At 42.7% G+C, this 72,089-nt stretch overlaps 1 protein-coding gene across 11 annotated transcripts; it reads left to right on the forward strand.

Moving 5' to 3' along the window:
- Positions 1–3,279: 3,279 nt before the first annotated feature.
- On the forward strand, positions 3,280–37,196 carry LOC109890469 (target of Nesh-SH3). 11 transcript variants are annotated; one of them, XM_031823954.1, is made up of 25 exons: positions 3,280–3,456; positions 13,875–14,054; positions 15,943–16,011; positions 16,109–16,244; positions 17,237–17,427; positions 18,119–18,171; positions 19,123–19,162; positions 19,538–19,615; positions 19,808–19,882; positions 21,007–21,213; positions 21,583–21,660; positions 22,422–22,640; positions 24,561–24,764; positions 26,327–26,530; positions 27,192–27,257; positions 30,402–30,464; positions 30,761–30,883; positions 31,020–31,109; positions 31,227–31,436; positions 32,498–32,603; positions 33,410–33,489; positions 34,378–34,407; positions 34,836–34,994; positions 35,105–35,227; positions 35,386–37,196. In XM_031823954.1, the coding sequence occupies exons 1-25, from the start codon at positions 3,381–3,383 to the stop codon at positions 35,499–35,501; spliced, it is 2,976 nt and encodes a 991-aa protein (XP_031679814.1). In that variant the 5' UTR covers positions 3,280–3,380; the 3' UTR covers positions 35,502–37,196. The 11 variants fall into 11 exon arrangements, with proteins under 11 accessions (XP_031679814.1, XP_031679815.1, XP_031679819.1 ...); XM_031823955.1 differs by lacking the exon at positions 27,192–27,257; XM_031823959.1 differs by lacking the exon at positions 26,327–26,530.
- The last annotated feature ends 34,893 nt before the right edge of the window (positions 37,197–72,089 follow it).

Raw genomic sequence — 72,089 nt, forward strand, 5'->3', positions numbered from 1 at the left:
GTATTTGATCACCTACCAACCAGTAAGAATTCCGGCTCTCACAGACCTGTTAGTTTTTCTTTAAGAAGCCCTCATGTTCTCCACTCATTACCTGTATTAACTGCACCTCTTTGAACTCATTACCTCATTACACTCAATCAAACAGACTCCAACCTCTCCACAATGACCAAGACCAGAGAGATGTGTAAGGACATCAGGGTTAAAATTGTAGACCTGCACAAGGCTGGGATGGGCTAAGGGACAATAGGCAAGCAGCTTGGTGAGAAGGCAACAACTGTTGGCGCAATTATTAGAAAATGGAAGAAGTTCAAGATGACGGTCAATCACCCTCGGCCTGGGGCTCCATGCAAGATCTCACCTCGTGGGGCATCAATGATCATGAGGAAGGTGAGGGATCAGCCCAGAACTACACGGCAGGACCTGATCAATGACCTGAAGAGAGCTGGGACCACAGTCTCAAAGAAAACCATTAATAACACACTACGCCGTCATGGACTAAAATCCTGCAGTGCACGCAAGATCCCCCTGCTCAAGCCAGCGCATGTTCAGGCCCGTCTGAAGTTTGCCAACGACCATCTGGATGATCCAGAGGAGGAATGGGAGAAGGTCATGTGGTCTAATGAGACAAAAATATAGCTTTTTGGTCTAAACTCCACTCGCCGTGTTTGGAGGAAGAAGAAGGATGAGTACAACCCCAAGAACACCATCCTAACCGTGAAGCATGGAGGTAGAAACATCAGTCTTTGGGGATTCTTTTCTGCAAAGGGGACAGGACGACTGCACTGTATTGAGGGGAAGATGGATGGGGCCATGTATCGCGAGATCTTGGCCAACAACCTCCTTCCCTCAGTAAGAGCATTGAAGATGGCTCGTGGCTGGGTCTTCCAGCATGACAACGACCCAAAACACACAGCCAGGCCAACTAAGGAGTGGCTCCGTAAGAAGCATCTCAAGGTCCTGGAGTGGCCTAGCCAGTCTCCAGTCCTGAACCCAATAGAAAATCTTTGGAGGGAGCTGAAAGTCCGTATTGCCCAGCGACAGCCCCGAAACCTGAAGGATCTGGAGAAGGTCTGTATGGAGGAGTGGGCCAAAATCTCTGCTGCAGTGTGTGCAAACCTGGTCAAGAACTACAGGAAACGTATGATCTCTGTAATTGCAAACAAAGGTTTCTGTACCAAATATTAAGTTCTGCTTTTCTGATGTATCAAATAGGTGTCATGCAATAAAATGCAAAATAATTACTTAAAAATCATACAATGTGATTTTCTGGTTTTTTGTTTTAGATTCCATCTCGCACAGTTGAAGTGTACCTATGATAAAAATTACAAACCTCTACATGCTTTGTAAGTAGGAAAACCAGCTAAATCAGCAGTGTATCAAATACTTGTTCTCCCCACTGTACGTACACAGACATACTGTTTTAATGATGATTTACAAAGAATCAAGCTTTGGGCTTAAACACTTTGTTCAATAGTCTAAATGAGATCAATTAAGCAAAACAACAACAACAAAACAATCCGTTGTTTATTATCTGAAGCCAATAAACACCTGTTTTTCTCACAAATTTCAAGTGATGCTTGATATTCAGAACTCAATGTACAAAACAATAAGTCACATCAACTAATGACCATCGTTAGCAGTGAAATGTTCATAGAGACTGTGATCTACCCCTATAGGAAGTGCACAAACCCAAGAACGATCTGTACCTTACTGTCAGAGTTAAACATTAATGGGTCACTCAACAACTGAGACATTATCCAAATTGGCAGAACAATGTGAGAGACGTGCTCTGAGGTAAAACTTTTTATTGGGGACAAACTCCGGTCAGGCAATAACAACATTATTGTTCGCAGTCAAGAGGAGAAAAAGGAGCCTGAAGTTTCACAACTGTACAGGACTTGGGCAGCGGCGGACTGGACATCTGGCATCTCGGCCAAATGGCAGATGGGCCTGTCCATTTAGCCTAGTGGGCCTGCCAAACCTTTTTTACACAAAATGATCACTATCTGGCTAATAATTTTGGCCTCAAGGAAGAAATGGTCTGGTGTGGGGGCCACAAGGAAGAAAGTGAGCCGGTGTATTAGAAATGCCAGGGCTGCTTTTAGGTCCCTGTCTGCCCCTCAGCTTGGGTGTTGACTTTGGTTACCTGCGTGTCAATGCTTGTTGGTCACTGTGTCTCTGGCAGGAATGGTCCAATGAGTACGAGGGGTTAATGTCTTTCCAAGTTTCAACATTACATTTTTCCCTTAACAGCCTTTCTTTATTTTAAAGTCAGAATATGTGTGCTTTGGTTTCTGTTATTTATACTTCTGGCGGTCAGTCAGTCACCAGTTAATTTGTCCATTGTGTAAAATCTGGATTTGGTGATTTAGTGGACGGCAGCATGAATCATGAATACGCCTCTATTCAGTTCCTGTGGGATGGAGCAGAGGCAGGCGCTCTGTCTGGAACAACTGTCTCCACCAGTCGTTATCCTGTCGCATGTGATGGCACGTGTTGGTTGGATGGGGCTCCTAACATAATCAGCTTGAAGGAAGTGTGTGGATACCCCTCTTGTTCCCTCCATCCCCTCCTCCTTCTCTCCTCTGTACTACCGCCCCTCATACCTCCTCTATGTCAGGGGCTGGACTTCTTGGCGGGAGAGCATGGTCACTGCCTCCCAAAGAGCTCCAGTGGAGGTTGGATTTGGATACCCTTTGGCGCTGCTCCACCCGTGTCATTTGTGCTCAGAGAGAATGTACTGTGATGTTGTGTAGTGTGTTCCAAAAGCAAAGGGCTTAAAAACATGGTACTGGATAGTCTGCCCAGTGTGCACATGTTGGGCAGAGGTGGGGATGGTAGTGTGCCATACAAACTACACTGCATGAGTTTAACTTTACCCCCAAGGCCATAGGTTAGGATGGAGCGAGGGTGCTCCTCCTGTGCCACCACCCTGTTTTGCCCACCACAGTGGCGCCTCCTGGAATCTACATTGCAATAGCACTTGAGTTGAACAAAGGATAAATAAATAAATAAATAATAAATATAAATACAAAATAACACATTAGACGAGGAGGGCTGGAGGAGGAGGAAGGGGAGGGGAAAACCGGGTGGGCGATACAAAAACAGAGGGAGGGAAAAAAATAGAGGGAAACATTTCAGCGAGATTCCACACATTTAGCCACCCACCTAGGAATAGTGTGTGTGGGGTTGGGTTGTGACATCACCAGTCCCCTCCCACCCCCACCCCTCTCCTATGCTGCTAGTATAGATGCTTCGTGGTCCGGTGGTCCTCTCCACTCCACAGTGTTTCCACAGAGCGCTGCACAAGTCCTAAATAGAGCTGCTACCTTAGTGAAGTTGTCCAGCATCCCTGTCCAGAGAGCTCTATTGCAGGCACCATGCTCCTCAGAGTATCTCTCCTGCTCATCTCCGGATCCATTCTCCTCAATTGCATCCCTGCACAGAGGATTAGAGGCAAGTGCACAGATTGGCCGTTCTGTAAAGTCAGGTGTTTTGTGTTTCTGGATAGTGTGGTTTTGTGTTACATGTTTTATGTATAGTTTTGCGCATGCATATTATGTTTTTGCCAATGCATGTGTGATGGAAAGTGTTTTGGTGTTGTTGATGCTTATCATTGTGCATTGTGCACAATGCAAATGTTTTGCTTACTTTGCATGTGTTCTCCTAATGCCATTCACGTTGTATAGAAAGAAATAGCTTGCCAAAACCAAATTGCAATGTGTACATGAGTAGAGGTTTCATGGTCAAGTTGGTAAAGTCCCATGAAATTATCGCAAAAGTATTGACCAAAATGTTTAGGACATTGCATAATGTGTAGAGTTGTGCAGACTTGACTGCAGCGAAACCACAGTGTGAATGGCAGACGCTTTCATCCAAGCCATTTACTGACCATAAATGCAAAGCATTTAGATTCAGGTGCAAAACCATTGTATATCTGTCTTGCAACCTGTAGCTGTGACTGTGCAAGAATAGAATGAGTTTGACACAAAAACGGAATGAAAAGCAGAAGTTTGGTTGTTACCGGTACGTAGATTGAATTTTGTTCTGATGCTTTTTGGTCTCACTGTAGAATTGTAATGTCTGAATGAAGCTTGGATTGCCTTTTGTTAGAGATCATGTTCAGATGATGATGAACTGTTTGAGCTACAGGACGTTCAGCAGTGTACTGATTGTCCCATTAAACATGCAGTAGTTATGCAATATGATGAATTTACTCTCCTAGAAATGAAAAGGGAAATGTCGGGCTAAAAACAATGGATGATCGATACACTGTATTAGCTCACAAGCAAACACTCGCCAATATCAAACATCTTTTTTAGCGGCAGTGTGTATGTGAAAAGTAAAACAACAGAAATTCATAGAAGTGAGGACATTTAGCCTGTTCTCACTTGTAAAAAGGCTATTTTAGGATTAGGGGTTAGTTTTATGGTTAGAATTAGGGTTAGGTTTAGGGTTTAAGGTTAGGGTAATGGTTTGGTTTAGGGTTAGGTAAAATAGGAATTTTAATGGGAATGAATTGTTGATGCCAAAAAAGTCCTCACAAGTATAGTAGGACATCGCTCTGTGTGTGTGTGTGTGTGTGTGTGTGTGTGTGTGTGTGTGTGTGTGTGTGTGTGTGTGTGTGTGTGTGTGTGTGTGTGTGTGTGTGTGTGTGTATATGTGTGTGTGTATATATCTCTGCCTGTTGGTTGTCTTGGGGTGTTTCTTGGACAGGTTCCCATGATTAAAATAAAGTGAATCTGTGTGAGCGCCACTCTGTTTGTTGACTAGAAATCTTATCCTAATGATCATTTTGCTGCTGTCCAGTGGACTTCCCAGAGGATGTAGCCTTGTGATTGCGGTGTCTATCAATGATACTCTAACACAGCTGGGAGGGGTTTGGGTTTGTGATTGGGCCAACATATCCCCTCTGCACACTCCACAATGTCAGGCAGAGAAGCTTCTTGTTAAACAATACATGTTGTAGGAGATTCAAGTGTCCGTTTTGCTTTCCGTGCGGCGGTGTCTCCTTTCTGCACATTGTTGAGGTGTTACATGTATATTCTGGAGTACATGCGGGGGTGGTGGGGGTACATTGTAAACGGGTAACATGTGTGTACCTGAGTATCTGAGCTCGGAGTATGTTGAAGCTGTGGTTGTGCAGGCAGCTGGAGACGTGGTTGTGCCCCCAGCGCTTCACTCACGGTCAAACTTCATTAGAGGAGATGAAAGAGTGACGACTCAGTCTCACACCAAGCCACTCATCAGTTGTGCTATAGTGCTTGGTGCAAATATACCCTACCTTCACGCTGTTTAACTACCATCTCTTTGGTGAGGATGAGGGGAGAGAGGCGGGGGCTGTTGTGCCCCACTACTGTGGCATGATGGGGTGGGATGGGAAGCTCTACGAATGAAAGGGTGAAGTTGGACTCATGCCAGATGGACACAGTCAAAGAGAATACAGTAGGAGTGAACGTGTGTGTTTTTCAACATGTGTCCATGCATGTGCTTATACAGTATGTGCTGCCAGTGAACGCCCCTGCAGTTATGGAGTGAATCAACAGCTGTAGAGCGTTGAGATCAAGTCCATCTAAATGTGACTGGACTATATATGCTATATGAACTTCCTATGAGGGATGGTTTATGTTCCATATAGCCATGAGGTAAAATGCTCCTGGAGAGTCGATTTAGAAAAGTAGTGTCTGGAGATTTAGGGGACTTTTGTTACAGATGTGTCATTTTAATTAAGAAGGTACAGGTATGTTCAATTTGGGAGAAATGAAAGGACCATGTTCCACAACAGAATGTACTGTAAGTGTTTCAAGGTTTGGTTTGAGTGAAGTTTGTTAGTTCCTTATTCAATATACAAAACAAACAAACACAACGATTTGGGATATTGCTGGAAGAGAAGTTGTTTCTGACTAACATATCTCAAAGTCTGCCAAAGGATTAGATGCTAGCTAGCTTTTTCCCTCAGCGCAATACCCTGAAGGCTGGCTGTTATTCACTTTAAGGGTCATGTAACCAAACCAACTGTTTTCACTTGTGATCAGCCTCACACCGAGTTCTGCTCTTGGGTCAATCAGCTGCAGATGGAATGCCTTCAACTATGGAACACCACATCCGTGCCAAGAAACCACCATGCATGATTACACATGTCTTAAGTGTCAAACTTCCATGCTTTCCCACCATTTGAGAAGGCAACAGGATGCCAATGCCAATCTGTAGAACAAACAACCCAAAGATAGCTTAAGAGACTGAAGACGGACACTGATGATCGCACACAATCTGTCTCCTGATGATTCACAGCCAAATCAAACATGCCTGTTGCTAATGCTTAAAAATCTATTTTGTTTCTATACAACTTTGTTACTGGGAATTCTTAATATCAACGATGCCTCTCTATCATACGAACTCAATGCATTTTATGCACACTTGGACAACAACAACATCGTGCCGGGTGTGAGGGCCATCACCGTCTCAGAGGACTGGGTGATCTCGCTCTCTGAGGCCGAAGTAAGAAAGGTCTTTAATCAGATCAATACCCGAAAGGCCGCGGGCCCCGACGCTATTCCAGGGCGCGTTCTCAGAGCATGCGCAGAACAGCTGGCATATTCACTGTGATTTTCAACCTCTCCTTGTCCCAGTCTGTAATCCCCACAAGTTTATTAGTCACGTGCGCAGAATACAACAGGTGTGAAATGCTTACTAACAGGCTTTAACCAATGGTGTGAGAAAAAAAAGGTATGTGTGTGTGTGTGTGTGTAGGTAAGTAAAGAAATAAAACAATAGTAAAAAGACATTTGAAAAAAAGAGTAGCAAGGCTATATACAGACACCTGTTAGTCAGGCTTATTGAGGTAGTATGTACATGTGGGTATCGTTAAAGTGACTGTGCATATATGATGAACAGAGAGTAGCAGTAGCATAAAAAGGGGGGTTGGTGGGTGGTGGGACACAATGCAGATAGCCCGGTTAGACATGTGCGGGAGCACTGGTTGGTCGGGCCAATTTAGGTAGTATGTACATGAATGTATAGTTAAAGTGACTATGCATATAAGATTAACAGAGAGTAGCAGCAGCATAAAGAGGGGTTGGGGGGCACACAATGCAAATAGTCCGGGTAACCATTTGGTTACCTGTTCAGGAGTCTTATGGCTTGGGTGTAAAAACTGTTGAGAAGCCTTTTTGTCCTAGACTTGGCACTCCGGTACCGCTTGCCATGCGGTAGTAGAGAGAACAGTCTATGACTGGGGTGGCTGGGGTCTTTGACAATTCTTAGGGACTTCCTCTGACACCGACTGGTGTAGAGGTCCTGGATGGCAGGCAGCTTTGCCCCAGTGATGTACTGGGCCGTACACACTACCGTCTGAAGTGCCTTGTGGTCGGAGGCCGAGCAATTGCCATACCAGGCAGTGATGCAACCGGTCAGGATGATCTCGATGTTGCATTCCTGTTCTCAAGAACTCTAAGGCTTCATGCCACAATGACTACCACCCTGTAGAACTCCCTTCTGTAATCTTGAAGTGCTTTGAGAGGCTGGTTATGACACACATTAACTCCACCATCCCAGACACCCTAGACATACTCCAATTTGCATACCACTCCAACAGATCCATAGATGACGCAATCTCAATTGCTCTCCACACTGCCCTCACCCACCTAGACAAGAGGAATACCTGTGTGTGAATGCTGTTCATTGACTACAGCTCAGTGTTCAACACCATTGTCCCCTCTAAGCTCGTCTCCATGCTTAGGACGCTGTGTCTGAACTTCTCCCTCTGCAACTGGATGCTGGACTTCCTGACGGGCCGACCCCAGGTGGTGAGGGTAGGCAACATCACCTCCGTCATGCTGACCCTCAACACGAGGGCCCCACATGGGTGTGTGCTTAGTCCCCTCCATTACTCCCGGTTCACCCACGACTGCGTGGCCACACACAACTCCAACACCATCATCAAGTTTGCTGATGAGACATCTGTGGTAGACCTGATCACCGGCGACAATGAGTCCGCCTACAGGGAGGAGGTCAGTGACCTGGCAGTGTGGTGCCAGAGCAACAACCCCTCCCTCAAGACCAAGGAGCTGATAGTGGACTACAGGGAATGGAGGGGGCGAGTACACCCCCATCCACTTCGACGGGGCTGCAGTGGAGCAGGTCGAGAGCTTCAAGTTCCTCTGTGTCCAAATCATTAAAGACTTAAAATGGGCCAAAGACATGCGCACAGTCGTGAAGAATGCGCGACAGCACCTCTTCCACCTCAGGAGGTTGAAAAAGTTTGGCATGGGCACTCAAATCCTCAAAAAGTTCTACATCTCTACATCTCTACATTGAGAACATCTTAACTGGCTGCATCACTGCCTGTTAAGGCAGTAGCACTGCCCTCGATCGCATAGCGCTACAGAGGGTGGTGCGGGCAGCCCAGTACCTCACTAGGACCAAGCTCTCTGCCATACAGGACATCTATATCAGGCGGTGTGAAAGGAAGGTCTGGAAAATCATTAAAGACTCCAACCACCCAAGCCATAGACCATCCTCTCTGCTTCTGCAAGGCAAGCGGTACCGGTGCATTAAGTCTGACACCAACAGGATCTTGAACAGCTTCTATCCCCAAGCAATAAGACTGATAAATAGCTAACCAAATAGCTACAAGGACTATCTCAGTTAACCTTGTATCTTTACTGACCTTTTATCTCTATGCATACTCACACACCCATTCACTCCATCATCTGCTCACTCACGTATAATATGCACTCTACACGCACAAGCTGTTGCTACTCTGTTTATTATATATCCTAATGCTTAGTCACCATACCCCTGTACATATCTACCTCCATCACACCAGTATCCCTGCACATTGTAAATACAGTACGGTACTGGAACTGACCCTGTATGTAAGTATGCTTACTTACTTATTGTGTTCTTCATATTTATTGTGTGCCTTTTCTAGTATTACATTGTTATTGATTACTGCATTTTTGTTTGCAAGCAAGGCATTTCACTGTTCTTGTGCACGTGACATTAAAAACATAAAAGTTTAAACATTACTCAAGAGCAGGATAACTTTATTGACAACCGAACACAACATAGCTAACAAGCTTTCCAGCATGAAGGGGCTATTTTTTTATGCAGGTTGGGATTTATTGGTATGACTCATGTAATGGAGGCAGCTCTGCAGTGTGGTCACTACACTCACACTCTTAGAAAAAAGGAGAACCCTTTTTGGTTCCAGATATATCCCTTTTGGGAATGTAGAACCCTCTGTAGAAAGGGTTCTACATATAACCCAAAAGGGTTCTAACTGGAAGCAAACAGGGTTATTCAAAGGGTTCTCCTGTGGGTACAGCCGAAAAACCCTTAAAGGTTCTAGATAGAAAAAAGGTGCTAAGACTGTAGCTAAGGTGCTAAGAGTGTATGATTTGAAACCTTACCCTAACATGAACATGAACCCTAACCTTAACCACACTGCTACAGTGGTTGCTCAAGTAAAAGTTTTGAGATTATGCTGCGGGACATAGAGGTAATTTGTGGTTTAGTACGGTACCCTTACGCCTAACCCTAACCTTAAACTAAGGCCCCTAAAAATAATCACATTTCCCCCCATTCATTTTTACAATATAGCCAAATTATGACTTTGCAGCTGCACTCTTAGGAAAAAAAGGTGCTAACCCAAAAGGGTTCTTCGACTGTCACCATAGGAGAACCCTTGGAAGAACCATTGTTTGTTCCATGTAGAACCCTTTTGGTTCCAGGTAGAACCTTTCGGAGTTCCATGTAGAACCATTTCCACAGAGAGGTCTACATGGAACCCAAAAGAGCTACATAGAACCAAAAAGGGATCTCCTATGGGGACAGCCAAATAATCCTTTTGGAACCCTTTTTTCTAAGGGTGTGGCGGAAATCTCTCAGTTCTGCCTCCAGCGAAAGATGGATGACAATACACGTCAACCTGCATTTAGTAAGCCTTTACACAAGCTTTAGTATACATTTATTGGTATTATGTAACATAATAATGTCTTCCACATTCTCCCCCTGTAGCTAGAATCATTCTTCATCTGTATGTCTCCACAAGGGGTGAAGTGGTCATCTGGTCCTCTATAAACACAGGAAAACACATTACAGTCCTTGTAAGTCTAGGGTCTCTTGAATAAAACCTTATGGATTTGCAGCTATAAAGCCAGAGACTGAAAACATTTTTCTTGTTAAATTAAAGGGAGTCAGCAATAACATGACAGGAGTCTTGAGGTCAGCAGAGGTTATGTCATATTGCCGGGGGAGGTACCTTTATTAATGACAGTTAGAATCAAAGGCGCCACCAGAAATATGATCTTCGAAAGCAGAAACATGACAAGCAAAACATCCTTTCCCCCCTCCAATTATATTCCAAACAATTCATGATTACTCTTTGGGGTTAAGCGGAGAAGAGAAATTAATTCAAGATTACTCTTTGGGGTTAAGCGGAGAAGAGAAATGAATTCAAGATTACTCTTTGGAGTTAAGCGGAGAAGAGAAATGAATTCAAGATGACTCTTTGGGGTTAAGCGGAGAAGAGAAATGAATTCAAGATGACTCTTTGGGGTTAAGTGGAGAAGAGAAATGGACACAAGTATCCATGTAAACAGTTAATTCACCCACACTGTGTAAAAAGTTGCACAATGTTGTTCTGATTCAGCAAAGTGGGCTTTTAAATTCTTCCAAACCAAAAGTTCCTGGCAACTTCCGCAAAACCACCACACAAATATGGTTGTTTGTTTGTTTTACACTTCCTCATGTGGTTCTACAGCTGCACCATCAAGAGCATCCTGACCGGTTGCACCACCACCTGGTTTGGCAACTGCTCGGCATCTGACGGCAAGGCGCTACAGAGGGTAGTGCGAACGGCCCAGTACATCACTGGGGCCAAGCTTCCTGCCATCCAGGACCTATATAATAGGCGGTGTCAGAGGAAAGCCCATAAAATTGTCGGAGACTCCAATCACCCAAGTTATAGACTGTTTTCTCTGCTACTGCACATCAAGCTGTCCCGGAGTGCCAAGTCTAGGACCAAAAGGCTCCTCAACAGCTTCTACCCCCAAGCCATAAGACTGCTGAACAACTCATAAAATCACCACAGAACAATTTACATTTACCCCCCCCCCCCTTTTTTTGTACACTGCTGCTACTCGCTGTTTGTTTGTTACCAGTGCATAGTCACTTCGCCCCCACCTACATGTACAGATTACCTCAACTACCATGCACACTGACTTGGTACCAGTGCCACCTGTATATAGCCTCATTCTTGTTATTCTTATTGTGTTACTTTTTATTATTACTTTTTATTTTAGTCTATCCCTGTAAATATTTTCTTCTTCTTGAACTGCATTGTTGGTTAAAACTTCTTAGGGCTGAGATCCTGCTAACGGGATCGATATGACAACAGCCAGTGAAAGTGCAGGGCGCAAAATTCAAAACAACAGAAATCTCATAATTAAAATTCCTCAGACATACAAGTATTTCACACCATTTTAAAGATACACTTCTTGTTAATCTCACCACAGTGTCCGATTTCAAATAGGCTTTATGGTCGAAAGCACCACAAACGATTATGTTAGGTCAGAGCCAAGTCACAGAAAAAAACAGAAAAAGAGATAGAATTAATCACTAACCTTTGATCTTCATCAGATGACACTCATAGGACTTCATCTTACACAATACATGTATGTTTTGTTCGATAAAGTTCATATTTATATCAAAAAATCTCAGTATACATTGGCGCGTTATGTTCAGTAGTTCCAAAAACATCCAGTGATTTTGCAGAGAGTCACATCAATTTACAGAAATACTCATCATAAATGTTGATGAAAATACAAGTGTTATAGATGCACTTCTCCTTAAAACAACCGCTGTGTCAGATTTCAAAAAAGCTTTACGGAAAAAGCAAACCATGCAATAATCTGAGTACGGCACTCAGAGACCAAACAAGCCAAAAAGATATCCGCCATATTGTGCAGTCAATGGAAGTCAGAAATAACATTATAAATATTCACTTACCTTTGATCTTCATCAGAATGCACTCCCAGGAATCCCAGTTCACCAATAAATGTTTGTTTTTGATAATGTCCATCATTTATGTCCAAATTCCTCCTTGTTGTTAGCGCGTTCAGCCCAGTAATCCAAATTCATGACGCGCGAGCAGACGAAATGTCAAAACGTTTCTACAGTCCGTAGAAACATGTCAAACGATATATAGAATCAATCTTTAGGATGTTTTTAACATAAATCTTCAATAATGTTCCAATCCCTTTGTCTGTAGAATTGCGATGGAACAGAGATCGCTCTCACGTGAATGAGCGTCACGAGCTCAAGCAATTTTGGCAGACCACTGACTCATTCCCCTCTCATTCGCCCCCACTTTACAGTACAAGCATCAAACAAGGTTCTAAAGACTGTTGACATCTAGTGGAAGCCTTAGGAAGTGCAACATGACCAATATCCTACTGTTTCTTCAATAGGGAATGAGTTGAAAGACGACCAACCTCAGATTTCCCACTTCCTGGTTGGATGTTTTCTCAGGTTTTTGCCTGCCATATGAGTTGTGTTATACTCACAGACATCATTCAAACAGTTGTAGAAACTTCAGAGTGGTTCCATCAAAATATACTAATAATATGCATATATTGGCAACTGGGACTGAGTAACAGGCAGTTTACTCTGGGCACCTTATTCATCCAAGCTACTCAATACTGCCCCAGCCATAAGAAGTTAAGTAAGCATTTTACGGTAAAGTCTACACTGTTGGTTAAGGGCTTGTAAGTAAGCATTTTACGGTAAAGTCTACACTTGTTCTATTCGGCGCATGTGACAAATAAAGTTTGATTTGATTGAAGAGGTTCGTGGGTCATCGATAATGAAGGCACCAATATTATATCCAAGGTTCGTCCCAAGTTTGCTCTGTGAATGGGAGTGATTAGGCTATCGCTAAAACCTAATTAATGCTCTGAGTGATGATTGGGGTTAGTGGGGGGGGCCAGAACGCTCGCCTTGCCTCTTGCCTGCATGGGCATTAAAAGGGCGGGCTGTTGACTGATGTGTGTAACGACAAAAAACTGCCACAACATCCTTTTCCGAACACCATCTTGATCCCCTTTATGTGGCATTTTAAGCCTGCTTTTCATTAGCATTTAACAGCCTCTTTAACCAAGCAGCTGAATCAGTCCAGTTCCTGCATGGTGGGAAATGGGAACCTGGTGGACAAGGGGAAGCCTTTTCCAAAGCTAAAGAGCCGTATTACCAGGTTCAAATGAGCTCCATTACTCATGTTTAGGACATTTCCCAGACAGCTATTTAGCCTCTGTTCTTTAATAATGACTTTTCTGAACTCTTTGGAGCTCAACCTTCAAGAGTTACATCCTCCATTGCATTTCACCTTCTAATTTGACATCTCCTGTGCTTACGCACTCCCTCAAGCCTGACGATATCAGTGGGTTTAAAGTCCTTTTAGTTTATCCTAATAGTCCAATGTTATGACTGATGAAGGGAATCAAGTATCCCATCTCCTGTATGCGTTCAGGGTAATATTGGCTGCAGTTGAAGAGTACTGCAGTCTGTTTCCTGAAAACCACAAACACAATCCTGTTTGATTAATCCCTTGGGTACCTGGGGAGAGGCAGCTGTTTTTCTTGCAATTACCCCTAAATTAATCTGTGTCCAGAAGTTTTTCTAAATGCAGCACTTATAGATGCAATTCACAAATGCTCTGCACAGAATTTGCCATCTGCTCATGTTCATGTGAGGTTCTGAAGGTTAGCTGTGATGGAATGCACTAGCATCTTTAAGTACTATGCACCAGAGTTCAACTAATCATATCCACAATGCAATTCAACTGTATTATTCTACTTGTTGGCCTTTAACAGTGAGAAGACAGAACATGAAGGTTCGCATCAACGCTACGGGCGACACCATCGTGATGAAGTTTGTCCGTCCCAACCCTGACACCAAGCTGGAGGGCTACATCCTGGGCTACGGCAGCAGCATGTTCTCTAAACAGTTCATCCAGCTGCCTGAGAATGGAGAGCCCTACGAGACTGAGATAGGTAAGACCAGTCTATGGTAAGACCACGCACACACACGCACACCTTAACCTATTGACTTTCAGGGATTCATCAGATGGTCATAACATAACAGTGTATATTGTGACTCCAACATACGTCAGTGTGGGGAGAAACCGTTCCTCTGAGAAACCTAGCAACCTGTCTTTGTAGAGCACAGAGATTCTCCAAACAGGGTGAAAATGGCAGGAGTTACACTAAGCATGCCACAGTGTTGACTTTCCTCTTTAAAACCCTTTCCTGCAGCTCAATGGGTTCCATTCATCATCAACCACAGCCTCTCATGAGATACATCCCAGCATCCCAGCCCACTACGGCACCTTAGCAGGGCAGCACAGGGCCAGTGGAAGATTACCTTACAGCTTGTGTAGACCATCTATTGAGCGTGAAACCACATGCTTATGTTAGAATTTGAATGATACGCTGTTGCTTATTTTTCTTGATACTCCCACTCACTAAAATCACTTGAGTTAAAGTAAACATCGGAGTGTTTTCATAATTAAATCAAACAAATACGGTTCCTTTATTGCTGTTTTGTGTTGATCTGTTTGGATTTATGATAGACACGAAATGAGAGCAGGTCAGGAACAGGTTTCCTCTTGTCGTATGAAAAGGTCTCAATGGCCACTGGCTATGAAGTGTTAGAGTAGAAAGGAACCAGAGACTAAAGAGAATGGAACAACTCCCTTGGCTGGCTCCCCAATCAGTGAAAGGAGCGCTGTTTGTTCAATGCGGAACAGCTTTTTAGTCACTTTTCCTTGAGCCCTTTCACCTGTGTGAGAGACAACAGAAGTGATCCAACATCATTTCTCACTGGTACAAACTGTGACCTTCCACGTACAAAACCAACGACGACAAAGAGCTGAGTTAAATTGGTCTCAGGTGCCCCTCCAGAACACCTGAGAGAGCCCAGAGGGATCCAACGAGAGAGCAGAGGGCAGACAGAACCTTCTCAGCAATGATGACACACATAGTAGTCCAATAGGATATGGTTGTGTTACTGTGACTCTCTGGGATCCTCTTCTGTGCTGACTCTTAACTTATTTAAAGTGTTTCCCCACATCCAACAGTTTGCTTTAGTTTAAGCAACCAAGTGACTATCATTTGTCCAATGCCCCACCCATAACATTGTGCCAGCTTCGATCCATGCCAGCCTGCTCCTGCTCCTGGCATGCCAGCTCAGGTGCTCTGGCTTTATGTTAATCCATTGAACACCAGGACCTAGTCAGGCCCTTAGTGCTCCACCCTTCACATCCTGTCTATTTTGTTCTGTATAGTTATTCATTAATGAGCTCGCCATTCTCATGCAATAGAAACACAATATTTTTGGATCCCTGTTTTTATAGCACATTGAATCCAAGCGGCCAGATGTGTCTTAACTGTGTTCCAGATCCATACCCATATTTCACCCCTCCTAGCTAGCCTCAGACACTGTTTGCATTTGGGCAAGTATTATAACAATAGACAACTGTTAGATTGTGGGTGGATAATATAAACCCCTTAGAGAATTTACTGTATGTATTAAAGTCCTTGCAGGTTGGACAATGTTCCATTGTTCCGAGGAGTTCAAGCAACTCAACTGCATTTCAATTTACCATCCGAACGACTGTTTGTTTTCATCTGTTGTGCTTAAAGTCAAGCTCTTTCATCTGTGTATCTGCTCTGTTTCTGTTTACAGCGGATTTGAATAGTTTCAGCCCATCTCCTTAACACCAGAGACCTGGCTGGGTAGTGTCTCACCAGGCGTCAGCAGGACTCTTTCTTCCCAAACCCTTCTTTCACTGCCCAGGACAATATTTCCCCCCTTCTGGTATATTCCTTTTTCCATGACAGAGAAATCAATGTGACAACGTTAAATTTTTTAACCTTTCAGACGCTGAACCCAAGTATCTTGTTGCTGTCCAGCCAATCCCGAGCAACGACGTAAAGAAACAATGCACAGGTACCTGCGGCAGTCTGTCAACGCATCTAAAAGGTTAAATCAGGTCATCAAATCTGTTGCAAATATAGTGTATGACCCTTGACCTTTGTCCTCACAGGAAAGGTCAACCTGGAGAAGCCACTCCACCTGGTTATTGGCTCTGTCACCCCAACCTCTGTGCTGCTGTCCTGGGGAACCTTCCTGAAGACGCCCTACGAAGCAGGCAACATCATGAACGACTGTTTGGAAGACGGGTGAGTTATACCCTACTGCACCGCCAGCCAGGCATCTGGTTCCAGTTCCATGTTGCATTTTTCAGGCCAAAGCTTCCACAGAAACAGCCTCACTCAGCTCAAAATGGATGACAGGTGAATGCAGTTACACACTGTTAAGGCATTCAGACTATCTGCTTTTCACAAAAGAGAAGGATCTAGTTGAAATCAGGTGCACACACTGAGATCTGAATGCCAGGCTGTTATTGCTAGCTATATATAAAGATTACATACTGTATGGAGTCTTGACTAGATTTAAACTCATACCGTGCATTCAATGTACTGTGCCGTCGAACCTTGGAGGATTTATGACGCATAACAGTTCTGTAGAGAAACGTTGAGGAAGTGTGCCATTTATTTTCTATGGAAAATGGAGCATGGGAATGGACTGAGGTCTTTTCCAACACAGGTGTGTGCAGGAGTTGACTGAGAATACATGGACTGTACTGCTGGGACACAAACACACTTTTCCATCACTCGATTTATGCTCCACCTTAAATACATTCTAGAATTTCCCCCACTCCGTAAGTTGGAGGAGTCGTTGGAAATCTCGACCTAAGTTACAGCTGAGAGTTCCCCCTTCTATCTGGTGGCTTATTAAAAGCTAATATCAGTTCCTTCTGTTTACTGCTTGGCTACTGCCGGCAGCGCTACCCAGAAAGACAATCCCTGAGGGCATGAAAAGGGATCGGTTGACACTGACGAGATGACCTGAGATATCGGAGCCAGAATTAACAATAGCTAAAGGAGGAAGCTTGTTTAACATATTAGTCACTATGGTTCATCAGACCACAGCCGTAGAGCTGGAATAGCCACCCATACTGTATGATGTGGAGCACGCCTGCTGTGCTTTGTTGGTCGATGAGAAAAGAAGGTAGAATTTTCCAAAGGTTAGAGTTTGCCATAAAGATGAAAAGCTACTGTACAAGAATCAGCATGTTGTTTACTGTGCCTTGTTTGTCCCTCCCATGCAGACACTACACCGTCCGCTACAGGGAGAGGAACAGGAAGTGGATCTACCAGACCTGCCCCACCAGCGACACTGTGGTTGACAACCTGAAGCCCGACACCCCATATGAGTTTGGGGTCCGCTCCAACAAAGATGAACGCAGCGGAATCTGGAGCAAGCCTGTCATTCACAAAACCAACATGGGCGCAGGGTTGGGTAGGTTACGTTCTACATGTAATAGTTACTAGTTACCTGTCCAAAATTGTAATCAGTAATGTAACTTTTGAATTACCCACACTCAGTAACGTAATCTGATTACTTTCAGTTACTTTTGGATTACTTTCCCCTTAAGAGGCATTAGAAGAAGACAAAAAGGATCCATCAAACACATTTGTTGTGTCATCAAAGTGGTCTCTGACTTGTGGTCAGACTTGCTCAAGTGGAACAAACGTAAACTTACCGGCTTCTTTTCAATGCTGAATTGAATGCCATTGAGAAAACAGAAAGGTGTCATAAAGTATTTATTTTTTGAGCAAACATCCTTTCCGAAAGTAAAAATAATCCAAGAGGTAGTCATCTACTTTTTAAAACGTATCTGTAATCTGATTACAATATTTCAGCTGGAAATGTAACTGATTACATTGACAGTTACTTCCCAACCCTGCATGGGCGGTATGTATATCATACTTAAGAAAATGAAAATCAGAGAGTTCAGGCAGTACCTCCTCTTTTATTTTCGAAGAAGTCTGTAAGAAATCTTTGTGTCTTAAGAACAAAAAATAAAACATCCATATCATGTGAGCCATTTTGTGCTATGTTCCTACTTGCCAGACTTTCAAAAGATGACCTACCGACACTCTCTTCTCAGAATAGCAATTGTTTACATCTTCTTCTCCATGTTTTGCAGACAAAAGCGTCCAGAAACCCTACAAGCACCGGACCCCTATTGTGAAGCCAATGGTATGTGCTGTGTTTGTTGGCCATACAGCATAAGAACCTATGACCTACGGGACTCTCAGTCTATGTATTAAATCTCTTCCACAGGCATACGTATTCTCACACTACAACTTTACCCTACCACTCATTTTTATTTCTTCAAGAAAATATATTTCTATTTCCTGCTGTCATTGTGGAGGGAGAATATACAAAGGTGGTGAGAGAGGGTGAGAAGCAGAGCATAGCTGAGCTGTATAAGACCAGAGTAGAGTAGATAAACTCCTGTCTGCTTCCCCTGTCTGACCCCAGTACCCGGCCTGAGAGACTCTTTAACGTGGGTTTAAGAGGGTCACCCTCACAGCCCTGCTGTGACAGGCAGAACATCGCAAATCAACACATGGCGCGCTTACGCTGACATAGTCTTTCTGCCTACAATCAATCAATCAATCAATCAATCAGATGTATTTATTTCTAAAGCCTTTTTTACATCACCAGATGTCACAAAGAGCTATACAGAAACCCAGCCTAATCCTTTTTCCAATCTCTTTCATGGTGGCTATTTTGATTTTGCAGCTTATATGCAAGTGTGACTGTCATATGGCCCGTGATCTCTCGTGTGTGTGTGTGAGTGAGTGAGTGAGTGAGTGAGTCTAAGTCAGGTACCAGTAAGTGAAGTGTAGACAGCAGATCATAAATGTTTTCTGGTGAAGTGGCTTTTCCAGGCAGAAGTCAGGAGTGATGTATGTGCCGTTAAGGGAGGTTGAAGGGCACATTAGGTACGCTAGATGTCTCAAGGGAGACTCTCAGTGATGTAGCACTCAAGGGGAGACAGCACAAAGCACAACGCTATCCTCACCATAAAACGAAAACATGACTTTAGCACGGATAGCGTATTAGCGTTGACATATGAACTGTGGCTGTGGATCTGGTGGCAATAAAACCGTCCACCAACTGTAGATTGTTTTTGTTTCTCAGAAACCACCCATGTCCCGTGCACTTTTCCCACCTCGTCCAGGTAAGCCATTTCAGTGTAATCACTTGAAACCAGAACTTTTATATTGCATCCAACTGAAACAGCGAGGAATGCTACATGTCCATATGCATGTCCAGGCAACACCGTTACCTAAGCTTTATTCCAATGTACAGGAATGTAGATGTCATGATATTGTTCCAGGTGTATAAGTTCAGACAGTTAAATGCTACTTACCCTTGTTACACCTGTTTTCTGAGGATATAGCTGCATATTACACTGTTTTACACTGTTTTAATATGGTATAATGCCTATGTAATGTAAAGTGTTGGTTTACAGCATCACTACTTTAGACATAGGGAGTATGTTGCAACTACTTGAAATCCTACCTATCTCCTCTTGATTCCCTTTCTCTCCCAGCTATTCACAATAAGACTCAGCCTAGACTCCCTCTGACCAAAAACCAAGGTTTCCCAGGAGCTCCCAAGACATCTTTTGGTGATTACTCTCTCTCTCATTCTAAAGCACTTAATTTTTCACATAGTTTTTTTTATTGTTGCCAAAAACACTACTATTTTCACTGTCTTTAAAGACCTTCTGTGGTCAAACACACTTCCTGCCCTACACCTTCGCTACCTTTGCACTTCGTTCCTATTCATACTTTATGAAACGTGATATTATTTTCTACAGCACCACCAGAGAGACACCTGGAAGCTAGACCTGACCCCCGCTCCAATGAGCCTCAATGGCCACAGTTCCCACTGGGTAAACAGAGACTGACATTTTGAATCATATCAAGCTTTATTCACAGTCAGTCATCGCTTGGCTATGTCCACTACGCTGCTGCGAGGGGAGGGGTGGGCTGGGGTGGGGGGTGAGAACCGCAGCTGTTCGTTGTGATTGGCTGCATGCTGGCATGCCTTGAGTCCACTGAGAGGTAGAAAGTCCCTGGATCGTGGAGATGGTGGTGGCACAGGACGGTGCCGCCACAGAGTTGGAAGTATGCGCATACGTTTCTGCCAGAGCAAATGCGAAGGGCACGCATGACGGTGATTTTGTTTTGCTTAGACCTCAGGCGCTGTGAGAGGATTGGCTGCTTGTTTTGCTCAGTTTCCCTCCATACTGTATCAGTCCAACTCTGCACTTTACATTTACCCCTCTCTCTCTTCCACTCTTTCTTTCTTTCACCCATAGCTCATCCATTGATCTATTCATCCATCCTTTTTCAATTGTTCTGCTGTTTGTTCTTCCCATGTCTATTCCCACAACCTCTGTGACTCTCTCTCTCTACAGCAGTGTCCATCAAAATCCATCATTTCATATGTTTGTGTCCACACACCATGACGTCTTTCTCAGCCATCTCAATCATCTCTCTCCATGTTTCATCCCTGTCATCTCATTGGTTTACAGAGTTGTTGCATTTAAAGCCAGTGGCAATGCTGGGTTTCAACAGTCTGCATGACAACACTGCATGCAAAAAACGTGCTTCAATTTCCCATTAGGGAAAGGCAGCACAAAGTTGCTCTGTACCCCTTCTGTCCCTCTAAATACTTTCTGTCCCTCTAAATACTTCTGTCCCTTCTGTCCCTCTAAATATAAAGACTTTGTGTGTATTTCAATGAGGTACAACTACATTATGTGACAAAGTTAAATCAACCTGAATCCACTATTTAAAAAAGATAAATAACTACAATCTTATACAGTCAATGAAGGCATTCAGAGACATTCATCTCAGAGCCAAAGAGATGGATTTGAATGCATGTCTATGAACTGTTGATATTGACCTCAACAATTGGGCATCAAAATGTTCCATAAGGTATGTCCTTATGTGACTCCATAGATTCCAGTCCCCATAATCAAAGTTGACCTCCCTCTTCTCTCTCACCCAGACGGAGGAAACAGTATTAGAAATGCTTCCTCTCATCTCGTGGACCTCCCTCCTGCCCCCCCCCAACTCCTGCCCACCAAAACCCCCAGTACCTCCTCTGCCACCCCTGTCCTTAACAACCCCTCTCCACCCGGTGAAAAGCAACAGGGAAAGACCCAACCCAGGGGACCTACTAGCACCACAGTGAAGACACATAACCCTTCCTCTGGTAATTTCCACCTTTCAACTCTCTTTTACCTTCTTCTTCTTTTAAATAGTCTGTAATGTCATGTTAAGGGCATCAGAGTATACTCTGGTACCCCTCAAAAAAGTTATCTAAAATGCCTAACTCTCTTTGGAGAAAACGCCTAGATGTTTACTGAAACAGAAAGACGTACTGGTATCTAAAGCTATTAGGGACATTTGAACTTTTTATGAAGTGAGGCAGGAATCCTTTGCTTTCCTTTACCTCAATGGGTAGTCTTTGAGAGTGCTGCCCGAGTAACAGTTAGAGCTTCCTTGCCTATCTTGAATTTCTCTACAGACCACTGTAACCCAACCCTCCAGAAACAGATAAAACAATTTTTTCCCCACACAGCTCTCAGCGAATCACAGAAAGGAGCATCACTGCTAACCCCCGCCCTGGGCAGTGAGAAAGCCAATAACAACAACTTGGGTAACGATGACCTCATCGTATGAATGCCCTCACTGTGTTTTGCCTCAGCTGGTCTACGTACACTCCACTGTCTGTCTGCTGTCCACTGTGTCACCATCATCTCAGACCACAGCGTCTGTGTTGTTGTCCAGCTTTAATGCACACTCATTGGTCCACAGCTTCAGTGTTGTTGTCCAGCTTTAATGTACACTCATTGGTCCACAGCTTCAGTGTTGTTGTCCAGCTTTAATGCACACTCATTGGTCCACAGGTCATGATCAGGAGTTGGACTGAATGCCCGTTATTGCACCATCCACCACATTATCAACCACATTACTGCATTATCCATATCTGCATGGCATACACAATCTGACAGTCATGGTTACGCTGCACTGCTTAGCCCCAGCAGCATCTATGACTCTATTCCTCAAGATTGTGGAAGCTTTAGGATGAAAAATGCTTGAAAGATCCTACAGTAAATATTGTTTATGTCACTAAATTAATTAAAATTACACAAAAAACATGCAACACTTATAACAACAAGGCTAACATGAGTTAAGAGCTCATGTTAAGGAACTACAGTAGATGCCTTCAATCAAACCACAATATTGAATGCTGCAGATTTATTTGAGAGATCACTGATTGAATCATCCTCACTAACCCCACTATTCAACTCCTAAGGGCCGTTGCTCCCAGCACACCTGAATGGCACAACAGCATTGTCTTTAACATTGAGACTACACATTGTAACAGGTTCTACAATTGTTTTTGTGGTTTTCTAGGTCAAGGCAGCCAGAGAAATTTGAAACCCCATGGCCCGGCCATCACACTGATAGCCAGGACCATGAAGTCTCCTGCTGCCACAAACCCTCTCTTTCCCTTCACTGATGGCTCAAGACAAGATACCCCATCCTCCTCCTCCTCTTCTTCTTCCTCATCCTCCTCCTCATCCCTTCTTCACAGGTCTAATAACTCATCACAGACCTCCGGAACAACAGGGGGTAATGGAATCTCTCTCCCTCCCCTTTTCCTTCCTTCCTTCCTTCCTTCCTTCCTTCCTTCCTTCCTTCCTTCCTTCCTTCCTTCCTTCCTTCCTTCCTTCCTTCCTTCCTTCCTTCCTTCCTTCCTTCCTTCCTTCCTCCTTCCTTCCTTCCTTCCTTCCTTCCTTCCTTCCTTCCTTCCTTCCTTCCTTCCTTCCTTCCTTCCTTCCTTCCTTCCTTCCTTCCTTCCTTCCTTCCTTCCTTCCTTCCTTCCTTCCTTCCTTCCTTCCTTCCTTCCTTCCTTCCTTCCTTCCTTCCTCTCCTCCTCTTCCTGCTCCTCCTCTTCTTCTTCCTGCTCCTCCTCTTCTTCTTCCTGCTCCTCCTATTCTTGCTCCTACTATGTAATCTCCTTTTGGTTTTCTTGAAATCTCCCCTACCCCCACAAACCCTGTGTAACCAGTGTGCGTGCAGTACTTCCTCCAAACCAACCTCACATGTTGTCATATCTGGGCAGAGATAGAGATTAGGCAAAGATTGCAGAGTTGGTTTGGCATCAAGTGCCTAATTTCACCCTGTCCAACATGTAGAGAGCGTGATCGGTCATGCTTCGACGTAGCTTGTCATCTTCGCAGTCAAGATTTATCCTGGCTGTCCAATCTATCCATCTCTCGACTCTCGCATCATCTGAAGAAGTCACTGCTACTTTTAGAAAGATCTGTCAGATACGGTCAGCATGTCGTAGATTCTGGTTGCAGCATGGGTCAGCCATGTTAAGACAGAGCTTTCCACTGTCTTTGGGGAAACACGTTGTTCACTTGAGGCTGAAGCTCTGACAGGACTCTCCGCTGGTCCATCACATACTGTATAACACGCTACCTTTCCACACAAAATCACATCTGTTTTTGTCCTGTCTTTTTTTCTTCTATTTATTTTCCTCCTCACAAGGCCAGTTGGGAGATTCATCTCAAATCTGTTTCTTTCCTGAAGAATTAAGTCTGAGCTAACAATACTAGCCGATTCAGTGTTGTTGTGCAGCTTTAATGCAGACTCATTGGTCCACAGCTTCAGTGTTGTTGTCCAGCTTTAATGCACACTCATTGGTCCACAGCTTCAGTGTTGTTGTCCAGCTTTAATGCACACTCATTGGTCCACAGCTTCAGTTTTGTTGTCCAGCTTTAATGCACACTCATTGGTCCACAGCTTCAGTGTTGTTGTGCAGCTTTAATGCAGACTCATTGGTCCACAGCTTCAGTGTTGTTGTCCAGCTTTAATGCACACTCATTGGTCCACAGCTTCAGTGTTGTTGTCCAGCTTTAATGCACACTCATTGGTCCACAGCTTCAGTGTTGTTGTCCAGCTTTAATGCACACTCATTGGTCCACAGCTTCAGTGCTATTGTCCAGCTTTAATACACACTCATTGGTCCACAGCTCATGATCAGGAGTTGGACTGAATGCCCGTTATTGCACCATCCACCACATTATCAACCACATTACTGCATTATCCATATCTGCATGGCATACACAATCTGACAGTCATGGTTACGCTGCACTGCTTAGCCCCAGCAGCATCTATGACTCTATTCCTCAAGATTGTGGAAGCTTTAGGATGAAAAATGCTTGAAAGATCCTACAGTAAATATTGTTTATGTCACTAAATTAATTAAAATTACACAAAAAACATGCAACACTTATAACAACAAGGCTAACATGAGTTAAGAGCTCATGTTAAGGAACTACAGTAGATGCCTTCAATCAAACCACAATATTGAATGCTGCAGATTTATTTGAGAGATCACTGATTGAATCATCCTCACTAACCCCACTATTCAACTCCTAAGGGCCGTTGCTCCCAGCACACCTGAATGGCACAACAGCATTGTCTTTAACATTGAGACTACACATTGTAACAGGTTCTACAATTGTTTTTGTGGTTTTCTAGGTCAAGGCAGCCAGAGAAATTTGAAACCCCATGGCCCGGCCATCACACTGATAGGCAGGACCATGAAGTCTCCTGCTGCCACAAACCCTCTCTTTCCCTTCACTGATGGCTCAAGACAAGATACCCCATCCTCCTCCTCTTCCTCTTCCTCATCCCTTCTTCGTAGGACTAATAACTCATCACAGACCTCCAGGACACCAGGGGGTAATGGAATCTCTCTCTCTCCTTTTCTTCTCCTCCACTTCCTCTTCCTCCTCCTCCTCTTCCTCCTACTATGTCATCTCCTTGTGGTTTTCTTGAAATGCCCTCTACCCCCACAAACCCTGTGTAACAAGTGTGCAAGACTTCCTCCAAACCAACCACAAATGTTGTCATATCTGGGCAGAGATTGAGATTAGGCAAAGATTGCAGAGTTGGTTCGGGATCAAGTGCCTAATTTCACCCTGCACAACATGTGGAGAGCGTGATCGGTCATGCTTCGACGTAGCTTGTCATCTTCGCGGTCAAGATTTGTCCTGGCTGTCCAATCTATCCATCTCTCGACTCTCGCACCATCTGAAGAAGTCACTGCTACTTTTAGAAAGATCTGTCAGATACGGTCAGCATGTCGTAGATTCTGGTTGCAGCATGGGTCAGCCATGTTAAAACAGAGCTTTCCACTGTCTTTGGGGAAACACGTTGTTCACTTGAGGCTGAAGCTCTGACAGGACTCTCCGCTGGTCCATCACATACTGTATAACACGCTACCTTTCCACACAAAATCACATCTGTTTTTGTCCTGTCTTTTTTTCTTCTATTTATTTTCCTCCTCACAAGGCCAGTTGGGAGATTCATCTCAAATCTGTTTCTTTCCTGAAGAATTAAGTCTGAGCTAACAATACTAGCCGATTCAGTGTTGTTGTGCAGCTTTAATGCAGACTCATTGGTCCACAGCTTCAGTGTTGTTGTCCAGCTTTAATGCACACTCATTGGTCCACAGCTTCAGTTTTGTTGTCCAGCTTTAATGCACACTCATTGGTCCACAGCTTCAGTGTTGTTGTGCAGCTTTAATGCAGACTCATTGGTCCACAGCTTCAGTGTTGTTGTCCAGCTTTAATGCACACTCATTGGTCCACAGCTTCAGTGTTGTTGTCCAGCTTTAATGCACACTCATTGGTCCACAGCTTCAGTGTTGTTGTCCAGCTTTAATGCACACTCATTGGTCCACAGCTTCAGTGCTATTGTCCAGCTTTAATACACACTCATTGGTCCACAGCTCATGATCAGGAGTTGGACTGAATGCCCGTTATTGCACCATCCACCACATTATCAACCACATTACTGCATTATCCATATCTGCATGGCATACACAATCTGACAGTCATGGTTACGCTGCACTGCTTAGCCCCAGCAGCATCTATGACTCTATTCCTCAAGATTGTGGAAGCTTTAGGATGAAAAATGCTTGAAAGATCCTACAGTAAATATTGTTTATGTCACTAAATTAATTAAAATTACACAAAAAACATGCAACACTTATAACAACAAGGCTAACATGAGTTAAGAGCTCATGTTAAGGAACTACAGTAGATGCCTTCAATCAAACCACAATATTGAATGCTGCAGATTTATTTGAGAGATCACTGATTGAATCATCCTCACTAACCCCACTATTCAACTCCTAAGGGCCGTGGCTCCCAGCACACTTGAATGGCACAACAGCATTGTCTTTAACATTGAGACTACACATTGTAACAGGTTCTACAATTGTTTTTGTGGTTTTCTAGGTCAAGGCAGCCAGAGAAATTTGAAACCCCATGGCCCGGCCATCACACTGATAGGCAGGACCATGAAGTCTCCTGCTGCCACAAACCCTCTCTTTCCCTTCACTGATGGCTCAAGACAAGATACCCCATCCTCCTCCTCTTCCTCTTCCTCATCCCTTCTTCGTAGGACTAATAACTCATCACAGACCTCCAGGACACCAGGGGGTAATGGAATCTCTCTCTCTCCTTTTCTTCTCCTCCACTTCCTCTTCCTCCTCCTCCTCTTCCTCCTACTATGTCATCTCCTTGTGGTTTTCTTGAAATGCCCTCTACCCCCACAAACCCTGTGTAACAAGTGTGCAAGACTTCCTCCAAACCAACCACAAATGTTGTCATATCTGGGCAGAGATTGAGATTAGGCAAAGATTGCAGAGTTGGTTCGGGATCAAGTGCCTAATTTCACCCTGCACAACATGTGGAGAGCGTGATCGGTCATGCTTCGACGTAGCTTGTCATCTTCGCGGTCAAGATTTGTCCTGGCTGTCCAATCTATCCATCTCTCGACTCTCGCACCATCTGAAGAAGTCACTGCTACTTTTAGAAAGATCTGTCAGATACGGTCAGCATGTCGTAGATTCTGGTTGCAGCATGGGTCAGCTATGTTAAAACAGAGCTTTCCACTGTCTTTGGGGAAACACGTTGTTCACTTGAGGCTGAAGCTCTGACAGGACTCTCCGCTGGTCCATCACCTCCTTTTCCTATTTATTTTCCTCCTCACAAGGCCTGTTGGGAGATTCATCCTTAATATCTTTTTTTCCTGAAGAATTAAGTCTGAGCTAACAATACTAGCTGCTTTTTCCATAACAGTCACTCTTCTTCTCCACAGCCAATGGTAAGCATCACAAAGGAACCGGCCTCCCCAAACCAGTCGTTTGGAACAGACTGAGAATGGGTAAAAAGAGCTGATATTTCTCCTGTGTCTCTCATCCATTAACCCATACAGTTCGTTGGCGTTGTGGCGGCATCATCAACCAATATCGGTGACCTTCACCCATTCATTTTGTTTGTCAATAATGTGTCTGTCTAACCATCCATCCATCCATTCATCAGCCCGTCAGTCTGTCTATCCATACGTTGTCCAAGGGTCTTGGTGTTCTTGGTTTTAATGCAAGCTTCTGCAGATTCAATGCTGTTGCAGGCTTCAAAGCTTATGACAACGAGTAATCAAAGAGGTATTAAGTAATCACTGCTCTTTTTAGGGAGGTAAGCCTGTGTTAGTACCCATTTGTGGTGGTGGGGAAACTCAGTTCATGAAACTGAAGCAGTTTCAGAGGCCTTCAAAGATCAGGCTCTTTGTATGCCGAGCTATATAACCGATGCTGTTTCTCTGTCACAAACTGGCAAACTGGAAGTCAAATCAATGTTGAGCTGCTTATGGTTGGGGTTCACCCTGTGCATGATTGTATGCATGTCAGTCCTGTACTGTCCTCATTGAGCATGAGATGTGGTTGGGTTGTCTATCATCATCATTCACTCTATGTTTGTGCTCTGTTTCATTTTATGGTCAATTGGTTGTGTCTTTACTGATAAAACAGTGGAATACTGAAGGAGGATTCTTTGAAAGATCTTAATTGATATGTTCAGATACCATCGATGTCTTCAAGTGTCTGGACCCGCATAAATTTCCCTCAAAGACACAATAGGTTTGGGAATAGGTTTTAATCTTAGTACTTTTCCTGCAGCAAACACAAACAACTCACTGTTGGAGGACATAAACCCTGATGTTTTGGGCCGTTCAGGCTTCTCTTCCATTGAGGACCAGTTCTATGGTAAAATGGCATGAATCCAGTCTTATCTGCACCCAGCGCAAAGCTAGCCCTGCCCACGCTGACACACGCTAGCTTCCATCGCCATCATTTCGGCCCAGACTGCATGAGTCGGCCATGTTGGATGTAAAATACATCTTATTTTGATCAAAACACTGGACGACCATCACTAAGAATTCGACCAAAGGCTTCAGTTCAGCCGGGCCTTTGGAAAATACTTTCCTTTTTTGGAAAGTATGACGTCTGAGGGTCATTAGCTTATTTTTAAGAACCTTATTTTGGCGTGTTTCTCACCAAGCTTTGCACTTTCTCTTACCACATGTTAAGAAGTGTTCTATAATAGCCCTGCCGCCGTGTAATGAACTTGACGTTTTGTTTGGAGGGTGGCTCAAATGTTATTTTCATCTATTTTCCTGGGTAGGTTCCACATGCTTCTGGCCTGATTGTTATTTTCATCTATTTTCCTGGGTAGGTTCCACATGCTTCTGGCCTGATTGTTATTTTCATCTATTTTCCTGGGTAGGTTCCACATGCTTCTGGCCTGATTGATATTTTCATCTATTTTCCTGGGTAGGTTCCACATGCTTCTGGCCTGATTGTTATTTTCATCTATTTTCCTGGGTAGGTTCCACATGCTTCTGGTGCAATTGTTATTTTAATCTATTTTCCTGGGTAGGTTCCACATGCTTCTGGCCTGATTATTATTTTCATCTATTTTCCTGGGTAGGTTCCACACGCTTCTGGCCTGATTGTTATTTTCATCTATTTTCCTGGGTAGGTTCCACATGCTTCTGGCCTGATTGTTATTTTCATCTATTTTCCTGGGTAGGTTCCACATGCTTCTGGCCTGATTGCAAGTATTGACTTAAGAAGAACAATAATCTTCACAGGCTAGTGCATCACTGTGGAGGTGCCAGTGTTTAGAGTACCCATCATGCAATCAGGAGAGCATGGCATCAGCTTTTCATCAGCTACAGGAATTCAATGTTTGCATTTGGTTACAGATTTGTGTTTGTATGAACTAGACTTAGTGGACTAATATTTTTGCATGAGTAGACAGGTCACAGTGCAAAGGCAGAAAAAGTCAGCAGTCAATAATAATTGTGTTTGGTGGCTTGTCACTTGATCATGCAGTCACCTATGATCAAGGTTCACTGCATGTTCTGTACAATGTGAAACATTTGTAATCTTTATTCATGCTGGTTCCATGTGGCTAGAAAAATGCACTGTTTTACGATTACGTAGAACACTGTCATTGCAGAGAAATATCTATTCTTACTCCGATTTCAGTAGAGTCACAGTTTTATAAATGTATAACATATGCTATCCTGAATGACAGCATGAAAAAAGTTCGGGAAAGCTTTTCTTTTTAAGTAGAACCATGCTTTCTAGAAACTGTAGAGTTGGATAAAGCAGTGCTAACTGCAAACTGGCAGTATTTCAAACATGGATATTTACATGTAATTGATGGAAAGTAATGGACCCATATTGTTTTATATTACCAGCTAAAATGTTTCAGAGCTACACCAGATTTTATGTACTGGGGCTTTGCATTTAGCATATTTTCTTATGGATTAGGACCAATTCCTTGATTGTGAAGAATTTGGCCTCAATGCAACATAGTGCTATTTGGCAACAGGTTAAGCATTTAGTTCTGGGTAACTTTCAGAACATGTGTAAAACCTCAAGGAATTACAAAGGATTGTTCATGTTTTAAGGTTCATTGGGCGTAGGGTATGGGGTTTTACCATCCATTTATTTATACAGTCCATATAGAGTTCCTCCCAGGCATAAAGATGCCAAAATAATTTTCCACAGCTCATGGTCATCAGTATGGTATGCTATCTAGAACCTAAAAGGGTTCTTCTGCTGTCCTCGTAGGAGAACCCTTTTTGGTTCCTTTACACAAAGGGTTCTACATGGAACTCAAAAGAGTTCTACCTGGAAGCAAAAAGGGTTCTCCTATGGGGACAGCAGAATAACCCTTTTTTGAAAGCTTTTCTCTAACAGTGTATGACAGATGGCGCATGTCAGATACGAGATGAAATCCTGATGTTTTCTCTAGATATTGCCGATTGTGTCCACAATGGTCAAGTTATTTGGGTTATTCTACAAGTGGCGGTGAAAGAGTGTTCCACTGTTTTTCATTTAAGATGACCTCTTCAAGGCAAATAACACCACCAGAGAGACGAATGAATGGTTCTCGCATAAATTGTAGTGTTTAGTGGTTATGTGATTGACTGTTGTTTCCTTTGATTTCTATTTTTCAGGATCTCGTCCGTCCATTCCTGTCAACAAAAAGACCAACCTGGTTGGCAAACCTGGTGATATGAGTAAGGTTTAGTTGGTTGTAATAATAACACATAATTGAACATTGAGCAGTTTTCTATACATCATCCACTACCTGAAATGGGGGGTGTACACACCAGTTCCCAAACTCCATTATAAACCAGCTGTTAGTGAAAGAGTATTTTGTCATCATGAAGTTTGTCATTTGGCTGAGCTTATGTTTACAACCTCAAAGGCACTTTTTCTCTAAGCAAATATAGAAATATTGAGAAAGCCAAGAAAAACGACAAACTTTTTTGTTGTTGTAAACAACATGCTTTCCAAACTCTGTTCTCTACAGACAAGCTGAATGTCTTGAAGCAAACGGACAAGGCCTCCATTTTGAGGAGGTTTCCGTCAGTGACGACTAAACCTGCCAAGCAAGACCGCAGACACACAACAACGACTGCACCATCAGCCAACGGTATAACCGATCACAATTCAGAGCTAAATTATGTCCTAAGTAGACCTATATTACTGGTGCCCCATGTGAGGACAATCCTTAAATGTGTTTTGTGGAGCTCTAAAGCATATCCTTGTCCTTTCTCATCCTCTCACAGACATCTGGTTTGAAACCTGGGAGAACTCCTCATTATTCAGCTCCCTACCAGCCTCTGACGTGGACGCATTGGGAAAGAAACGTTTTGTTGGTAAGTATAAAAAAAACTTATTGTAACTATCATGTACTTCTATTGTCCCTGGCAGAAAATGACTACATGGTCGATTTGAACCAGTAGATCTTTTAAATGTGATCTCTCTTCCCTAAGCACCCCATGTAGTCTACAAGACGGACAAGAAACCAGACGAGCCTTGTTCCATCACCACCTCTCTCAGCTACTTCCCAGAGGAGGAGGGCGGGGAGACAAACGTGACAGCCCCGCCCAAGTCTCCGCCCTCCAACCTCACCGTGGTAACGGTGGAGGGATGCCCCTCCTTCATCATTCTAGACTGGGAAAAGACAGACAACGACACCACAGGTGGGGAGAGTGGGACACTGTGCCTGTCTATGTACTCCAACTACAATGCAAATGCATAGCAACATACACCACCGTTCAAAAGTTTGGGGAAACGTAGAAATGTAATTGTTTTTCAAAGAAACACACAACAAAAAAAATCCATTAAAATAACTTCAAATTGATCAAAAATACAGTGTAGACCTTGTTAATGTTGTAAATGACTATTGTATTTGGAAACAGCTGATTTTATATGGAATATCTACATAGGCGTACAGAGGCCCATTATCAGCAAACATCACTCCTGTGTTCCAATGGCACGTTGTGTTAGCTAATCCAAGTTTATCATTTAAAAATTATCTTTAGAAAAACCCTTTTCAAATTATGTTAGCACAGCTAAAAACTGTTGTCCTGATAAATACAGCAAGAGCAGGAGGACAAGTACATTAGAGTGTCTAGTTTGAGAAGGCCAGCATCCCGGAGTCGCCTCTTCACTGTTGACGTTGAGACTGGTGTTTTGCAGGCACTATTTAATGAAGCTGCCAGTTGAGGACTTGTGAGGTGTCTGTTTCTCAAACTAGACACTCTAATGTACTTGTCCTCTTGCTCAGTTGTGCACCGGGGCCTCCCATTCCTTCTATTCTGGTTAGAACCAGTTTGCGCTGTTCTGTGAAGGGAGTAGTACACAGCATTGTACGAGATCTTCTGTTTCATGGCAATTTCTTGCATGGAATAGCCTTCATTTCTCAGAACAAGAATAGACTAACGAGTCTCAGAAGAAAGTCCTTTGTTTCTGGCCATTTTGAGCCTGTAATCGAACCCACAAATGCTCATGCTCCAGATACTCAACTAGTCTAAAGAAGGCCAGTTTTATTGCTTCTTTAATCAGTACAACAGTTTTCAGCTGTGCTAACATAATTGCAAAAGGGTTTTTGATGTTATTTTAATGGACAGAAATGTGTTTTGTGTTTTTCTAAGTGACCCCAAACTTTTTAACGGTAGTGTACATTGGAAAGTGTGACTCTGAATATTGGGATACTTGGTGAATTCTTGAATTCAACAGTGATTTCCTGGTTGTTGTGTAGAATATGAGGTCATCTCCACGACGAAGGGACCAGATGGTACTCAGGTGTCCATCCTGACCACCAACCAGACTCACACTGCAGTAGAGAACCTCAAACCCGAGAGCAGGTATATAATATAACATCTTTGTGCCTGTGTTTCAGATTGATACAACACATTGTATTCTCTCGGTATGCTCTCTCTCAGTCCTCAGACGGTAGCTTTTTTCAGAGCTTTGAAAAAGTATGAAAATTCATGCACTCGCTACCGTAAGTCTGCTAAATAACTCAAATGTAAATGTTTGTGAAGCTTAAACTTTCTGAAAGGCTTTCGTTCATGGAAATAATACAGAATTGAATTATTCATTGTATTATTACTACTTTTGTCAGAAGGATTAGCTAGATAGCTATGTCTGGTTAAGATCAGGACCTGGCGTAGTTGGAGAAGAAAGGTTCTTCACGTGTGGAGAGCAGAGGAGGGCTGCCACGCTCCCTAGGTTTTTAATGAAACCTGAATATGGGACTATTTGACATTAAAGAAGTGATAGAATATAAACCAGGGCTTCCTGTGAGCTGAGCCTGCTGAGGCTACTGGCACGTGGTGGACCAATCGCTGTGTCTGAACATCTCATATGGAGGAGACATTAGCGGGAGGGACTCTGGCTCTCTGGACTGCACTGTCTGGAGAAGAGATAAATAGGGAGGCAATACTAGAGCCTTTCCTTGCTGTAACAACAAGGCCGAACAAGAATACACTACGTTTCCATCAAAATACCGTGTCCACTTTAAACGCTGTGAGGATTAGAGGAAAATCTGATTCTGTGGAAATGATTGCTTGCAATTGGAAATGGAGCGGAAATTGGAATCTGGAGCGAGTCGGTAGGATAATCGCTGTGAGACCTTCTGATAGTGACACTTCCTGCTCTTACCTCACAGCTACGAGTTCAAGGTGAAACCCAAGAACGAGCTTGGAGAGGGGCCACCCAGTGAGCCTGTGTCTTTCAACACTGAATCAGGTACAGTATGGGCCACGTTGTTTTCTAGGCCAGCACTAATAGGCCTCATTAAATGACACAATAACTTGGTGATTGGTTGTTTCGTTGAATCGCTGACTTACACCATTACCTATTCAGGAGTCAGTAAAAAGTTCAAGAGCCACATCTGGCCTTTTGCATAGGTCATCTGTTGACAAGGTCAGGCATTTGGCGTTAAACAAACAAACAAGCATCCACTAAAATACGCACGTACAAACGTACTAACGCACAGCCTCGTCAGCCAGCTCCAGTCATGTCTGGCGGTCCACCACTTACCGGTGTAGGGGTCTGTAATTAACTAGCTGTTATTAACCTAATGATTTCAGCATGGCCCCTCCATTTCCATAACATCCATGTAAACTGCCTCCAACCCCAGGAGTGCTGTCCGACTCAGCTCTCCCTCATCTTGCATTGCAGCTCACAACACACTCAATCAAACTCACTATCAAATAAATTTGATTTGATTTGATTTGATTTAATACAACAGCGTATCATAAATGAATGGCAAGTAGGGAATCAGGTCATTTTTATGTTTCTGGGAGGACATCACCGCTGGGCCTCATTGGCTCACAGAGGCTTACCCTCTATGTGAGAGATGAGGAGGAGTTTGAAGGCAGATGATTTGTCCTGGAGTCTCCTGGAGTCCCACACTACCATATCAGACTGTCTCTTCAGTGCCAAAGTGGACTAATTTGCTACAAGACGTGTGGTTTTGTGGTCTTTTATTTAGGAGAATCACCAATTTATTTCAAAATCTTTCGGAACCATTTGTACAGTCTATTCTGAGAAGAAGACATTTGAAAGCACCTACTAACTCACATTTCTCTCTCTGCCTCTTTTTCTCCATGTCTCCATCCCTCCGTCCTGCAGCGGACCCACGTGTGAGTGAGAATGTCTCAGGTAAGCCCCTCAGTCTGTGGTCTGTCCTGAGCACCGGTCCCAGGTGACACATTCCACCAGGCTGAATGAATGGATGATCTAAGGAAGGTCTGGCCTGGCACAGTGAGAGTCTGTGGAGACTCAGGCCACCGTGCCCAAGTGCAGCAGTACACTGCTCTCCATCCAATATCTATGAGCTCACTTCTTCCACGCCCAACTCACAGCCAGACCAAACATTTACACAGCTAAATGAATGGAGACATTTTTATTTTCCCTTTCATTTCATCAGTAGTAAAAGGCTGTGATACACTAAAAAGACAACTCTGATTGGGAATGCAAATATACATTTGGGCTTCTACTCATCTCTATTTTCTTCATTATTATCTTTGTTTCATGATTCATGCCTTTGATATTCCACGTTCTAATATTTTGTTAACTCTTTCCTGTAGGAAAAGATGCCATCTGGACCCAGTTCCCCTTCAAGACAGACTCATACTCAGAGTGCAATGGCAAGCAGTATGTGAAGAGGACCTGGTACCGCAAGTTTGTGGGCATCCAGCTCTGCAACTCCCTCCGATACAAGATATATCTGAGTGATTCTCTCAACGGTCAGTTCTGCTTCCGGCACTCAGTGTCTATAGTACAGTACAGAACAGTACTGTAGATCAGTTTAAATGGCCATCCCTTTCGACAACTTTTCCCCCTAATAACTTTACAGGTAAATTTTACAACATTGGGGACCAGACTGGCCATGGTGAGGACCACTGTCAGTTTGTAGACTCGTTCCTGGATGGGAGGACAGGAAACCAAGTCAGGGCTGACCAGCTGCCAGCAAGAGAAGGTACAAGCTACAGCACTGACACATCTATCTTTCAATCGTTGAAATGAGAACCTGTTAAGAATATGCTTAATATCCATGCCTGAAAACAACTACATTTTCAGAATGTCTAAAACGACTCAAAGTTCAGCCCCTCACTTCATTTTGTCTGTTACATACAGGGTATTACAGGGCTATGAGACAAGAGCCTGTCAACTTTGGTCAGATAGGAGGGAACTCTCACGTCACCTACGTGTCATGGTACGAGTGTGGAACGGCCATTCCTGGCAAATGGTAGGACCCCCCCCAAAGCTGTCTGTGGAGAAGCCCGAAGGATATACAGTACATATCAAACAGTCTGGGAAGGTGGCAGGAAGGGTCCTTCTATGCATCCAATCAATCTCTGGATGCTACATATCCCCATCCATCTGCCTCCAAACCCCAGCCATGTAAAAACCTGTACAGGATCTCCGAGTCAGGTTAATATAATGTCCATATGTAATAGCCTTATCTTATTTATCAAACATGACAAAAAGGCAAAGGGATAAAAAGAACATAGTATGAGATAAATGGAGAAACTTCTAACTAACAGTGTGAGGTAACAAACATACAGTAGATATCTTTTTTTAAATTTTTTATAATGGGAAGCTGGCTCCCTGAAACTTATTTTGATAACGTGTATAATATTATTTATCAAAGTGTTTGATGCCATGTTCCGAGTTCTAGGAAATGGGTTATAATGCAACGCTTTTGCTGTACAGTACAAGTTGTAGAGTTTCAGACAACCTGCTGGAATTTCATGGTTTCATTCAGTGACCGATTCATGGTGCAAGAATTGTCCCATAATTTGGTCCGTCTTAGGGCTCTATTCAATCCATATCGCTGAAGCTCAGCGTTGCAGCACGATTGAAATTTAAAGGCAATATTCCCGAGTTAGCGGAGACTGCATTCATGGTAAACGCTGCATATGTCAGCTCAATGGGAAATTACCTTCACATTTCCATCACGCAATCTGTAACGCTTCAGCGAAACAAATTGAATCCAGCCCTAGTTCAATCTACACCTTCAGAGAAGATAATGCTGTAAATATTAACATGAAGTCCACTCTCACACATATCCACTAACCAGTGGAGGCTGCTGAGGGGAGGACGGCTCATAATAATGGCTGGAACGGAGTGAATGGAATGGCATTAAACATATGGAAACCATGTATTTGCTGTATTTGAAAACATTCCACTAATTCCCCTCCAGTTATTACCACGAGCCCGTCCTCCCCAATTACGGTGCCACCAACCTCCTGTGCCAGTAGTTCATTGTATGAATGTTGACCGAGCAAAGTCACCTAAAACCAAAAACAAGCATTGGAAAATAAGCACACACGCTGAGGACGTCTCGTACCAAACCAATACTTCTCCTTCATTAGCCCTGATATATGGGGTGGCTGTGCATGGGAGGTCTTTACACTTGCAATTTGCACAGCATAAATGTATTTATATGTATATGGAGAGAAAGTATTTTTTTCAACTAACTTTTTCAAAAGACACGTCCCTTAAAGCAAACGCTCATACTTCACAGTGTTCCACTGGCAACATTTTACATCCTCTGATACAACACGTTGTATATATATCATGTTGGAAAATAAGAGGGATATCTTTTCTTCTTAGTAGCCTTGATAAATGGTACAGTGAGGAGTCCTGTTGAATGATTTCTTAGTTTTGTACAAAAATACACTTTTGGCTCAATGCGCTTGCAGATCAGTGTTTTTATACTTATTTTTTATGGAGAATATTTGTCATATGGAACTGTACTCTTGTTTTTGTAAACACACTTTCATTTCTGTATCTATTTTCAATAATAAAAACAGAAGTTCTGTTACTTTTTTATTTAAAAAAATATGTCCTTGCCATTTTTCACTTTGGGTAACTAGAGTGATAGTGTTTTCTGGTTGAAGGAGCGTACAGGTGGAACTTGAAAAATAAACTGCCTTCCTTAACTGGGCTGCTCTGTTTCATCCATATAATTTCTATTAGGTCTAAAAGAAAATGTAGTGGTTTTTATGGTCTGTCTATGTTGACATGAGATGTTGACCACCACTGAGCTGATCCCCTTACAGCTCATACATCCTGGTGTACTTTCCCCATGTCAGAGTAGAACCACATCGCCAATTAGAAAGATCAACAGACATCCATGGATTACCACGCTTTTCCAGAGAGAGCCCAACGAACGCCAAATTCAACACAGGGACATTCTTCCAAATCGCAGGGGCAAGGGGAAAAAAGGCTCTCATTGTCTGTATTAGCTTTCCAAGAGAAAGTTATAGTCTGGGCATAACAGCTAATGTCACATCAAGGTGGAGCGTTCCCTCAAATAGGACAGTAGTCTGATCCCAGGAACCTGACTGCATCTCCCACAGCTGCATACACTTTTAGAAGCAGTCTTTCAAAAGGAAGTTCAAGTTATGTCACTCTCATACAAAACCAGCAGGCTAAATACTGCTAAAATAAACACTATACAAAACCAGCAGGCTAAATACTGCTAAAATAAACACTTTATACAAAACCAGCAGGCTAAATACTGCTAAAATAAATACTTTATACAAAACCAGCAGGCTAAATACTGCTAAAATAAATACTTTATACAAAACCAGCAGGCTAAATACTGCTAAAATAAACACTTTATACAAAACCAGCAGGCTAAATACTGCTAAAATAAATACTTTATACAAAACCAGCAGGCTAAATACTGCTAAAATAAACACTTTATACAAAACCGACAGGTTAAATACTGCTAAAATAACCACTTCATACAAAACCAACTGGCTAAATACTGCTAAAATAAACACTTTATACAAAACAAGCAGGCTAAATACTGCTCAAATAAACACTTTATACAAAACCAGCAGGCTAAATACTACTAAAATAAACACTTTATACAAAACCAGCAGGCTAAATACTGCTAAAATAAACACTTTATACAAAACCAGCAGGCTAAATACTGCTAAAATAAACACTTTATACAAAACCAGCAGGCTAAATACTGCTAAAATAAACACTATACAATACCGACAGGTTAAATACTGCTAAAATAAACACTATACAAAACCGACAGGTTAAATACTTGTAAAATAAACACTTTATACAAAACAAGCAGGCTAAATACTGCTAAAATAAACACTTTATACAAAACCAGCAGGCTAAATACTACTAAAATAAACAATTTATACAAAACCAGCAGGCTAAATACTGCTAAAATAAACACTTTATACAAAACCAGCAGGCTAAATACTGCTAAAATAAACACTTTATACAAAACCAGCAGGCTAAATACTGCTAAAATAAACACTTTATACAAAACCAGCAGGCTAAATACTGCTAAAATAAACACTATACAAAACCGACAGGTTAAATACTGCTAAAATAAACACTTCATACAAAACCAGCAGGCTAAATACTGCTAAAATAAACACTTTATACAAAACCAACTGGCTAAATACTGCTGAAGTGTAACTTGCCTAGTTAAATAAAGATTAAATAAAGGTGTGAAAATAAATAAATAAATTTTAAAAATCTGCCAAATCGGTGTCCAAAATTACGGATTTCCGATTGTTATGAAAACTTGAAATCGTCCCTAATTAACTGGCCATTCCGATTAATCGGTCGACCCCTAAAACGAACCACTTCATACATAACCAACAGGCTAAATACTGCTAAAATAACCACTTCATACAAAACCAACAGGCTAAATACTGCTAAAATAACCACTTCATACAAAACCAACAGGTTAAATACTGCTAAACTAACCACTTCATACAAAACCAACTGGCTAAATATTGCTAAAATAACCACTTCATACAAAACCAACAGGTTAAATACTGCTAAATGAACCACTTCATACAAAACCAACAGGCTAAATACTACAAAACTAACCAATTTATACAAAACCAACAGGCTAAATACTGCTAAAATAACCACTTCATACAAAACCAACAGGTTAAATACTGCTAAACGAACCACTTCATACAAAACCAACAGGCTAAATACTACAAAACTAACCAATTTATACAAAACCAACAGGCTAAATACTACAAAACTAACCACTTCACCCTTGCTGCTTTAGTAATAATAACACTGCCCTGCATTAAGAAGGATGGACCAGTCTGTGCAGGCAATGAGACATTACCAGCTGAACAATAAGATTTGCAGAATGATAAAGATAAGCTTCAGCTAACCAGTGCCATCAGGGACACTGCCAGGCTTGGTGCCAAGCTGATCCATGGGGAACAACTCAGCGGTATGAGTTACAGAAAGGGAATATTATACAGATATAGGATCTTCATTTGAGCCAGTTTGCTACAGCAGGAAAATAATCCTGCAGCAACAGGACATGTGATTTGTTATGTGGATTATATCATGGGAATTGTAGGTGTTGATCCTTTTTTTTGTAAGCGAAAATCAAATCTGAAATGTCAAAGTGGATATTGCAAACTTCAAAAGCCTTTTTAACCACAAATACACTACAACTACAGACTCCTTGACTTGATCCACATTTTGTTATGTTACTGCCCTATTCTAAAATGTATTAAATTGTGTTTTTTCCTCATCAATCTACACACACAATACCCCACAATGACAAAGCCTAAAACAGTGCAGACATTTTTGCTGAGAAAAAAATATTTAAAAAAATTAAATATCACATTTACATAAGTATTCAGACCCTTTACTCAGTACTTTGTTGAAGCACCTTTGGCAGCGATTACAGCCTCAAGTCTTCTTGGGTATGACGTTACAAGCTTGGCACACCTGTATTTGGGGAGTTTATCTGAATCTTCTCTGCAGATCCTCTTAAGCTCTGTCAGGTTGGATGGGGAGCATTGCTGCACAGCTATTTTCAGGTTAGATCGGGTTCAAGTCTGAGCTCTGGCTTGGCCACTCAAGGACATTCAGAGACTTGTTCTGAAACCACTCGTTGTCTTGGCTGTGTGCTTAGTGTCGTTGTCCTGTTGGAATGTGAACGTTTGCCCCAGTCTGAGGTCCTGAGCGCTCTGTAGCAGGTTTTCATCAAGGATCTCTCTGTACTTTGCTCTGTTAATTTTCCCCTCAATTCTGATTAGTCTCCCAGTCCCGACCACTGAGGAGTGGCTTCCGTCTGGCCACTCTACCATAAAGGCCTGATTGGTGGAGTGCTGCAGAGATGGTTGTCCTTCTGGAAGGTTCTCTCATCTTCACAGAGGAACTCTGGAGCTCTGCCAGAGTGACCATCGGGTTCTTGGTCACCTCCCTGACTAAGGCCCTTCTCCCCCGATTGCTCAGTTTGGCGGGGTGGCCAGCTCTTGGTGGTTCCAAACTTCTTTCATTTAAGAATGATTGGAGGCCACTGTGTTCTTGGGGAACTTCAATGCTGCAGACATTTTTTGGTACTCTTCCCCAGATCTATAACTGGACACAATCCTGTCTCGGAGCTCTCGGACAAATCCTTTGACCTCATGGCTTGGTTTTAGCTGTGACATGCACTGTCAACTTTTGGACCTTATATAGACAGGTGTGTGCCTTTCCAAATCATGTCCAATCAATTGAATTTACCACAGGTGGACTCCAATCAAGTTGTAGAAACATCACAAGGATGATCAATGGAAACCAGATGCACCTGAGCTCAATTTTGAGTGTCATAGCAAAGGGTCTGAATACCTATGTAAATATGGTATTTCTAAAAAATGTAAAAAAATGTTTTCGCTTTGTCATTATGGGTTATTGTTTGTAGATTGATGAGGATTACATTTTTTTTAATACATAAGAATAAGGCTCTAACTTAACAATGTGTAAAAGGTCAAGGGGTCTGAATACTTTTCGAATGCATTGTAACAGTACATAGAGGCTTCTGTCCAAGCATGCTGGCTAGACAGACTACATACAACAATGTCAGCAGAGAGTATAGTGTAAGTGGCCATGTCTCACTACACCACTACACCGCCCACCCACGCCGCTTTACACAAGGGAACCACAAATCCCACGCAGCTGTTTCAACAGCAGGGCATTCACTGTATATAGGAACAGTTTCACAGTATGGCCTTTATAGCTCGCTGATTTCTCATGTTATAACAGGGGTAGAACTTCAGGGCTTGGCTGTTAATCAAATATACTGTACTAATTAATGATCACAAGCAGAATTCAGCCTCAACTGTTGATAAATAAGCTCTGTGGAGTGTAAGGCCAAAATGCCAGTGGTGGAATCATTATGCAGGGACATGACATCATTGGGTGGTGATTCCTCATAATTTCAGGCAATTAGACAATGCATGTGTTAAAAAAAACTGTAGGGATTCTGTTTAGTTAAGGAGTTAGATTTAAGGTTAAGACTGAAGGTATAGGGGCAAGCCTCTTTCACACAACATTGTGAAGACCAAAGTGTATACAGAGACAGAAATATAGGAGCATGTCAAAACAACTGAGTGTCATAGAAAAACAATGGAGCCCGATAACAGATGTCTGTATGTGTTGTACTGAAATCAGTTCTCAAATCATGGAAATGTGCACCAGACACCAGTCCACAGATCTCCATTCAACAGTCAGTCAACCACTGTCTGATGCTGTTATCAAACAAATGTCTCGATCGCAAAACCAAGAAAATCGAAGCGTTCCATTTATATTTGAATTGTATTGACTTGAGTTCCATGTGACATAAACCGTCTCGAAACCCGTAACAAAAAGGGAGATGACATGGAGATAAGGAAAAACAAAATATATTTATTAACTAGAGTAAACTAAATACAATTAGAAATTGTGATCAGTAATCAGTAGTGTAAGTAAGTGGTGGCATGCATAAATGTCATAATGAGGGGTGTTGAAAGGTGCCAACGCACACAAACAAAAACAGACACAAAAATGCCACAACCAAAATCAATCAGTGTCTGCATGGAGAGAGTCTCCTCATGAATGGGGAAGAGGTGCATTTATCCTGGGACACAACTGAGCCCAGGTGTGTCCCATTTCGCTGACGACCCTCCCGGCTCCACCCACCGACATCCTATTAAGGAAAACAAGAGCAAAGAGGAAGAATTCGGCAGACAGAGTGGGAGGGTCGTCACAATGTCTATGCGATATTCCAACTCACAAGCCCCGCATGTAATGTACACAGTATTGATGAGCCATATGCAGCAAGCTTTTACTATGATGAAACATGAGCACAGGAGAAGAATGTGTCTCCAGTCTCAGAATTAATCAGCATTATAAACACACACACACAACACACAACACAAAGCATAAAAACGTGAAAAGCTAATCCATCTGTGGTCTGACTAGACACAATGGAATGACTGTCATTTTTGGTGTGTGCGCGAGTACGTGAGTGCCGACATGCGTGTGTGTGCTCAGATCTCTGTCAACCCTAACAGAGGAAAGGATCGGGGGCCGCATGAAAAGTCACTCAACAGCCTTGGGAAAGTATTTTCATGTGATTTTTGGTAGCCTAGTGGTTAGAGTGTTGGGCCAGTAACCGGCAGGTTGCTAGATTGAATCCTGAGCTGACAAGGTAAAAATCTGTCGTTCTGCCCCTGAACAAGGCAGTTAACCCACTGTTCCTAGGCCGTCATTGTAAATAAGAATTTGTTCTTAACTGACTTGCCTAGTTAAATAAAGGTAAAATGAAAGAAGAAATTTGTCTGTGAGAAAATAAAATGAGCTAATCAATGACTTGGACTTGAATGGGATCTGACTGTCAGTAACCAGGAAGTGTTCAGCACTCTGTGAACAGCACATGCTGGTACTGTAACCAATCCTCTAGTTTTCAGGGGATGTGATAAAATTCCACTTCCTGGTTACTGACAGTGAGTACATGGCCCTGGGGAGTTTAGACAGCAGGCCTCTGGGAGGGTCTGTTCTGCAGCCAGCTGGAAATGTTCAGTTTCTTTCTCTAGGGGCGCATCCAAGATGGCATCCTATTCACTATATAGGCCTAGCACACTACTTTTGGCCAGGGTCCATAGGTGGTTCGACCAGGGCCCATAGGTAGTGTACTATATAGGGAGTAGGGTGCCATTTCAGATGCAACAGTAGTGTGTTCTGCAGCCAGCTGGAAGTTCTCTCTCTCTCTCTCTGAGAAGGCATGCGTGTACTGGGGTCCCTCATCACATCCACATCCAGCTGTATCACAATCACATCTCTAAACTATGGGTCGGGACTCGAAGCGGGCCCTGGGCATGTGAGAGGTGGGTCACAAGTTATGATAATACATCTATAATCACATACTATTTCTTCTTCATTTGGGTCTCGAACTGAAAAAGTTGAAGAACCCCTGCTGTAGAGGACTGCTGGCAAAAATACCATTTGATTGAAGCTGACTTTAGGGGCTTCTCTTCTCTGTGATTTGTCTCAGTAGCAATCACTGTGACTATTGGGAAATAAAACAGGGATAGTGCAGGGTTAAACTCAGTACTGACTGTCGTACTCCTCACCCCAGTCACTCAGCCACAAAGTACATTGTGTGAAGGAGGTTCTGATAGTAAGTAAACATTTTGTGACAATGCTCTTGTCTAGCAATTAAACAGCATGGATGACATTTACAGAGGAGTTGTGAAGAATGACCATTCCCTTTCAAGGACATACATAGCAGAATACACTGAAATGATGAAAAAAGAGAGCTGTCCAGGCACTCAGTATTCAGTTAACCGAAAACACATGTTGAATGTTGTTTGCTTTCTTTTGTCAACTTCCCTAAATGCAAAGGTGAGACGCTTTGTACCAGATGTATAAAAGCATATCCCCAGTGTCCCCCCTATAATCACTACCAACATGGGTAGTGTTAAAACAAAAGCACTCCTAAAATGAAAAGACATAAAACTGTTTTACTACTAGCATTACAAATACGGGTTAAAGCTTGTGTGGTCCATTTTCTGTTTTTCTGTTATGAGCTATAACGCTTCACGTCAGTACTAAATAGACAAAGGCCCCATAACCAACCTGAATCACAGAGCAACATGTTAGCACAGTCCTGCAGTGGACAGACGAGGGCTGTGAAAACAATCACAACACTAATCCCTATGCAGGGATCTCATGCTTGTATGAGGTAGTCATCACAGAGCAATACCACATTAATCTCCATGCCCCTCTTCACTGTCATCCACCTTCCCCGGAGCCAAGCACCCTTCATCCTCCGCTCTCCTTCCATCCCTCCATCCTCCTTCCATCTCTCCATTCATCCCTCAAAAAATCTTTTTTTCCTTATACAGGGAATCCCTGCCCAGATAGGATTAGGGAATTTCCCTTGGACCACAACTCATCTATCAAGGAAGCCCTTGAGAGAAACATGACAGGGAGAAAGAAAAACGGAGGGTTGAGAGTCCTAATCCGACTCAGTGTTTACCTTCTACACACTCCATTCCCCTCAGCTGGGATGCTCTCACACACGCATACGTACACTAGAGCACACACACACACACACTCACACACTCACACTCACACACACACACACACACACACACACACACACACACACACACACACACACACACACACACACACACACACACACACGCACACACACACACGGTTTTCCTACAAACAAGCTAGCCTGTGAAGTTCAGAGAACAAAAGCTCAGGCGTCTTAATGGAGAATTGATGTTGAAAAAATGTGGGACATTCCAACTGTACTGACTAATGACCACAAGTTTATAGTCCTGAACCTCTTTAATGACCACCATTAATTAAAGAGGATTAGAAAGTGTGAGGAAAACAGAGGAGAGGGCTGAAACGACAGGGAATCGATGGAGAGAGAGCAAACACCATTGTAAATACAACCCATATTCATGTTGATTTATTTTCCATTTTGTACTTTAACTATTTGCACATCGTTACAACACTGTAAATCGACATAAAGACATTTGAAATGTCTCTATTCTTTTGGAACTTGTGTGAGTGTAATATTTAGTGTTCACTTCTATTGTTTATTTCACTTTTGTTTATCCATTTCACTTGATTTGGCAATGTCAACACATGTTTCCCATGGCAATAAAGCCCATTGAATTGAACTGAGAGAGAGAAAAACAGACAGAGAAACAGAAAGTGAGAGAAACAGAGAAAGAGAGAGAAACAGAGAGAAAGAGAGAGAGGATGAGATACAGAGAGAGAGTGAGAGAGAGCAAGAGAGAACGAAAGACAGAGAGACGGAGACAGATAGAGCAACAAGGGTGCATTTCTAGAGAAAGTGAGAGAAGAGGGTGTTGCTGAGACAGACTCGCACAGAGAAGCCATAGTCTCCATGATGATAAATTAGAGATTGTGTTATGCCAGAGGTGGGCAGAGCATTACTACATCACAGAGAGTGTGTTATGCCAGAGGTGGGCAGAGCATTACTACATCACAGAGAGTGTGTTATGCCAGAGGTTGGCAGAGCATTACTAAATCACAGAGTGTGTTATGCCAGAGGTTGGCAGAGCATTACTACATCACAGAGAGTGTGTTATGCCAGAGGTTGGCAGAGCATTACTACATCACAGAGAGTGTGTTATGCCAGAGGTTGGCAGAGCATTACTACATCACAGAGAGTGTGTTATGCCAGAGGTGGGCAGAGCATTACTACATCACAGAGAGTGTGTTATGCCAGTGGTGGGCAGAGCATTACTACATCACAGAGAGTGTGTTATGCCAGAGGTGGGCAGAGCATTACTACATCATAGAGAGTGTGTTATGCCAGAGGTTGGCAGAGCATTACTACATTACAGAGAGTGTGTTATGCCAGAGGTGGGCAGAGCATTACTACATCACAGAGAGTGTGTTATGCCAGAGGTGGGCAGAACATTACTACATCACAGAGAGTGTGTTATGCCAGAGGTGGGCAGAGCATTACTACATCACAGAGAGTGTGTTATGCCAGAGGTGGGCAGAGCATTACTACATCACAGAGAGTGTGTTATGCCAGAGGTGGGCAGAGCATTACTACATCACAGAGAGTGTGTTATGCCAGAGGTTGGCAGAGCATTACTACATCACAGAGAGTGTGTTATGCCAGAGGTTGGCAGAGCATTACTACATCACAGAGAGTGTGTTATGCCAGAGGTTGGCAGAGCATTTCTACATCAAAGAGAGTGTGTTATGCCAGAGGTTGGCAGAGCATTACTACATCACAGAGAGTGTGTTATGCCAGAGGTGGGCAGAGCATTACTACATCACAGAGAGTGTGTTATGCCAGAGGTTGGCAGAGCATTACTACATCACAGAGAGTGTGAGCAAATTCCAGACAACATGGAAACTTTTGGGCAACCAGGACTCAAATGTTTTGGCCGAGTTTTGCCATTTTAAGCTCCTAATGCACACATCAAATCACTGGCATGTCAAAGTAGGGCATAAACCTAAAAATAAAACCACAGTAAAACAATGAGCAAAAGCAGTAGAAAAGTTTTATTTACCATAAAAAATAAATGGTCTTTCCATGCTTTGAGCGACTGTGGATGCATGCAATGGTTTTCCTGACTGAGCGAGGCTCTGTTCTCATTTTCTCACGGGGAGTTGAGTTTACTCATATTATGGGTCTAAATAGAGAGACAAAGTGGATTATGGGTGTTTGGCGATAGTGTTACAGTGGCTGAAGTTCAGACTAACATTCTGTTGGTATTGAGATTATGATTTAGGGTTGAGAAGGTTATTTGGGGCCATAAATAAAATAACAAACACAGATTGGTATTAGTCCCAAATGCCGCCCTATTCCCTACATAGTGCACTACTTTTGCTACTGCACGATATATATAGGGATTACAGTGCCATTTGGGACGTAGCCCTAAATCCTCTTGAACCTACCCATAAGGCCTTGTTTAGTTACTAGTAGATAGTAGCGATAAAGTGGTGACACTGCTGTCTCAACATCTCTGATATAATGAGTTTAGGGTTGGTTGGGTGTTCTGATACAATAAGGTTAGGGTTGGTTGGGTGTTCTGATACAATAAGGTTAAGGTTGGTTGGGTGTTCTGATACACTGAGTTTCGGGTTGGTTGGGTGTTCTGATATAATAAGGTTAAGGTTGGTTGGGTGTTCTGATACAATGAGTTTAGGGTTGGTTGGGCATTCTGATACAATGAGTTTAGGGTTGGTTGGGCATCTGATATGAGGAGGTTATGGTTGATTGGGGATCTGTATAATGAGGTTAGGGTTGGTTGGGTGTTCTGATACAATGACCAAAGGTTAGGGCTAGTTGGGGATTGGGCATCAGAAACAGATGGAAAGTCAAAACGACATAATATAAATACGGTTCTGCCGGGGAGAATCCATTGCAACTAAAACCAAATGCATTAGACTCAAGTGTCAAAACACAACAACCATTGGGCTGTTTCATCCAATGACATACCTAACCTCTTTGAGAGACTCTGAAGGCACCATGACCATGCCAACGACCGGACGGTTGAGAAAAAAACCTGTAAGTGCGGTTGGCGTGGTCAGCGCACCTCAACGTGACACATGTCAAAGGATTCGTAGCCTTGAACTCTGAGTACCTGTAAGGGATCCTGTGTGTGTGTGTGTGTGTTTAAATACACTTGGCTGACTCTACTACTCCGTGGCCTGTTACCCATCAACTCTGTTACATAACTCAAGACAGGATCCAGTCTCCCCAGTCACTTTTGTCAAGGCTCATTGCAATAAGAAGTTCATGTCTTTTCAACAGTAGGACGATAGAGGAGTAATGACAAGGGAGCTTTTCCTTCAATCACTCCTATTATCCAGACACTATCTACCCTTATTAGGTGACTGTACATTCTCCAGCTGCTGATTGAGTTGTGACTAGATGTTTTGACAGTACCGAGGACAGACGGGGACATTCCAGAATACATTCCTTGGGTAATTGTCTGTATGGCCTCAGTCATGAGTGTAAACCCACAGCATTCAAAGCACCTGTTCTCCAGACGTCTCCATTGAAGACACTGTACCTCATCTATTTCGAAAAACATACATTCTCAAATGTGTCACTGCTGTCATGAGGGACCTCTTTTCAAAAAGGCCCAGAGACAAAACAGCTGCCATTTCTTTCATTTCTTCTCTTCCTCCAAAAAAACCATGTAAAAACTATGAAATACAGTCTGACACAATCAACTAATTTGTTCCTGAGAGGAATTTCCTGATCGACTCCAGCAACTTGTTCTTCATCCAGTTTTGATCAGAACATTTCCAGAGTTGGTCTTCCACAGCTGGCTTTCAAATCAGATTGAAATGTATTGCTTCCCCACCTGTCCTCCATCCTACTTTAGTCCCTTAGAACAATCAAACCTCTCAACAACTCTGAAAAGTCCCCGCGTGGCTTAAAGGTTGAATTACACATCTGCTATCTTAGTTTGATCACTCTGTTGTCGCAGGAAATGCACATTGTTGTCTATTAAAGGTTTATAAAAGCTTCGAAAGTTTGTACTTTCCACTTGAACATTTCTGACTTCATTTGCCCTAATGAAAAATGTATCAACACTTACAAAAATATCCATTAGTTATAATCCACATAATAATTCACATTTCCTGTTTCCATTTCCTGAGAAGCAGAGTCAAATTAAGATAGACCATCTGTACCTGTGCAAGAGATGAGGCCAATAATATGCATATAATGTATTCCCATAGTAATGATGCTTTACTGTGAGAAACATTTAAACCATTTAACCTGTAGACTCTAGCGGATGGACTAATGTTGCCGAAAGGCTGCACAAATGATCAATCAATCCTACGATTCAGAAACAATCTACCCTCATCAGACGACTGTAAATTCTCCAGCTGTTGATTGAGTTGTGACAAGAGGCGTTGACAGTACTGAGAACAGACGGGGACATTCCAGAATACATTCCTTGGGTAGTAATCTGCATGGCCTTGTCAGTGAATGAGCTTGACCTCATTTATTACTGTTAACCCCATAGCATTCAAAACACCTGTTCACCAAACGTCTCCATTGAAGATAACTCATATCTTTCGAAAACATACATTCACAAATTTGCCACTGCTGTCATGAGTGGACTCATTTCTTTCATCCATTCTCTTCTCTTCCTCCAAAAATGCATGTAAAAACTATGAAATACTGTCTGAAACAATTCATTATTTTGTTCCTGGGAGGAATTTCCTGATTGACTCTAGCAACTCTTTCTTCATCCAGTTTTGATCAGAACCTCTCTTCACCTTTAATTTATTTTTCAGAGTTAATCTTACAAAGCTGGCTTTAAAAAAAAATATATATATATAGAAACATGCTTCTCCACCTGTCCTCCATCCTACAGTAGGTTTGATTCTCAGAAGAATCAAACCTCTCAACAACTCTGAAAAGTCACTGAGCGGCTTAAAGTTTGAACCTGTACAATTGTTCCAAAAGGGTTCTTCGGCTGTCCTCATAGGATGTCCCTTTTTGGTTTTAGGTAGAACCCTTTTTGGTTTCAGGTATAACCCTTTTGGGTTCTACATGGAACCCAAAAGCGTTCTACTTGGAATGAAAAATGGTTATTTAAATGGTTTCCTATGGGAACAGCCAAAGAAGCTTTTAGGTTCTAGATAGCACCTTTTTTCAAAGAGTGTACAAGAGTTGGGTCCAATCATGTTCATATGATGTATTCCCTTAGTAGATATTCTTTACTGTGAGAAACATCTAAACCAGTGTTCACCAACCCTGTTCTTAGAGAGCTACCCTCCAGTAGGTATTCACTTCAAACCCAGTTGTAACTAACTTGATGCAGCTGATCAACCAGCTAATTATTAGAATGAGGTGAGCTGGGTAGAGTTGGAGTGAAAACCTGCAGGACAGTAGCCCTCCAGGAACATGGTTGGAGAGCCCTGATCCAAACCATTTAACCTGTAGACTCTAGCGGATGGACTCCAACTGATCCGCCAGCAGCCGCTGACTAATAGCTGATAAATCAGTGGTGCTGTTTAATATGACACTAGAAAAAAAGACAAGGGAAGCAGCACATCCCAGAATGTATTTATTTACATGACATGCTCTAGTAGTGCATGGTCTATCAGTCACCTTATGGAGATCTGAATAGCATACCATCCCTGTGTTCAATTTGGGGAGGGGAGAACGTGTTGCTACTCTGCCTGCGTACCATCTGTGCTCTCGTGGAGATTTTCCTTGGAGTTTCAAACAAAAGAAATAACTAAACTAGTGGAGCTTCCAAAAGACATCAGTTAATCAACGCTGGACCCAGATCTTCCACCCCCAGAGACGCTCTGTGCCTGCACTGCCTGAGGTGGACCGCCAACTCACTGTCATGTCCAGGACTTGATTGTTCAAACAGACGAAAAGATTGAGGCGGACAAAATCGTCCAAATATCTGATTGTTTCTACAGAAATGAGAGAGGAGAGGAGGCTCTGCACACCGTGCCAGTGGAGAGGCTGGCTGTCAGGAACGAGGGGGATGAATTCCCAGAAGAATGATTATAATCTGAAACGTTTGGCAGAGCCAGAGACGCTAGATTTATGTTTGAAATTACGATTGGACATCCACACAGAGAGTGGGAATGGTTTGTAGAATATTTTGTCTGGTGTAGGTTCCACAGGAGGTTGGTAGCACCTTAATTGTGGAGGTTGGGCTCATGGTAATGACTGGAGCGTATTCAGTGGAATGGTAACAACAAATCCAACACATGGTTTCCAGGTGTTTGACACCATTCCATGAGCTCCGTTCCGGACATTATTATGAGCAGTTCTCCCTTCAGCAGCCTCCACTGGTAGATTTCACTGCAGCATGCAATCCAGAGCGTCTCTTGTTCCACGAACAATCCCTGCTTGTCCTTATTACCCATTTCTGAGAACTGGTATTTATTGAGGTCTATTTAAAAATAGTTTATTTCCAAAACGCTATATCCACCAATCTTTCAAATTTGTGTTTTTTTTCATCATAAATTAATGGTTATAGGTATCTTCATGTGTATCTTCAAATGGCACGCTATTCCTTACCCTTCACCTCCACTGTGACCGTAGTGTCAATGGCTATTCCTTACCCTTCAGCTCCACTATCAGCTTGGTGTCAATGGCTATTCCTTACCCTTCAGCTCCACTATCGGCTTGGTGTCAATGGCTATTCCTTACCCTTCAGCTCCACTATCGGCTTGGTGTCAATGGCTATTCCTTACCCTTCAGCTCCACTATCGGCTTGGTGTCAATGGCTATTCCTTACCCTTCAGCTCCACTATCAGCTTGGTGTCAATGGCTATTCCTTACCCTTCAGCTCCACTATCAGCTTGGTGTCAATGGCTATTCCTTACCCTTCAGCTCCACTATCAGCTTGGTGTCAATGGCTATTCCTTACCCTTCAGCTCCACTATCAGCTTGGTGTCAATGGCTATTCCTTACCCTTCAGCTCCACTATCAGCTTGGTGTTAATGGCTATTCCTTACCCTTCAGCTCCACTATCAGCTTGGTGTTAATGGCTATTCCTTACCCTTCAGCTCCACTATCAGCTTGGTGTCAATGGCTATTCCTTACCCTTCAGCTCCACTATCGGCTTGGTGTCAATGGCTATTCCTTACCCTTCAGCTCCACTATCAGCTTGGTGTCCATGGCTATTCCTTACCCTTCAGCTCCACTATCAGCTTGGTGTCAATGGCTATTCCTTACCCTTCACCTCCACTATCAGCTTGGTGTCAATGGCTATTCCTTACCCTTCAGCTCCACTATCAGCTTGGTGTCAATGGCTATTCCTTACCCTTCACCTCCACTATCAGCTTGGTGTCAATGGCTATTCCTTACCCTTCAGCTCCACTATCAGCTTGGTGTCAATATGACATTCTATCTGCTACACAGAGCTCATTGTTTGAGAGTGGAGAGCAACAGAGAACCGAGGGGAATGGCATCTTTATTCTATTTCCCCTATTATATTGTACCATATTCATCGATTATGCGTAAGTACAATAGTTTTGCCCAGTTTTTGCAAGTACTCAAATGTTTTGCTAGTGCTTGTGCTAAATGATCCTCTAATTACACACGTTTCTTTTGTTTACATTATGAACATAGTCAATGTAGCTAGCTAGAGTTTCTGCTAGCTAGAAGCTTCTTGACTTCATACTGTAAGGACCGATGCCGGAGATTTTTTATTAAAAATATTCTTATTTTTCACACCCCGCAGTACTAGTTTTTTCTCTGAGTGAGGCAGATATATCTAGTTTTGCAATAAAATGTGATTGTTCGTCTCTCTGAAATGAAACTACCTAGTGATAGTATTCAAAGAAATACATGTCTGTCATTTACCAACCCTATGCCATGATTAGATTGGAAAAAAAACACACCAATCTCTTACATCATTTCTAAAAAATTAAAAAATGTGAATCTACCCATATTTTTGAAAATGGATATACTGTATAGCGTTTTGGAATGATACTTCATTTCTACATACAGGGAGATGCAGGATATGGAGGTTGTAAATTTGCTGTGTTGATCATATCTGCTTGAATGAGAGTCATTAACATGGAAGGAGGATGATGTCAAAGATGGCAGGTTATGGTTCTAAGACAGACCGTGAGTTTAACAAATACAAATCATTTTAGAAACGTGAATTACTTAAAAAGCCCAACGGATGGGGTAGAAAGAGATAGTCAAATGAAAAAAGCCCTGGAAGAACATACTGTATATTTGGCCTTTTATAAGCAGGGGGCGAGGTTTCACTTAGGAGCATATTAGCCTGTCCTCCCTGAGACCAGAATTGTTGGCATCCAGAGCCATGTCACACTGCACAACACAACACTGCAATCAATGCATGCTTCTCATTTTGGAGGGAAAAAACTATCTCGGAGAAAGAGGTTACATAACAAAGAGATGCAAGAAGGCTATCAGCAACTAATGATTACTTATGAACTGTCTTGTCTACAATCCTTCAACATCGGGACGAGGTCATTCCCACATTCATATTTTTCATATTGATTCATTTTTTTTTAACAGTAGTTAGTTATACTCCTGCCTGTAATAATCTGGCATAACGTTTTTGTACTTAGCTGTGCTGATGACAACTGTGAATGATTTATCCAACTTTGGGAAAACGTGTGATTTGAACATCTTGGCCATGTTCTGTTATAATCTCCACCCGGCACAGCCAGAAGAGGACTGGCCACCCCACATTGCCTGGTTCCTCTCTAGGTTTCTTGGCCTTTCTAGGGAGTTTTTCCTAGCCACCATGCTTCTACACCTGCATTGCTTGCTGTTTGGGGTTTTAGGCTGGGTTTCTGTACAGCACTTTGAGATATCAGCTGATGTACGAAGGGCTTTATAAATACATGTGATTTGATTGCTAATGTCCGTTCACTGTTATTGCAGGCCCCAAACATATCTCTTTATGACCAGTCGAATGAGAACAGAATGTTTTTATATGTCCGCCTTCATCTGAATGGAAGAATTGTCTCTGAAATGGGGAAGCTAAGAATTATACTCTATGACATATTTCCATCACATCTTGGCTTAAATGTGAATGTACTCAGTACAGTACAATAACTTGTAATTGCTCAAATGTTCCACATAGGGGCCAATATAATAATGGTAACCAGTGACGTTCACCCATGGCAAAGCTCAAAAGCTTTTTTTATGTCATCATCAAAGCGAAGCAGGGGGACACAATGGTGACATAACGAGATCCCCGTTCATCTAGCATTATAAAAACACAACACCAAATGTCAATAAATTCTAAACCATATCAATAGCTGGCACCAGGGACTTACTAATAACAGACTCAAGTCATACTTTACCAGACAAAAGGCAACAAAAGTCTCCCAGTCAAACTGTGTCCGTTTACAGTCCATACAACAGGCCCACAAAGTTTTAAATGCAGAGTACAATTAGTCACGTATCATCTGCTCTGGCACAGAAACCATACCGTAGAAAGAGACTGTAAACAACATCACATTTCACAGCACTTGTGGTTATGGTTTAAGATCTGAAGACTCCTATACAGCTTGCCAGTTACAGCTACTCTGTGGCTGCAGCTGACCTTAAGGTCAGGCCTACTGTACGCTCCACGTGTGACAGACACGTCCCGCTTCCAGCTGACATGACACATTTGGCTGGCGGTGGCGACGTTGTGTCATTGTCACTCAGGAAACCTCTGGCTGGGGACAAATGACCTTGTCCACCTAATAAAATACATCTGTAAGCGCCGACATCATGTCAAGACTGGAGCAAAACTAAATGGCGAAATCAAGAGTGAAATATCACTGGAGTCAGCATGAGCTTTTTAAATCATCCCATGATTAGCAGCTGAAGACAGGCGGACAGTCTCTAACGGGTTAAGTTAATGTGTATGTAGGGTTGTGTTGGCTTAAAAAAAACTACCTGTCACTATGGCCGGATTTATGTTCAGTGCACCTAAGTTACGCAATGCATGATTTAAACAAAAGTTCTTAGTTACAATATGCGCAGATCTGAAGTTAGGACGCTAATGGAATTATGATCATCTTTTGTAACGCAACCTGCTTTATCCACCTCCTAGTGGAAAGGTGTAGGAGTACCAATATCACATGGCAGGCCTCGCCAGACCAATCCTCGCCAAAGAACAGTTTAGAGCTCACGATCAATAAATCTCACCGCAGCCTAGAGCTGCAGGGCCAAACACCAGGGGGATCGATGTCTTCTGAACCTCTACATTAGGAAATAGTTGGATTTCTCTCCCTCTAAAATCAGTCATTCTCACAGTCATGAATCTGGGTCAGTTTCCTTCACCCCGTGGATAGCATCTCCATTTCACCACCTCCTCTCTGTTTACCTGGCAGTTCATAACTGCTCTTACATAACCTGCACTTTAAGGTTATGAAAACAGAACAGCTAAAAGAAGGCAGCGAAGTACATCATACTGTAAGTTCCACGTTTATAGACCCGTCATCACACTAGGGGCTCTGGACCGGGAAGAGCCTCCTGCGCGGAGGAGAGCTGGGGTGTTTTTCCACCTGAGGGGGACTGGGGTCTATTTTAAAAACACTAGTTTCCCACACAGCTCTGTAAATGAAAGGTGAAGTGCAGTGGTGGAGAGTGTAGGTAGAAGAAAGCACTGGAAGGTGTCCATGGAGAAGGTTTCATCTGTGAACCTTTGCCACTTAGCAGTAAACTCTCCAGGTGACTGACTGGGTTTAAGTCTCAGAGAGTGAACCAAAGGCCTGTAGAGTGAAGCAAAAGCCTGAAGGTTAGCAGCCTGCTAACACCTACTTTGTCAAAATGGAGTGAATGATAGAGTGCGAATAGGGCCTGTATTCAATCAACATGGACAACCTGCTCAAACTTCTGGGTGTCCAAAAAACATACATATTCACATGGTATCGACATAGCAACAGTGTTATTACAGTGCAGGTACGCAATGTTACATAATACTGGCTGTACAGTACTGTTATACCTCTTTGTGCCAAGCACAATAAACAGATCACTTCCTCCTACAGTGCCTGGGGTGACATAAAACCATCAGGTAGGTGATTAGTAGCCATTTTAACAGTAACTACAACTGGGCACTTAGTCTGCTGAGTAATTTACAAGGAGTAAGTATTAAGAGCTCATTTCAGGTGCATAGTTACTAAGTATTTACATGGTTAAAAAACTTTGACTTTAACAGGCTTTTCAATGTTCGTTCAGCAATGATGATGTTGCCTAGCTCTAGCTTATACTGCAATGAAGCTTTTACATAATTCCCTCATAAGTGGAAGATGTGTTTGCAGCAAGCTGAATCGTCTGCTTCTGATGAGCAATTTGTCATGTTTAAATGTGCTTTTTATACATGATACAGGGCACTTGAGAAAGTCAATTTTTCTCATCTAAAACAGTCCTCCTAAGCGAGTATTAGACTAGACAAAGCCAGCCCCTCACTACATTTTCCTCTCCTCATTCCTACTTTACTCCAGCTGCCAAGCCCTCCTCTTCCTTCTCTTCTTCACGTCTTCGGCGAAGAGGAGACAGTAAACGTAACCAATCTGTGACTTTCAGTAAATGGATTAAATTCAGAGACAGACATGGTGTCTTCAATCTGACACACGTTGTTGATAGATGTCCGTTTAAGACGATTGGTTAATGATTTTTGTGGTTTGCATGTTGCAACACAATACATCTGTTTGTCACGTCCAGATCTGTTTCACCTGTTCCTGTGATTGTCTCCACCCCCTCCAGGTGTGGCTTATTTTCCCCAGTGTATTTATCCCTGTGTTTCCTGTCTCTCTGTGCCAGTTCGTCTTGTATGTTTAAGTCAAGTTCACCAGCGTGTTTTTTTTCCATACTTCTTTTGCTATTCTCCTTTTTCTAGTCCACCCGGTTTTGACCCTTGCCTGTTCTCTGGACTTTGTACCCGCCTGCCTGACCATTCTGCCTGCCTTGACCATGAGCCTGTCTGCCACTCTGTACCTGCCTGCCTGACCATTCTGCTTGCCTTGACCACGAGCCTGTCTGCCACTCTGTACCTCCTGGACTCTGATCTGGTTTTGACCTTTTGCCTGTCCACGACCATTCTCTTGCCTACACCTTTGGGTAAACACTGAAAATCTGAATGACCCTAGAATGTTTTGGAAGGCTATTAAGTCTATGTCTAGTAAACAGTAATGTTAATGAATTACCGTCATGTGTTTTGAAGGACTCTGTTGCTGTATATGACTGAAATGCTGAATTGTTTCAATTCACACTTTGTATCAAACTTTTAGCTTTTTGCCATTCTCAGTGCAGGAGGTACATAAAACCCTGAAATCCTTAGATCAGAGAAAGCCTGCAGGTCCTGATCTTTTGGATCCCTGCTTTTTAAATGACTGAGGATAATATCAGACGATATTTCCACATCTTCAATTTAAGCCTACTAGAGAGCGTGTGCCATCAGGCATAGAGGGAAGCTAAAGTCATTCCGCTACCCAAGAATAGTAAAGCCCCCTTTACTGGCTCAAATAGCCGACCAATCAGCCTGTTACCAAACCTTAGTAAATTTCTGGAAGAAAATGTGTTTGACCAGATACAATGCTATTTCACAGTAAACAAATTGACAACAGAATTTCAGCATGCTTATAGGGAAGTACACTCAACAAGCACTTACACAAATGACTGATGATAGGCTGAGAGAAATTGATGATACAATTATTATGGATTATAATGAATGGACATTTTTGTAGGGGTTGATATATTGTTGTAACGGAAAAAAATCAGGCATCAAATTTCAACGTGGAATTTACAAATGTCAGAAACTTTTTTAAACCTCAAATAAACTACAAGTTCTCTGCCGAAATGGTGATCAAATTAAGATCCTACTTCTGTATAAAACAGTAGGCCACAGACTACAGGGGGATGACGGCTGCTGTAACAGTTGTGGACACACTTTGGTGAAACCACTGTTCCCAAACAATTACAGTAGAACCAAACAGAGGGCAGAGAGAACTTTGCTGAGAAAAGAAAAGGTCTGGCTTCTATCAGTCAACAAGTGAAAATACTTTATCGCTCAATTGACATCTCCTGGTTTATTCATTCACTCACTGAGCCAGGAACAGAATAGGCCTAAACAGCATCAAAGTAGTCACAACCTCCCTCTAATCTGATGGAGTCATTGATCAATGTGAGGGGATTGTTACCCTTAGAAAAACTTTCACTGACCATCTGGCCCCTGATATTTTTCCTCAGAAAAGACCCAAGTCCTCCACCTGTCATCTGAAAGGCTCTGCATAGAGGAAGGTGGTACATCTGTTCCAGAACCTTGACAGGATGCTCCATCATCTTGACTTGAAGTTCAGCATGTAAAGTAGCTACATGTACAGTGGGACATAAGAGAGACCTTACCATGGTCTGCTCCTAGTTAAAGCTGAAATTTGTAACTTTTGGGGCTACCTGACCAAATTCGCATAGAAATGTGAGTTATAGATATGTTATTCTCATTGAAAGCAAGTCTAAGAAGTGGTAGATCTGCTCTATGTGCGTTATTTATTAGCGTTATTTATTCGCACATATTCTTAAGTTTCGTTTTTGCATTTTACTTTCAGCTGAAAATACTATATTTTTGGTTATGGAAAATACATTTCACAGCAGTTTAGATAATCATTGTACTATCTACACTATACTTGCTTGTTTTGTCACATAAACTAAAGTTAGGCGAACTAATAGAATTTTATCAACCTGTAAATGGCAGAAAGAGATTTCTGCATAGTGCATCTTTAACATTTCAGAATATGGATTAATGATGAAAATAACTGATTGAATCAACCGTGTCATTTCAACCAAAAAAATGAAATGTGATGACATTGAATCAATGTGGAAAACTGATTGGATTCGAAAAAAGTAATTTCATATTTTTTTCACCCAACTTTTAACCTTAATCCAATGACATGGTTAAATGTTTTGTTGATTTCACATTGAATTCACATTAGTTGACAACTCAACCAAATGTAAATCAAAACTAGACGTTGAACTGACGTTTGTGCCCAGTAGGAAAGGTTCCAATCATAAGTGAAAACATTTATATGAAAGTACACACTAGTACGACATAATTTATTTAAATACCAGACAAAACTGTAAATAAAGTGTGGTAGCCCTAACCATAATATAACCATTGTCTCATAACTGTCTGAAGATGACAACACACCAAGACAAATTCCCGCCCTCCCAGGAGTTCCTTGGCTAGAACAGTCCCTCCTCCGGGGTTAGGGTTAGGAGAGACAGACTCAGTCCTGGTGCCAAACCACAGGTTGCCGGCACACAGTCTTGCCAGAGAGCATGGTGATTGATCCTGGAAGGGATGAGCTAGCATTCTAATTGGTGGATAGTACCGGGCCAGGCCAGACAGCAGCAACAATGGGGGATGGACACACATGGAGTATTTAGGACCACACGGTGACAAACAGACTGGAAAGTAATAATGGTAGCAGCACAACACCTTGGAGATGCAGCCCAGTGCGGACCGTGGAAAGATGACTTCAGAGGGCTGAGTTCCACTAAGCCAGCCAGCACAGGAAATACAGCCAAGTACTTCTATATGAGGAAAGCTCTCCCTGAAAAGTCATCAGGATTAAACCTCCAACTGGGTGTCATTGGCATAGTCTCTGCTACAGTTCTGCTCTCTTATCCTTAAGAAAATACTGTAGATCAGGCCTGGGCAATTATTTTCCATGGAGGGCCACATTAGAATATATTTTGTGCCATCGCAGGACAGAATCATATTACAGGATGATACATCATGTGTATGACTGTGTTGACAGATATATCTTCTGTATATCACATCCAGATAGGCTACTTATTTTACTGTTTTTACACGTGCACAGAAATAAACCACATCCATGTTCTCCTTTTGGTAGGTATTTTCATTATTTAACATGCAATGAACTACATGGAGGGAAAAGTACACTGTGCATTCAGCACCACGGACAGAACTCTTAACGGGTATGCACAAAAACACAAGAAAAGGGAGAGAGCTCAACATTACATTTAAATTACTGAAATCAGTGTGAGGAGTGAAGTCTCTGATGGGCATTGACTACAGCAGTGAAGTCAGGTATAGTTTCTGACGTCGCTATGCGCAGGATTGCTGAGAGGTGAGAGTCAGTAAGAGATGATCTGTGCCTTGACTTGTTATATTTCATCACTGAAAATGTCTGTTCACATACATAGGTTGACCCAAACAGGACGAACATCTTCTGAACATGACTCCTAATCTTTGGAAAGTTTTGTTCATGGAGAGATGCATAGAACCTTGTCAGTGACATTGTTTTGAACGGTTCTCCAATCACTGCATCAGACTGAAGATCGATAAGTTGGAGGTCAGTGGGAGTGTTATCCACATTGAAGGTGAAAGGAGAGGAAACCAACAACATGTCATTTTCCAACACTTTGAAATCCTCAAAACGATGAGAAAACTCACCGTTCAAAGCTCGCAGCAGTGATGTATACTTCTCCCTCTGGTCATCTGATAGGGAACAGACTAGTAGTGATGTATACTTCTCCCACTGGTCATCTGATAGGGAACAGACTAGTAGTGATGTATACTTCTCCCTCTGGTCATCTGATAGGGAACAGACTAGTAGTGATGTATACTTCTCCCTCTGGTCATCTGATAGGGAACAGACTAGTAGTGATGTATACTTCTCCCTCTGGTCATCTGATAGGGAACAGACTAGTAGTGATGTATACTTCTCCCTCTGGTCATCCGAGAGGGAACAGACTAGTAGTGATGTATACTTCTCCCGCTGGTCATCTGATAGGGAACAGACTAGTAGTGATGTATACTTCTCCCTCTGGTCATCTGATAGGGAACAGACTAGTAGTGATGTATACTTCTCCCACTGGTCATCTGATAGGGAACAGACTAGTAGTGATGTATACTTCTCCCGCTGGTCATCTGATAGGGAACAGACTAGTAGTGATGTATACTTCTCCCACTGGTCATCTGATAGGGAACAGACTAGTAGTGATGTATACTTCTCCCTCTGGTCATCTGATAGGGAACAGACTAGTAGTGATGTATACTTCTCCATCTGGTCATCTGATAGGGAACAGACTAGTAGTGATGTATACTTCTCCCACTGGTCATCTGATAGGGAACAGACTAGTAGTGATGTATACTTCTCCAGCTGGTCATCTGATAGGGGACAGACTAGTAGTGATGTATACTTCTCCAGCTGGTCATCTGATAGGGAACAGACTAGTAGTGATGTATACTTCTCCCTCTGGTCATCTGAGAGGGAACAGACTAGTAGCGATGTATACTTCTCCCTCTGGTCATCTGAGAGGGAACAGACTAGTAGCGATGTATACTTCTCCATCTGGTCATCTGATAGGGAACAGACCAGTAGTGATGTATACTTCTCCATCTGGTCATCTGATAGGGAACAGACCAGTAGTGATGTATACTTCTCCCTCTGGTCATCTGATAGGGAACATACTAGTAGTGATGTATACTTCTCCCTCTGGTCATCTGATAGGGAACAGACTAGTAGTGATGTATACTTCTCCCTCTGGTCATCCGAGAGGGAACAGACTAGTAGTGATGTATACTTCTCCCGCTGGTCATCTGATAGGGAACAGACTAGTAGTGATGTATACTTCTCCCTCTGGTCATCTGATAGGGAACAGACTAGTAGTGATGTATACTTCTCCCACTGGTCATCTGATAGGGAACAGACTAGTAGTGATGTATACTTCTCCCGCTGGTCATCTGATAGGGAACAGACTAGTAGTGATGTATACTTCTCCCACTGGTCATCTGATAGGGAACAGACTAGTAGTGATGTATACTTCTCCCTCTGGTCATCTGATAGGGAACAGACTAGTAGTGATGTATACTTCTCCATCTGGTCATCTGATAGGGAACAGACTAGTAGTGATGTATACTTCTCCCACTGGTCATCTGATAGGGAACAGACTAGTAGTGATGTATACTTCTCCAGCTGGTCATCTGATAGGGGACAGACTAGTAGTGATGTATACTTCTCCAGCTGGTCATCTGATAGGGAACAGACTAGTAGTGATGTATACTTCTCCCTCTGGTCATCTGAGAGGGAACAGACTAGTAGCGATGTATACTTCTCCATCTGGTCATCTGATAGGGAACAGACCAGTAGTGATGTATACTTCTCCATCTGGTCATCTGATAGGGAACAGACCAGTAGTGATGTATACTTCTCCCTCTGGTCATCTGATAGGGAACATACTAGTAGTGATGTATACTTCTCCCTCTGGTCATCTGATAGGGAACATACTAGTAGTGATGTATACTTCTCCCTCTGGTCATCTGATAGGGAACATACTAGTAGTGATGTATACTTCTCCCGCTGGTCATCTGATAGGGAACAGACTAGTAGTGATGTATACTTCTCCCTCTGGTCATCCGAGAGGGAACAGACTAGTAGTGATGTATACTTCTCCTGCTGGTCATCTGATAGGGAACAGACTAGTAGTGATGTATACTTCTCCCGCTGGTCATCCGAGAGGGAACAGACTAGTAGTGATGTATACTTCTCCCGCTGGTCATCTGATAGGGAACAGACTAGTAGTGATGTATACTTCTCCCGCTGGTCATCCGAGAGGGAACAGACTAGTAGTGTCGGAAGGTGGGTGAGATTGTTGTCATCTGATAGGGAACAGACTAGTAGTGATGTATACTTCTCCCGCTGGTCATCCGAGAGGGAACAGACTAGTAGTGTAGGAAGGTGGGTGACATTGTTGGCTTCTACTTGTCGGGTCAGGAGGAGTCATTTTCTCTTGAAGGCTTTGACAAGGCTGTACATCTGATGGGCAAAGAGGCCCTTCCCTTGTAGTTTGGAATTCAGTTCATTCATGAGGGCCATGATGTCCACGTTGAAGGCACAAACAGCCAACCATTCTGTATCTTGCAGTTGAGGGAAATCCACATATTTTCCTTTAATTTGCAAAAACTCAGCAATCTCCAACTCCAGGTCCCACACCTTTTTAAGCACCTTCCCCAAACTCAGCCATCTCACGTTTGTGTGGTAGGGGAGATCTGCATGACCCGAATGTCTCTTCCAACAGTGAGACAAACTGGTTTAAAGATTTTGCTCTTATGAAGTGTACCACTTTAGTGACTGTATCCACAACATGACTCATTTTCAGAACACATATACAGAGCACCTCCTGATGAATAATGCAATGCAGGAACATTATTTTCTGATCTGGGTTCAGCTCAGCTACTTGATCTTGTCTCCTTTTCAAAAGGGGGGCACCCATCAGCAGTCACACTGGATAACTTTCACAACTCAGTCCCAGCTTTGCCACACACTTATTAACCTCCTCCAATAAATCTTTCCCTGTGGTTGTGCTCTTCACATGCATCACTGCTCACATGCATCACTGCTCTCATCCAGGGCCAAGGAGAAATAGGTGAAATCCTGTACCTACCAGTCTTTCTACCAGTCTTGTTCCATATTTTCTGCGATGTCCTCAACATGGCGTGTCACTCTTCGTCTTGACAGGGAAACATTTTCAAACAGCTCTTTCTTGTCGGGGCAAAGTATTGCTGCAGAGTCAATTAAACATTCTTTAATGAATTCACCCTCAGCGAATGGGGTGAGTACATAGCAATTTAGCAATTTTGTGGGACAGTAAATAGCTAGCTCTTGCAATCGTTTGCTGAATGCAGTTTTGTGAAAAGTCCTTGCTGCTTTTGCAACTAAGAAAGCAACTCTTTCGATACACTTGCCCTCTGCCCAGAAGACATATTCTTATATTTCTCTGCACGCTTCATCTAGAGTGTAGGGACAAGTTGTAGTCTTTCAAGACAACGATGCTCTCTTTGCACACTAAGCACACAGCTTTCCCTGATACCTCAATAAAGACATATTTCAATGTCCACTCTCGCTGGAACACCCTACATTCATTGTCTACTTTCCTTTTCTTTGAAATCTTTATAGAACTCATTTTTGCTCAATTTCTAGCTGGCTACTATTTGTAACTGTGACGTGTGTGTCCGTCACTGTCTGTCCTCATGCAGTTGTTATTTATACGTGCCTTCAAAATAAATGTCCCCCAAGCGGTGGGAGTTAAATCGTTACACAAAGACGAGTATTCATTGGGCTTTTAATTTGTGTAACAAAAACTTTTTTCAAAACTTTACTATCACAAAATCTTTATGTGATCTGAGCATGATTCTGCTGGCTGTATTGAATCAGGTCGAGGGCTCTTTGCCCAGGCATGCTGTAAATCATTACCGTGTCACGGTTGCCCAATACCTGCAGCAAAAGCCTCTTTTAGTTACTTTGTTGTAACAAGGGCCTAGCCATGCGGCCCTACCAACCCTCCTATTTATTCCTAATGGCCCTTCGCGTGAGTTGGGTTTGTTCTTTCGTTCACGTTGTCACTCCCTTATTTTCCGGTCTAGTATGAGGTCTTAGATAGATATACTCCTATTTAAATATTCTAAGTGTTATGCATTCCTCCTATATTTCCTTACTTTCAAGTTTCTTTACCTATGTATATATCAATACCTAATAACTTCTTCTATTAGTTATTATGCTCATCAGCTAGTAGTCACTTGGAAACTAGTATTGGTATATGTTTTGACTCTCCTAAAAATATATTATTGTCCACACAATGAAACATTCTTTAGTGCAATCACTTTAACCTATAACCAGGGTCACTTTCTGTTCAGTGAGAGTGTCAAAGGCAATTTGCTTTCCAGATCGTTAATCTGGCCTAGTTGTCAAAGTTTCAAGCTTTTATTAAGTCACTCTGTTTTTTTGTCTTATACACATTATTACAATTCAATGGTTATACAGTTTCTCAATACAACAATAATGCTCAATCAATCCTTAATGCTTTAAGCTATGCCAGATAATATTGCAAAACTTTAAATACGTTAACACTTCTAACAATACTGACTAAATAGCAAAAATAGTTCAATTACCTTAAATGCTCAGCCCCTTGGTCACCTTCCTGTAATCGGTATTCTCACAGCACTAACGCTAGATTCCGAATTCCAATATCTTAATACACTTCCAACTCTGTGTATGGACTCAATATATTGTAACTGGTATTTTGCTGTTTCCTTGTATTGCCAATCACTTCTGGTCCTGATGTCTCACTGTGTGAATGCCGCTTTGTCTGTGATCAAGAGGTGTTTAGACCTCTTGTGTTTCAGAGACTCAGTTTCGGGTTCACGAAGTTCAACCAGGTCGCTTCAGATAGTGATCCAATAAGTACTTAGGCAAAATGATCCAGTGCTCATAAATATTGTTATAGTCTAACAAAAAGCGTATAGTGCAATAGTAAATTTACCTATGATGATTCTCCATATGAAGTCTGTCTCATATGTCAGTGAGGATCATGCCTCTCTTATGATCTCTGTTCTCTTTATATACCTTTTTACAGGGGAAGTTCGCAAGTTTCTGCACCTGTAGACTGCTTACACCGGCTGCTTTCACCGGCTGCTTACACCGGCACTGTAGATTGCTTACACCGGCTCTGTAGATTGCTTACACCGGCTGCTTACACCGGCACTGTAGATTGCTTACACCGGCACTGTAGATTGCTTACACCGGCTGCTTACACCGGCTGCTTACACCGGCACTGTAGATTGCTTACACCGGCTGCTTACACCGGCACTGTAGATTGCTTACACCGGCTGCTTACACCGGCACTGTAGACTGCTTACACCGGCACTGTAGATTGCTTACACCGGCTGCTTACACCGGCACTGTAGATTGCTTACACCGGCACTGTAGATTGCTTACACCGGCACTGTAGACTGCTTACACCGGCACTGTAGACTGCTTACACCGGCACTGTAGACTGCTTACACCGGCACTATAGGTCGCTTATTACGTAATCTTAGACCTGTGTCTAAACGGAAGCTTCCTATTATAAATCTAGGTCATGCACTACTAACTCCCACATTGCTGCTTCTGTGTTACTGTTGGCTGATTCTACTTGATGATACCAGCTGGTTGTTTCTACCACTGGAGGTGGCGTAGGTGGCATGTCAAGCGTCAGCTGGGAGAAGTCTATGATAGGTATCTCCTTTGCTTCCCCCTGTTGTCCAGTTTCTGCAGGTGTGGTCCATGGTTCCATGAGGTCCCGTGGATGCCCTGTGTTGTTGTCCCCATTGCTTGATGGAGTGGGCAGATTATTTTTGGCTCTTGTCACAACCGATTTCCACTCTGTCGCCAATAAGACTTAAATACATTATGACAACACTGCATGGCAAATAATTGCGCAGAAGTACCAGAGATAGCCCAAAATAGAAATGACAGAAAGAAATGACAGAAATATTCCTATATGTCATTGATAGGGTTGATAATTCTGCCTCAGACTGTAAACAAACCAATTGGACAACTCAACAGTATCTTCATTTGTGGGAAAGGGACATTTGGTGTATTCTCTTCCCTTGTATGGTGAGTTCACCCATTTCACCGTCAGTAAGGGCTAACTGCCTCTACCACAAGGATGTCTGGCTTACCACAGCAACTCATCTTTGGTATAACTGTAGCATAACATTGATGGGCCTCACCACATCAATGTGTCTTTGAGTGTATCAAACTCCAGTAGCAGAGCAGCGGAGGATCAACAAGATGAAAGACGGTACCACAGAATCACCACTGGAACATCCTAAAATGGCTCTGTGTCTGACAGAGACTACTGTGGCTGTGTTTGGGTTCGTGGTTGAGATGAGCGATGATCTAATGTTGTGAGCTCAGAGAGAGAGACTGGCATGGACTTACTGCTGTCTCAGCCTCCCTCCTCTGCTCTCTCCTCTGTCTCCTCTCCGTCACCTCTTTCCTCTCCTCCCCTTGCAGTCTTCTCTCAGTCTTCTCTCCTCTCCGCTGTCCTTTCTCCTCTCCCTCCCTCCTTTCCTTTCCTCTACCCTCAGTCTCCTCTCTTCTCTTCTCCTCTCCTCTCAGTCTCTTCTCCTGTCCTGTCCTCTGCTTTGCTCGCTTTACTTCTCCTCTTCTTTTCTCCTCCTCTCCTCCCCACGGTCGGCCTCAATAAAATTCCCTGCAGCCTCCCGTGAGGCCTACTCAAAGTCATTGGGAGAAGTTTGACGACTAGACCGCGCTTTAAAACCCAGCAGACGAAGGGAGGATGATGCTCCTGTTGCAATTGAGGAGTGAAATACCACCCTCTTCAGCGAACGTCCTGATAAACGATCTGTCGACACACTGGGATCCTGGAACCGTGCGGTGGACTGCTTGCCCGGGGGACTATTCCTAAAAACAAACGCATACTTCCAGATCCCTCCACCGCCCTCGTAAAATAGGTCTCCTTCTTTCAGACACTCATTGGTGGAGAGGTAGCTAGGCCAGTTGCCAGGTAACAGGAAGCCAGTTGCCAGGTAACAGGAAGCCAGTTGCCAGAAATGGAACCCATTCGTAAATCTCCTGAACAGCCTGGAAAATGGCACAGAACCTCACAGAGAAAGACCTGGAGCACCGGGGGGAGAGAGTGGTTGAATCAGTCCAAACCACCTGTAAACAAGTTTTCTCCAACCCTCGAGTCACAACAATGGACCGGTCCGCTGCCAAACCAGATCTTAAATGAGCCACACAGAAACAAGAGTTATTAGCAAGAGCCTTGGGGAGGTAGAAACAGTGATTCCAAACAGTACTGAAATCATTAAGACTACTCTTGTTCCAAAAGGGTTCATTGGCTGACCCCATAGAAGAACCCTTTTTGGTTCCAGGTAGAACTCTTTACACAGAGGGTTCTAGATGGAACCCAAAAGTGTTCTACCTGGAACCAAAAAGGGTTCTTCAAAGGGCTCTCTATGGGGACAGCCGAATTAGATTTTTTTTCCCTAAGAGCGTATATTAAACCTCTGAGACATGGTAGGGTCTGTAGTCCAAGGTTTGTAGACCTAGGTCTGTAGTCCATGGTCTGTAGTCCAAGAGAGGAATACATACAGTACATTCCAGGAACTCTACTTATACAGTATATCTTAAAGGTTGAGTATATCCTGTGAATATGCCTCAAAGGAACTAAAGATCGACAAAGCTCAAGCTGTAAAACTTTAGAGACTCAATCGCTACTCTGCTCTGAGACTCCAATAAAAATGTATTTTGACATGACTGTCTTACACACTGATAAGTATATATATATATATATATATATATATATATATAAATAATTGTGAGTTAAAGCAATTCCTCGTGAGAGCATAACTTGGCTGGGGTTGAGGCCCCCGGAGGACGCCAGGAAATTAAACACCATCACTTGTCAGAATGTTTTCTATTTCTTCGAGGAGAAGGAATCTGTTTCCAGTCATGTGTGCTGAAGAGGGCTTAAGCTCAATGTGATGGACAATCATGGGAATGGCGCATTTCATGAAACAAACCCACTCAAGCAAAGGTTTAATTCACCCAGAGTGAGTAGCAATAGTAAATTACTTAGCAGACACAGGAAGTCACCTAAGTGGAGCGTTTGAACAAAAAAAAGTTAACTTGATTACTGCACACTAAGTGCAAGGATCGTAGCAAATTCTTAAATCCATATTTTTAAAAATGTTTGTTCAACTTCAATGGCAGTGATAGAGAGTATAATTGAGTGCAACACCTTTCAGTCTAACTGCTGTTTGTTCGAAAAATGAGTGTGGAAAACCCTTATCCCCTCTCAGCTAGAATGTTCCTTCCGAGCCGGATATCATACAAATAACAGCCTTGTTCGAATTTGATCATTGAGACACTCTGGACCCCTCATGTGTGTCTCGTCTGAACACAAGACCTAAACCAGTTCAGACAGAAAACCAAAGAGCAGAGCAGTAAAATACAGAAACCGGACATAATCCAACCTGTGGTATAATTACAATGATTCTCTGAACGCATCAGAGAGAGACGTCTGTCTGCCGTCATCATGTCACGATGCAGTAACCCCTCAACTATTTCAACCATCGCAGCTGTGAGCAATTATGAAAGTGATATTTGATGTTTAGATTATTTCTACAGACAGAGCACTGCTAATCCTCTCCTGACTGTTCCAAGAACTGCTGCTCCAGTGGTCCTTCACAACCAAAACATGTTTGCTCCAAGAAAAGTCCCCGACCTCTCGACTCCCAAGCTAAACGGGTGTAGAAACGAACCTCTGCGGACGGAGTAACCTCCTGTTCAACCCAGCTGGGGAAGCACAGGCTGGTGCTGACCACATCTCCAAGAGGAAAAACTGAAGAAAAGATACAGTGGGTCTTAGGTACAGGTTTATAGAGTAGTAAATGAACAACTTGATTCCCACTGTCAAAGAAGACCAACGCATCTGACATCTGACGTTTACAAGGCATCTGAAAGTCTTTACATGGTCTGAAAACAGAATTAGCAGCAGTAATTGCAGTGTTACAGTACCTCAAAACTAGTGTAATATCATTTTGCAGTTACCCCGATGTAACGGCTTTCTTCTGTGGACGAAGGAGAGGACCAAAGCGCAGCATGGTTAGTGTTCATCATGTTTAATATAGACGATAAACATGAACACTACAAAATAACAAATGTGGCAAAACCGAAACAGTTCTGTCTGGTGCAGAAACACGAAGACAGAAGACAACCACCCACAATAACCCAACACAAAACAGGCTACCTAAATTTGGTTCCCAATAAGAGACAATGACTAACACCTGCCTCTGATTGAGAACCATATCAGGCCAAACATAGAAACGGGAAAACTAGACTCACAACATAGAATGCCCACTCAGCTCACGTCCTGACCAACACTAAAACAAAGAAAACACAAAAGAACTATGGTCAGAACGTGACACCCGGAATAATGTCTACGTAATATGGTTGCATATCTATATGGTTGCATACGGTTCTATGTAATATGGTTGCATACCTTTGCACCCCAGTATCTCTACTTGCGCATTCATCTTCTGCACATCTATCACTCCAGTGTTTAATTGCTCAATTGAAATTATTTCGCCACCATGACCAATTTATTGCCGTACCTCCCTTATCTTACCTCATTTGCACACACTGCATATAGATTTTTCTATTGTGTTATTGACTGTATGTTTGTTTATTCTATGTGTAACTCGGTGTTGTTGTTTGTGTCGCACTGCTTTGCTTTATCTTGGCCAGGTCGCAGTTGTAAATGAGAACTTGTTCTCAACTGGCCTCCCTGGTTAAATAAAGGTGAAATAAAAAAATAACATTAAAATGAATCTATGAGCGCTTGGCGTCTACATCACAACTATTATAGAGATTCTCTAAGACCAGATCAGCAGTATAATGGCTATAAAACAAGTCTCAATACCAGGCACCATAAACATGGTTATTGGAACCACCAGTGAAGTGTGGCAGAGACCTTACATATGGCTCATGGCTATTAAATACATTATGCTCTTGATCATGAGTTTAAGGCATTAGACACACAGAGGATAAATAACTAGCAAAAATGCCATAAAGAGTAATTCCACCTGTTGTCTGTCTTTTGGATGGTGGCCAACGACAGATGTTGTGCTTTCAGTGTACATGATCTAAAGCAACAGATCTCAATGCCAGTCCTGAAGCGTCTGCAGGTTTTGTTGAAGAAATGTGTTCAAATCTGTAGTGCAACAACAATGCTTGTGACTTTGATGGCATCACCAGTAAACCTGGTTACTGTGCAACTGCATAGGCTTCCAGGTTGGATGGGCATTGTGTCAAGAAGCAGTGCGGCTTGGTTGGGCCTCTCCCGAGACCGTACGGGAGTTGCAGCGATGAGACAAGACTGTAACTACCAATTGGATACCACGAAATTGGGTAGAAAAAAATGGGGTAAAAAAAAATATTTAAAAAATCTGTATAGGACCCTAAAAAGTTGTCAACAGTGTATGTTTGTGATGACCAGCACCCCTAAAGGCCTTATCAATGTGTGTGTTTGTGATGATGTCATAGAAATATAGAATTCTGAGAATCAAAGACATGGATAGTCAGTTCACACTCCCCTAATCACACATGATCATTTTCATTCCTCTTCTCACAGTGAAACATTCTAGAGACTCGACACATCACCTGACATTCAGCTGTATTTAAGGAGAACAAAGCTGAGGGAACCTCCCTCCCCACTCTAAACAAACACCATATGTGTCTGTGGTGCTCACTGCTTTATCCAGCCCTGTAGCATAATGCAGTACCACCACCTCTAACTCACTCACTCACACAACCAGGCCTCTTAAAGAAAAAGTGTTTCATTTTCCAGAACAGGAAAACACATGTTTTGACATCAACACTGTGGTGTAGGGCTATGGTGTATTTTGGAGTGATATTTTGGTGACAACTTAATTATGAGGAATCAATCATCAATGTTCTCCGTAAAATCACACACACAACATTCTGTAAATGTAATCACTATTCCAGCTGTCTCACTTCAGAGGTGATTTCTCTACTCTATTGAGGTGGCTGAAAAAGCTGTCGTGTGTCTGCCCCATGTTTGACTGACAGAAATCCTATACCAGGGGAGCATTCTCATAAAGTCCTTTGAATACTAGAGTCCTATGAAACTTGATTACCTTAGACTCTGGAAAGAGAAACACTTCTATTTCAGTTTTATCAGAATTGAGAACTCACCTGTCCACTCAAGCTGTTCCAGCTCCACCACATTCACTAGCTAACTCAAGATATCCTCACTATAGCCCATGCTCTGCTGTAGGAGTGGTTATGTTGTTAGATCACATACTGTATAGTTCAGACCATATCACAGGTCCACCAGTTGAGTGTTTATATGGCTCTGAGGTCAGCATGGAGAGATGGCTGTAGCTGAAAAGGAAAGTCATTAAAGCACAAACCAGTTGTAGAGACCAGAAGTGGTAACTAACTGAAATGAAGTGTGTCGATGAAACACAAAGATACTGTATATAGTTTAATGCCGTAGTTCCCAGCCAGCTGATACAGAATGTATAGATCACAGGAGGCTGCTGAGGGGAGAATGGCTCATAATAATGGCTGGAACTGAGCAAATGGAATGACATCAAACACATGGAAACCATGGAAACCATGTGTTTGATGTATTTTATACCATTCCACCTATTCCACTCCCACCATTACCACAAGCCCGTTCTCCCAATTAAGGTGCCACCAACCTCCTGTGGTATAGATTATACTGCTATGTGACAATAGCCTCAGATACTCTACTATCGCTATCGCTATGGCAACACACTGCTTGCCAGCCTCCCGAATCAAAGGGAAGTATTTTGCATTGCTGCTTTTGTTGACACATGCCTGAAGTGAAAACACAGGCAAGGAAAAATCAGACTGGCCAGGCAGTCATCCATCTTTGTGATTTAACGCTAGCTGCTTGTTCGCCAAATACCCAGGAATTCCTCTCTTTAAAAGACACAGAGAAGAGAGGAGACCAAATTCACAGGGAGAGAGCTAATTTATGAGTTGAGTCATCATCCACACAATATCAATCACTTCACAAGGGCTTTTTCTTAAACCCAGTTCAGCTCAGCTCAGCTCAGCATGAGTCCTGCAGGACAATAAAAGGGAGGCATCTTTTCAATTAGCCTCTTCACAGGTAGTTGATGTTGACTGCCGCCAGAGTGGTGACCTGACATCACAGA

This window comes from Oncorhynchus kisutch, linkage group LG5, assembly GCF_002021735.2.
Source record: "Oncorhynchus kisutch isolate 150728-3 linkage group LG5, Okis_V2, whole genome shotgun sequence".
Classification (NCBI taxonomy): domain Eukaryota; kingdom Metazoa; phylum Chordata; class Actinopteri; order Salmoniformes; family Salmonidae; genus Oncorhynchus; species Oncorhynchus kisutch.

Excerpts from the sequence above, each read along its gene's own strand:
- LOC109890469 (XM_031823954.1), top strand. The coding sequence starts at position 3,381 with ATGCTCCTCAGAGTATCTCTCCTGCTCATCTCCGGATCCATTCTCCTC. Across the intron at positions 34,408-34,835 it reads TGTGAGTGAGAATGTCTCAG|GAAAAGATGCCATCTGGACC; the intron begins GTAAGCCCCTCA and ends TCTTTCCTGTAG. Across the intron at positions 35,228-35,385 it reads CCAGCTGCCAGCAAGAGAAG|GGTATTACAGGGCTATGAGA; the intron begins GTACAAGCTACA and ends TGTTACATACAG.